The sequence below is a fragment of the Chiloscyllium punctatum genome, chromosome 39, assembly GCF_047496795.1.
Source record: "Chiloscyllium punctatum isolate Juve2018m chromosome 39, sChiPun1.3, whole genome shotgun sequence".
Classification (NCBI taxonomy): Eukaryota; Metazoa; Chordata; class Chondrichthyes; order Orectolobiformes; family Hemiscylliidae; genus Chiloscyllium; species Chiloscyllium punctatum.
In genome coordinates this window covers 57,623,559-57,695,647 of record NC_092777.1, presented here as the reverse complement: position 1 = coordinate 57,695,647, position 72,089 = coordinate 57,623,559, and the positions used below count along the sequence as shown (strand labels likewise).

Sequence of the window (72,089 nt, the reverse complement as noted above, 5' to 3'; positions counted from 1 at the left end):
ACTGAGAGGCTTGTTGGACCATTTCTGTGGACAGTTGAGAGTCAGCCATATTGATGTGGGAGCTGGAGTCACCCCCAGATGACAGCAGATTGCCTTTCCTGACAGACATTACCGATCCGGATGGGTTTTTGCGACAATCGACAACGGTTTCACGGTCATCAGCGGACTTGTAATTCCAGATTTTTTTTAAAAATTGAATTCAAATTCAATCTGATGCCATGACAGGATTCAGACTTAGGACCCCAGAACATTAGCTGAGTCACTGGATTAATCGTTTAGTGATAATGCCAATAGGTCATTATCGCCAAGATGGGCTGAATGGTCTCCATCTATTTTGTAACCATTCCATGCCCCACATATTCTTGGTAAAAACAAGGACTGCAGATGCTGGAAACCAGATTCTGGATTAGAGTGGTGCTGGAAAAGCACAGCAGTTTAGGCAGTATCTGAGGAGCAGGAAAATCGACATTTTGGGAAAAAGCCCTTCATCAGAAAAACAGGCAGAATGCCTGCAGGGTGGAGAGATAAATGAGAGGAGGGTGGGGGTGGGGAGAAAGTAGCATAGAGTACAATAGGTGAGTGGGGGTGGGGATGGAGGTGATAGGTCAGTGAGGAGGGTGGGGGAAGGTAGCAAAGAGTACAATGGGTGGATGTGGGTGGGATGAAGGTGATAGGTCAGAGAGGAGGGTGGAGTGGATAGGTGGAAAGGAAGATAGGCAGGTAGGACAAGTCATGGGGACAGTGCTGAGCTGGAAGTTTGGAACTGGGGTGAGGTGGGGGAAGGGGAAATGAGGAAACTGTTGAAGTCCGCATTGATGCCCTGGGGTTGAAGTGTTCCGAGGCGGAAGATGAGGCGTTCTTCCTCCAGGCGTTGGGTGGTGAGGGAGCGGCGGTGAAGGAGGCCCAGGTCCTCCATGTCCTCGGCAGAGTGGGAGGGGGAGTTGAAATGTTGGGCCACGGGGCGGTGTGGTTGATTAGTGCGGGTGTCCCAGAGATGTTCCCTAAAGCACTCTGCTAGGAGGCGTCCAGTCTCCCCAATGTAGAGGAGACCACATCGGGAGCAATGGATACAATAAATGATATTGGTGGATGTGCAGGTAAAACTTTGATGGATGTGGAAGGCTCCTTTGGGGCCTTGGATGGAGGTGAAGGAGGAGGTTTGGGTGCAGGTTTTGCAATTTGTGGGCAGCACAATGGCACAGTGGTTAGCACTATTGCCTCACAGCGCCAGATACCCGGGTTCAATTCCCGCCTCAGGCGACTGCCTGTGTGGAGTTTGCACATTCTCCCCGTGTCTGCGTGGGTTTCCTCCGGGTGCTCCGGTTTCCTCCCACAGTCCAAAGATGTGCAGGTCAGGTGAATTGGCCATGCTAAATTGCCCGTAGTGTTAGGTAAGGGGTAAACGTAGGGGTATGGGTGGGTTGCGCTTTGGTGAGTTGGTGTGGACTTGTTGGGCCGAAGGGTCTGTTTCCACACTGTAATGTAATCTAATCTAATCAATTCCTGCGGTGGCAGGGGAAGGTGCCAGGATGGGAGGGTGGGTCGTAGGGGGGCGTGGACCTGACCAGGTAGTCACGGAGGGAACAGTCTTTGCGGAAGGTGGAAAGGGGTGGGGACGGAAATATATCCCTAGTGGTGGGATCTGTTTGGAGGTGGCGGAAATGTCGGCGGATGATTTGGTTTATGCGAAGGTTGGTAGGGTGGAAGGTGAGCACCAGGGGCGTTTTGTCCTTGTTATGGTTGGAGGGGTGGGGTCTGAGGGTGGAGGTGTGGGATGTGGACGAGATGCGTTGGAGGACGTATGGGAATCTTCCTTTCCACCTATCTACTCCACCCTCCTCCCTGACCTATCACCTTCATCCCACCCCATCCACCCATTGTACTCTTTGCTACCTTCCCCCACCCTCCTCTCTGACCTGTCACCTCCATCCCCTCCCCCACTCACCTATTGTACTCTATGCTACTTTCTCCCCACCCCCACCCTCCTCTCATTTATCTCTCCACCCTGCAGGCACCCTGCCTCTATTCCTGATGAAGAGCTTTTGCCCGAAACATTGATTTTCCTGCTCCTTGGATGCTGCCTGACCTGCTGTGTTTTTCCAGCACCACTCTGACCCACATATTTTTCCATGCCTTTTGGATATCCTAAGGCCTTCCGTAGCCAAAACACTTGAAATGGAGTGACTGGCCTGGCCATGGTGGCGGAACAGATTGGGAGCTGGGCTGAGGTGGTGCGGGCACCGTAAACTCTCACCAGCAGGTGGGTTGGTGCGCCCATTGTCTGCTATGCCACCTTGTCAGCGATGTATCATTGCCTCCTAGTCCTGAGCCCGACAGAGCCACCTGAGTGACCACCTAAAGCCCTCTTTTCACCATCACTGGCATTCCACCAGGTGCCCCTCTGCCACACAGGGGTGGAGGGGGGCACAGGGTGGGTAATTAAAATTAGCAGCCACCCCAGCAACAGCCATTTGATTGGCTGCTGCTGGCAATGTGGCCCAGTGGGATAGGTCCTTTGTGTTTGGAATTTCAGGAATGCCACATTGCTATTTTACTAAACACTCCGAGATCAGATCTATGAACAAGATTCACCTTACCACATCCTCAAATCAGGGCAAAAGCAACAACAACTTGCCTTTGTATAGCTCCTTCAACGTTTCAAGACATGGCGCAGTAAAAGCTAAAACTCCAGTTAACACCCGAAATCTCAGTGCGGCCCGGCATCGATGGGTGCTGTTATAAAACAAGAAGGGATGCCCAGAGCAGACAGTCTGCCAACGTTACAGATACTTGAAGCTCTTACCAGAAATAAAAAGCTGCCTGCAGGATAGCTGTCCGCTGGGGCACTAATGGTGCCCTTTGGTAAAACTCCAGTTAATTGAAATGGGCACTCAATTAGCAGCTTCAGTTAGAAAGATCAGACAGCAAAATACAGACTGGAGCAGTGGGAGCACTGAGGCGAACAATAAAGAAAGAGAATCCTGCATTTGTATGGAGCCTTTCATGATCTCAGGATCGCTGTTTGTCGAACCAATCCCCACCCGCTAATTGCTTGGTTACAGACCTGACACTAATCCTCTTTTGTATTTTTTTTCAAAATAAACCCATAACATAAACAGCCAATGTAACCAGGAACGTGCAGGCCAGGTGAGATTCGAACCCAGTGCTCCATACCCAGAGGTAAAGAAGCTACCTGTACACCACAAGAGACCAAGCCCAACTTGCTGTTATCTACTGGATTTAAGTGCCTGCACATTTTAAGGTGGCAAATGATGAACCATTAGGAACGGCTCTTCCTTAACTTGCTTTTACAGTAAGGTTGAGTTTATTATGTAATAGCAATAGATACAAGTTATATTGGCTGGTTGGACATCAATGATCACGAGCTAAGTTGATACCATCTTGGACCTAATGACACCATCAGATTGAGTGAAACCCAAAGCAGTCTCTAACATTAACCCTTTCGGAATGTTACATAACATCATCCCCCCAAGTCTCCGAGCCCCATATTTAACGTTCAAAACCTGTGCGTTAATAACGACATTCACCTTTACTCGATCCCAACCCGGGGCTCTGACCTCACCAGGTGGCCTGGAGTTTTTATTTGAAGAAGGGTCAGTCTACGCGCCGTGACAGAAAAGGGAAAGCCTCACAGATGCAAACAGGGTCCAGCGGTGGCAACAGAACGGCACCACGCGGAAAGGTGTCAACATCAGACACAGCCGGAAAACTGCAGGACACTTCCCAGAAAGGGATAAATGTCAGACACAGTTTCAGAGCAGGAACAAGAAAAGTGCAAAGATGACGATTCTGGGTAATCCAAGATGGAGGACGAGAAAAATTTCTGGCTGTAACAGGCTGCTCCTTTTTTGAGGTATTTTAGGTGATGGAGATGGTTTCCACGAATTCCAGGAGCAGCAATTACTGTTTTATATGCTGTTGCATTGTCTTGGAACTTTGGAGGGAAAAAAGAGTCAAAACAACAGCACTTTTAAAAAGGAAGAGGAACAGACAAAGGCAGCACGTGGTGAGGTCAGTGCAGGAGAGAGAGAGAGAACCTGCACAGTTACTGCCTTTGCTGTTTGAATTTATGTATCGCTGGACATCGGAGTGTCTCTGGGAAAATTAACAATCAGTGAAATTCACAATTGATCTTGGAGGAACCTGTTTAGGAGAGGTCACAGCACAGAAACAGATAAGTGGATATTTTAAGCGTGGCCTTACAGTAAGTCTGCAGTAGAGTGGGTTCTTTCTTGATTACATGTTTTATTGAGATATGTCTCTTGATTAAACTTAAAATATAAGCCATAAGTATCAATTTAACCTGGAGCAGTGTTTTGTAGAGGAACAAGACAGAGCTATTTTCTGGGTCTGTAGATTGTTAAGGAGCAAAAATGCCCTTTAGTAGAGTGATATGCTCTTCTTGTCGAATGTGGGAATTTAGGGAGAGTTTATGGGTTACTGAGGATGTTATCTATAATAAATGCTGTTGGCTGTGAGTCCTATCAGATCGAATGGATCAGTTGTAGATACAGTCAGAGACAATGAGGAATTTACAATAGCAAGGGGCTGTGATGGATGGCAGTTATAGGAAGGGGGAAAAGTCGCAGATACAGTCACGTAGATGGGTTAACTCCAGGAAAGGTAAGAGAGGTAGGCAGCTAGTGCAGAAGTCTTCTGTGGCTATCCCCATTTCAAACCAGTATGCTGTTCTGGAAAATGTAGGGGGTGATGGATTCTCAGGGGAATGTAGCACAAACAGCCAAGTTTGTGGTATGGAGATTGGCTCTAATGCAACGAGGGGTACATCGGGTTTCGAGAGATCGATTGTGTTAGGGGATTCTCTAGTCTGAGGCACAGACAGACGTTTCTGTGGCCAGCAGCAAAAATCAGAATGGTGTGTTGTTTCCCTGGTGCCAGGATCAAGGATGTCTCAGAGAGGGTGCAGAATGTTCTCGTGGGGGAGAGGGACCAGCAAGAGGTCATTATATACATTGGAACCAACGATATAGGAAAGGAAAAGGATGAGATTCTGAAGGGAGATTACAGAGATATAGGACAGAAGAGGAGGCAAGAGAGGAGGGGGAGTGGCGTTTTTGATAAGGGATAGCATTACAGCTGTGCTGAGGGAGGATATTCCCGGAAATACATTTAGGGGAATTATTTGGGTGGAACTGAGAAATAAGAAAGGGATGATCACCTTATTGGGATCGTATTATAGACCCCCTAATAGTCAGAGGGAAATTGAGAAACAAATTTGTAAGGAGATCTCAGCTATCTGTTAAAATAATAGGGTAGTTATGGTAGGGGATTTTAACTTTCCAAACATTGACTGGGACTGCCATAGTGTTAAGCGTTTAGATGGAGAGGAATTTAAGTTACACATGATTCAGTATGTGGATGTACCTACTAGAGAAGGTGCAAAACTTGATCTACTCTTGGGAAATAAGGCAGGGCAGGTGACTGAGGTGTCAGTGGGGGGAGCACTTTGGGGTCAGAGATCAAAGTTCTTTTAGTTTTAAAATAATGATGGAAAAAGATAGACCAGATCTAAAAGTTGAAGTTCTAAATTGGATGAAGGCCAATTTTGACGGTATTAGGCAAGAACTATCAAAAGCTGATTGGAGGGAGATGTTCGCAGGTAAAGGGACGGCTGGAAAATGGGAAGCCTTCAGAAATGAGATAATGAGAGTCCAGAGAAAGTATATTCCTGTCAGGGTGAAAGGGAAGGCTGGTAGGTATAGGGAATGCTGGATGACTAAAGAAATTGAGGGTTTGGTTAAGAAAAGAAGGAAGCATATGTAAGGTATAGACAGGAAGACCAAGTGAATCCTCAGAAGAGTATAAAGGCAGTAGGAGTATACTTTAGAGGGAAATCAGGAGGGCAAAAAGGGGACATGAGATAGCTTTGGCAAATAGAGTTAAGGAGAATCCAAAGGGTTCTAACAAATACATTAAGGACAAAAGGGTAACTAGGGAGAGAATAGGGCCCCTCAAAGATCAGCAAGGTAGCCTTTGTGTGGACGCACAAGAAATGGGGGAGATACTAAACGAGTATTTTTCATCAGTATTTCCTGTGGAAAAGGACATGGAAGATAGATGGTGACTTCTTGAAAAATGTTCATATTACAGAGGAGGAAGTGCTGGATGTATGAAACACATAAAAGTGGATAATTCCCCAGGACCTGATCAGGTGTACCCGAGAACTCTGTGGGAAGCTAGGGAAGTGATTGCTGGGCCTCTTGCTGAGATATTTGTATCATCGATAGTCACAGGTGAGGTGCTGGAAGACTGGAGGTTGGCAAACGTGGTGTCACTGTTCAAGAAGGGTTGTAAGGACAAGCCAGGGAACTATAGATCAGTGAGCCTGACCTCGGTGGTGGGCAAGCTGGTGGAGGTAACCCTGAGGGACAGGATGTACAGGTATTTGGAAAGGGAAGGACTGATTAGGAATAGTCAACATGGCTTTGTGTGTGGAAAATCATGTCTCACAAACTTGATTGAGTTTTTTGAAGGAGTAACAAAGAGGATTGGTGAGGGCAGAGCGGTAGATGTGATCTATATGGACTTCAGTAAGGCATTCGACAAGGTTCCCCATGGGAGACTGGTGAGCACTGAATACAGGGAGAACTAGCCATTTGGATACAGAACTGGCTCAAAGGTAGAAGACAGAGGGTGGTGGTGGAGGGTTGTTTTTCAGACTGGAGGCCTGTGACCAGTGGAGTGCCACAAGGAGCAGTGCTGGGTCCTCTACTTTTCGTCATTTACATAAATGATTTGGATGCGAGCAGAAGAGGCACAGTTAGTAAGTTTGCAGATGACACCAAAATTGGAGGGGTAGTGGACAACGAAAAAAGTTACTTCAGATTACAACAGGATCTTGATCAGATGGGTCAATGGACTGAGGAGTGGCAGATGGAGTTTAATTTAGATAAATGTGATGTGGTGCATTTTGGGAAAGCAAATCTTAGCAGGACTAATACACTTAATGGTAAGGTCCTAGGGAGTGTTGCTGATCAAAGAGACCTTGGAGTGCAGGTTCATAGGTCCTTGAAAGTGGAGTCACAGGTAGATAGGATAGTGAAGAGGGCTCTGTTCGCTGAGCTGGGAATTTGTCTTGCAAACGTTTCGTCCCCTGTCTAGGTGACATCCTCAGTGCTTGGGAGCCTCCTGTGAAGCGCTTCTGTGCTGTTTCCTCCGGCATTTATAGTGGCCTGTCTCTGCCGCTTCCGGTTGTTAGTTCCAGCTGTCCACTGTAGTGGCCAGTATATTGGGTCCAGGTCGATGTGTTTGTTGATAGAGTCTGTGGATGAGTGCCATGCCTCTTGGAATTCCCTGGCTGTTCTCTGTTTGGCTTGCCCTATAATGGTAGTGTTGTCCCAGTCGAATTCATGTTGCTTGTCATGAATTCGACTGGGACAACATTACCATTATAGGACATTAAAGAGACTTAAGGGACAACTTTTTCACATAGAGGATGGTACGTGTATGGAATGAGCTGCCAGAGGATGTGGTGGAGGCTGGTATAATTGCAACATTTAAGAGGCATTTGGATGGATATATGAATAGGAAGGGTTTGGAGGGACATGGCAGGTGTGACTAGATTAGGTTGGGATATCTAGTCAGCATGATCGGGTTGGAGCGAAGGGTCTGTTTCCAAGCTGTACATCTCTATGACTCTAAGTTAATGCAATTGAACTACCTTCATCAGGAAAGTTATCCAAAGAATTTCCAACAGAAATTAACCATTCAACTAACCAGAGGTTGACAGAATTTGTTAATGTCAAAAAGGACATCTTAATATAGAGTCACACAGCACAGAAACAAACCTGTCGAACTGACCAGTCCATGATGACCATAATCCCAAACTAAACTGGTCCCACCTGCCTGCCCTTCACCCATATCCCCCCCAAACCTTTCCTATTCATGTACTTACCCAAATGTCTCTGAAACATTGTAACTGTCTCTGCATTTACCACTTCCTCTGGAGGTTCCTTGTACGCACGAACCACTCTCTGTGTAAAATAATTGCCCCTCAGGTCCCTTTTTGAAATTTCTCCTCTCCCCTTAAAAATATACCCCTGGGTTTGACCTCGCCCATTCATTTTGAGCTGGATACAAAGGGGAGTGTCATTGTCTAGTTCGATCAGATACCACAGCTGAAGAAGCAGAGATTCTAGAGACCGATGGCATTTGCATCTCCATTAAAATGTATTTGGCGTGCGTACAAACCAATACACAGCAAGATCCCACAATCAGCATGGAACTAACCAAGTGGATAACCAGTTAGATGAAGGATGAAAGTGATGGGGAGGAACAGGAAGGTGAACACCTTTCTCTTTTTGGAAACACGTATCATGGAAATGTTTCCGTGCACCTGAAGGAGGAGACACTGCCTGTGTCATCATCCTCCTCAAAGGTCCCTGGCAGATGGAGATGACTCTCTCCCATTCTCAGGGGGAGTGCGTAGGTGGCTGTATAGACTGATGGGGCTCCCGCAGGCTCTGTTACACTTGGGGTAGATGGTGGTCATGGGAAGGGGTTGGGTGGGATGTTGGTGTGTCAGTGCACTCCTAACGCTGATCCCCCCACCGGCCTCTGCTTTCTCCTGACACCAAGTCTCCAGGTGTTCCACTCCTTCCCGGATACTGCTCCCCTCTTCAGACCGTCTTGGTTCAGTGATTCCCAGGTGTTTGAGGGAATGCTGCACTTCCCCAGTGAGGCCTTGAGGGTATCCCTGAAACACTTCCTCTGTCCCACCTGGAGCTCGCCTGCCATTTCGGAGCTGGGAGTAGTGCACTGGCTTGGGGAGTCTCATCTCGGTCGTGGGGACAACGTTGCCCAGCCCATCACAGCCAATCAAGGGCAGGTCAGTGCCTCGATGCTGGGAATGCTGGCCTGGTCATGGAGGCTGGTGTTGGTGCGTCTGCCTTCCCGGTGGATTCGCAGGATCTTGCGCAGGCAGAGTTGGTGGGACTGCTCCAGGGCCTTGAAATAACATCATATTGTAAAGGCAGCACCTCTGACACTGCAGCTCTCCCTCAGCAGCCCCCTGCGGTCTGTGATAAACTCTCCGACTTTACTCTCAAACCACTAACCCCCTCACTTAGAAGTGAACGAGGTCATGGCTGATTCTCAGGTGACACTGTGGCATTGGTGCAACATCAGAGACAGGAGAACACCCATCGCGCTGATACTATAATCATCCCAATTACAACTGGAACACAATCCTTCAGGATCACGGAGCTCCCAGGAGCTGTACAGTCGGAAGTGTTTTGGATCCGGATGAAACATTTTACTGTCCAGTTTTATTGATCTTGGCAGCGAGTATGTAAATGATTTTAACCCTCTTCACATCCATCATGGCATTTATTACAAATAACAAATGCTTTAAGTCTTCATTTGGTCTGTGTTCGCAGTGACTCACTCTGATAAGCCTTCAGCCAACATGAATTCCCCATTAAAAGTTGATGAGCCATCTAATAAAATATCAGAGAGTCAACTGACTCTAATTTTACCAGAGGAGGCTTGAACTCTTGAAAATGCTCGTTTTTTTTTCCACCAAATCAAAGCAAAATGCTGCAGATGCTGGAAATCTGAGACACACACGCAGACAATGGCAGGGAGAGACTCTGTCAAGGCAGAGAAACACAGTTAATGTTTCCCGTCCCAAATAACCATTTTTCAGAATCCTCTTTCACCTTCACCAGGATCTGGGCAAATTTTCTCATGACCTTTCCCCCTCGTTAATTATGCAGGTGAAATGTTGATCTGGTGTTTTCCAGGGAATTGCTGTTGTGAGTGAGATGGTAGCACACCTTCCCACTTTGAGGTCTCTTGTTGTAAACTCAGCTGGGCACCCCTACAGACGCTGTAACTCCAAACTACCACAGCAATCTCTAAACAATGAGGGGTATGGACAGAGTTAATGGTAGTTATCTTTTCCCTCGGATAGGGGAATTTCTAGACTAGGGGCACATTTTTAAGCTGAGAGGAGAGAGATTTTAAAGAGACATAAGGGGCAGATTTTTCATACAGAGGCCGGTTTGAGTGTTGAATGAACTTCCTGAGGAAGTGATGGGTCCGGGTACACTTACAACATTTTGAAAACATTTGAATGGGTACATGAACGGGAAAGGATTGGTGGGATATGGGTCAGGAGCAGGCAGGTGGGACTAGTTTACTTTGGGATTATGGTCGGCATGGACTGGTTGGGCCAAAGGGTCTGTTTCTGTGCTGTATGACTCTATAACCACGACTCTATAAGTAGCATATCTCCTCCCATTCTTCACGTTCCGTCTGGTGTGACTGTCCCTGTAACCCTGGTGACCTTCCAGCCTCTCCCAGTTTCAGTTCAGCTGCTCTGTGCCAATATGTGTGGGCCTACTTTCTCCCAGAAGCCTCAGGCTCTGGTAACTCCATGGCCTTGTTGGTGGGACACCATACCCCCATGTACCTATTATTGACTTATCTATGCTGCTTAACTCTGTGATCTGCCTGTATTGCTCACAAGACAAAGCTTTTCACTGCACCTCGGTACACGTGACAATAAATTCAATTCAATTCCCCCCTCCTCATCCAGAGGTCAGAGTTACTGCCACTGGATTGAATCCCCCACTTTGTCCCCTCCCTGGAAGGGTAGGCCTCCTCATACCATGTGTAAGTGCCCCTAATCACCTTGACCATCCTCTCAGTGACCCAGTAAACCCACAACCCTCTCCCTGGACATGAATTGCCAGGACTGTACAGACTGCTCTCTGATAACCCACCTGCCCATTATGGTCAATGCCCGTAACTGAGCACATGACCCAGGCCCCACCAGCAGTCTGGAGGTGGTACTGTGGCTCAGTGGTCAGCACTGCTGTCTCACAGCGCCGGGGACCGGGATTCGATTCCTCCCTCAGGCAACTGTCTGTGTGACGTTGGCACATTCTCCCCACGTCTGTGTGGGTTTCCACCCACAGTCTCTGCCGTGCAGGTTTAGGGATGATTGGCCATGCTCAATTGTCCCATAGTGTCCTCAGATGCGCAGGTTGGTTGGATTAGCCACGGGGAATGCGGGGTTACAGGTGGGCCTGGGTAGGACGCTCTTCGATGGGCCGAATGGCCTGCTTCCACACTGTAGGACTTCTATGATGGCTGGTGGTTTATCAAAGTGCAGTTGTGTGGGTGAAGGGCACTGGAGGATGGCAGCCATCGAGCGTGTGGGTATGAGTAAAGGGCAGATTGATGGCTGGGGCTGAAAATGTGTTGCTGGAAAAGCGCAGCAGGTCAGGCAGCATCCAAGGAGCAGGAGAATCGACGTTTCGGGCATCAGCCCTTCTTCAGGAATGGCTCATGCCTGAAACGTCGATTCTCCTGCTCCTTGGATGCTGCCTGACCTGCTGCGCTTTTCCAGCAACACATTTTCAGCTCTGATCTCCAGCATCTGCAGTCCTCCCTTTCTCCTCGAAGATTGAAGGCTGGTACAAGCAGTCTGTAAACTCCATCAGACAGTGAGGAGACTGTCCCATCTTCCCAGATTCCGGCTTTTCCATAACCTAGTTCCTCAACAGAAGGGAGGAGAATTGGAAGTCCAATCTCAATATAGCATGCTGGGATAATATTAAAATACAGATATGTGGTCTTGGTACACGCTCTTGCTCCCTCGCTCTCTTTCTCTCTCCAAAGACGCTGCCAAAAGTACTGAGTCCCTACAGTATTTTCCATTGTTTTAGTTCAGCGATTTGCAGGATGTAAGAATCCAACAGTCCCATTTTGGCAGCTGGACGCCTTAATCACAAATAGCTGGTGAGGTTTCAGTCTGATAATTTATAGGGTCATAAAAGGATAATCTAATACATAAAACCACCTCCAGCACATAAAGTGGATGAGAAGGAAATAGAAAGTGAAGGTGATGAAGTGCATGTCATTTGTGTTCCAAAGTTTAAAGACTTTCACTCGAATGCTGACCTCAAAACAAAAACCCACTTGATTCTGGGAATTGCTGGCAATGTGACTTTGCTCAGATTCAAATTCCCTGAAAAAGGAACTGGAGGAAATCAGGCTATTGCAGTCACCTTGTGTTCCCAGGCACGCCTGTCTGCAGGACTTGCACCAACTCCTGATATAAATGAAGGTTGGAATATTTAGCGTGTGTGGCATATCATTGCCAGCAAGGTTTGTGAAGGTTTGTAGCTCAGGTTGAGGTTTAGGGTGTAGGTTTGCTCACTGAGCTGTAGGTTTGATATCCAGACGTTTCATTACCTGGCTAGGTAACATCATCAGTGGTGACCTCCAAGTGAAGGGAAGCTGTTGTCACCTGCTTTCTATTTATATCTTTCTCCTGGATGGGGTTCCTGGGGTTTGTGGTGATGTCATTTCCTGTTCATTTTCTGAGGGGTTGATAGATGACGTCTAGATCGATGTGTTTGTTTATGGCGTTGTGGTTGGAGTGCCAGGCCTCTAGGAATTCTCTGGCATGTCTTTGCTTAGCCTGTCCCAGGATAGATGTGTTGTCCCCGTCGAAATGGTGGGTTTTTTTTATCCGTGTGTAGGGCTACGAGGGAGAGAGGGTCGTGTCTTTTTGTGGCTAGCTGGTGTTCGTGTATCCTGGTGGCTAACTTTTTTCCTGTTTGTCCTACGTAGTGTTTGTGGCCCGTGTTGGATAGCCCAAGGACACTGGAGAGTTCCTGGCCCCACATCAAAGGGCTCAGCTTCCTGACTGGGCTGTGAAGTGGCCAGTGCGAGGGAATGCATCGGCCAATATCCAGGAATCTCGCAAAAGTCCACGTGGAACAAATCCTCAGCCAGCAATGTCTGCAAGCACTTTGTAACCTCCCACCTTCATCCGGGGATCTGGGACAAGTGCAGGAAATTGGCACTTTCAGTGGTAGGTTTTGTAGGTGTGGACTCGATGGGCTGAAGGGCCTTTTCTTCACTGCATGAATCCCTGAATTCAGACAGACAAGTTTCCCATTTGCAAAAAAAGCAGCCAGCACACAGTGTGATTATAGCAATCTTTGCAAAGAGAGAACAGAGAACAGTTATCCAAACTAAACCAAACTTCCACCATCATGTCAGGTCCAACCACTGACACTAGGAAGGTCACTGAGTATTCAGTGATATCTCAATGTTCTCCTCAACCAGAGACTACCGCCAACAAAGGTAGACAGGCCCTTAACCATGTCCAATACACTTTGCCCCCTCACTCCTTCCCTCCTAGAACAATGGGTAGGTTCCCTTTCCCATTGCCCTTGCTTTCCCACCTCAGCAGTCTTCATATTCCAAGCATCTGCCATTTTCCACAACCATTATCTTCCCCATCCCACCTGTGTTGAAGGACTGGACTAGAAACATTAACTCTGTTTCTCTCTCCACAGATACTGCCAGAATTGCTGAGTTTTTTCAGCTCTCCCAGCCTTTGCTCCCCTCCCCTCCCATCCACTGTGAGAATTCAACTCATTCTCCAATTCCGGGACACGGCAATCCTCTCCTCTGTCAAGCCCAGAGGCACCTTCTGCGCAATGGCAGGAAGTGTAACACTTACCCATCCCCCCATAACCCTCCTAACTGTCTAAGGCCCCAAACACCACCTTCCGAGTGAACACACCTCCACCTGGTCGGCTTTCGATCAGAGCATAGGAGCAGGAGTTGGCCATTCAGCCCCGCAAGCCTCCTCCGCCATTCAATGGGATCATGGTTGCTTTTAGGCCTAACTCCGTGTGTCTGCCTTGGGTCCATCTTCCTTGTTTACTGCACTCCCTGCTCACAGTGAGGCCTCCTTCACACTTCCAAGACCAAACTTAAACTGGATGACCATTTAGCAGAGCACCTCAGTCTCATCTGTAGGAACATAGAAGGTAGAACAGCACAGCACAGTCCAGGCCCTTCGTCTCTTGATGTTGTTGTGACCTTTTATCCTATTCCAACTTCAAACTAACCCACATACCCTTCATTTTACTATCATCCATTTGCCTATCCAAGAGTTGCTTAAATGTCCCTAATGTATCTGACTTCACTACCACTGCTGGCAGTGCGTTCCACCCACCCACCGAATAAAGAACCTACCACTGGCAGCTCCCCTAAACCTTCTTCCAATCACCTTAAAATTATGCCCCCTTGTAATAGCCTCTGGCTATCCACTCTATTGACGCCTCTCTTCATCTCACACACTTCTATCAAGTCACCTCTCACCATTCTTCTCCCCAATGAGAGAAGCCCTAGCTCCCTCAACCCCTCTTCATAAGACATGCCCTCCAATCTAGGTAAATCTCCTCTGCAGGAGGAGATTTAGGAGTATAAATACTCACCCTTCGACGCTAACGGTCATTTTGATTGCGAGCAGCAGCTAAGGTAAGACTGTTTGTTTTAAAAGTACTTACCGGTAGCGGGCAGCGGTATTTTTTTTCACTCTCTTCACAGAAAGAGCGGGAGCAGCAGGGGGAAGTGACGACGACCAGAGAGGCAGCCGAGACCCGGAAGCAGGTAGAGCGTAAGCTTACCTGGGTAGGTTTGTTTCCCCTTTAAAAGCGCGCAGCTGAAGAACCCGAGGCACTACGGAGGTAGTGCCTCCCACCCGCCCTCCTCCTCTAACCTAATAATAAGATCCGTTGTGGTAAGGAGGTAAGTGCCGAATTTTGCTTGTTGTATTCTTTAGACCCAGTTTTTTGTTTAAAATAAAGGTTAGCTTTAGAGGGATGGCAGTGAAGGCAGTGCAATGTTCCTCCTGCAACATGTATGAGGTGAGGGATGCCATGGACGTCCCTGCTGATTACACTTGCAGGAAGTGCACCCATCTCCAGCTCCTCCAAGACCGTGTTAGGGAACTGGAGCTGGAGTTGGATGAACTTCGGATCATTCGGGAGGCAGAGGGGGTCATAGATCGGAGCTATAGGGAAGTAGTAACTCCAAAGATGGCAGATAGATGGGTGACAGTGAGGGGGACTGGGAGGAAGCAGCCAGTGCAGGGACCCCCTGTGGTCGTTCCCCTCAAGAACAAGTATACCGTTTTGGATACTTGTGGGGGGGGGGAACTTACCAGGGGTAAGTGACGGGGCTCAGGCCTCTGGCACGGAGCCTGTCCCCGCTACTCAGAAGGGAAGGGTGGAGAAGAGCAGAGCAATAATAATTGGGGACTCGATAGTTCGGGGCACAGATAGGCGGTTTTGTGGGAACGAGAGAGACTCACGTTTGGTATGTTGCCTCCCAGGTGCAAGGGTACGTGATGTCTCTGATCGTGTTTTCCAGGTCCTTAAGGGGGAGGGGGAGCAGCCTGAAGTCGTGGTCCATATTGGCACCAATGACATAGGTAGGAGGAGGGCTGAGGATGTTAGACAGGCTTTTAGGGAGCTAGGTTGGAAGCTCAGAGTTAGAACGAACAGAGTTGTTGTCTCTGGTTTGTTACCCGTGCCACGTGATAGAGAGTCGAGGAATAGGGAGAGAGAACAGTTAAATACGTGGCTACAGGGATGGTGCAGGAGGGAGGGATTTCGGTACTTGGATAACTGGGGTTCTTTCTGGGGAAGGTGGGACCTCTATAAACAGGATGGTCTGCACCTGAACCTGAGGGGCACCAGTATCCTTGGGGGGAGGTTTGCTAGTGCACTTGGGGGGGGTTTAAACTAACTCTGCAGGGGCATGGGAACCCAGACTGTAGCTTTAGGGTGCAGGACCTGGAGTGTAGGGAGGTTAGGAATATAGCATCAATCTTAAAGGAGGGTGCCTGTAAACAGAAGAGTGGCTTGAAGTGTGTATACTTTAATGCCAGAAGTATACGAAATAAGGTAGGTGAACTCGCAGCGTGGGTTGGTACTTGGGACTTCGATGTTGTGGCTATTACGGAGACATGGCTAGATCAGGGACAGGATTGGCTGTTGCAGGTTCCAGGGTTTAAATGTTTTAGTAGGGTCAGAGGTGGGGGCAAAAGAGGGGGGGGTGTGGCTTTGCTTGTCAAAGATAGTATTACAGCGGTGGAAAGGAAGATGGACGAAGATTTGCCATCTGAGGTAGTTTGGGTTGAGGTTAGGAATAGGAGAGGTGAGGTCACCCTGTTAGGAGTCTTTTACAGGCCTCCTAATAGTCCTAGAATCGTTGAAGAAAGGATTGCGAAGATGATTCAGGAGAAGAGTGACAGTAATAGGGTGATTGTTATGGGAGACTTTAACTTTCCTGATATTGATTGGGAAAGCTATAGCTCAAGTTCATTAGATGGGTCAGTGTTTGTGCAATGTGTGCAGGAGAGTTTCCTGACACAATATGTAGATAAGCCAACAAGAGGTGAGGCCATACTGGATTTGGTTCTGGGTAACGAACCAGGCCAGGTATGAGAACGAGAGGTAGGTGAGCACTTTGGGGACAGTGACCACAATTCGGTGATTTTTACTCTAGTGATGGAGAGGGATAAGTGTGTACTACAGGGCAAGAGTTATAGCTGGGGGCAGGGAAAGTATGATGCGTTGAGGCATGACTTAGGATGTGTGGATTGGAAAAGTAGATTCCAAGGCAAGAGCGTAATTGATATGTGGAACTTGTTCAAGGAGCAACTATTGAGTGTCCTTGATAAGTATGTACCTATTAGGCAGGGAGGAAAGGGTCATGTGAGGGAGCCGTGGTTTAATAAGGAGTTGGAATCCCTTGTTAAATGGAAGAGGGCAGCCTTTGTAAAGATGAGGCGTGAAGGTTCAATAGGGGCAATTGAGAGTTATAAGGTAGCCCGGAAGGACCTGAAGAGAGAGCTAAGAGCAGCAAGGAGGGGACATGAAAGGTCCTTAGTTGGTAGGATTAGGGAAAACCCTAAGGCTTTCTATAGGTATGTTAGGAATAAAAGAATGACTAGGGAAGGAATAGGTCCAATCAAGGATAGTAATGGGAAGTTGCGTGTGGAGGCTGAAGAGATTGGGAAGGCGCTGAATGAATACTTTTCGTCAGTATTCACTCAGGAACAGGACATTGTTGTCGATATGAATACTGAGGCACGAATAAGTAGAATGGATGGCTTTGAGATATGTAGAGAAGAGGTGTTGGAAATTCTGGCAAGGGTGAAAATAGATAAGTCCCCTGGGCCTGATGGCATTTATCCTAGGATTCTCTGGGAAGCAAGGGAGGAGATTGCAGAGCCATTGGCCTTGATTTTTGTGTCCTCTTTGTCGACAGGAGTAGTGCCAGAGGACTGGAGGCTAGCAAACGTGGTTCCCTTGTTCAAGAAGGGGAGTAGGGATAATCCTAGTAACTATAGGCCAGTGAGTCTCACTTCTGTTGTGGGCAAAGTCTTAGAGAGAATTGTAAGGGATAGGATTTATGCACATCTGGATAAGAATAATGTGATCAAGGATAGTCAGCATGGTTTTGTGAAGGGCAGGTCGTGCCTCACAAATCTTATTGAATTCTTTGAGAAGGTGACTAAGGAGGTAGATGAGGGGAAAGCGGTAGATGTGGTATATATGGATTTTAGTAAGGCGTTTGATAAGGTCCCCCATGGTAGGCTACTGCAGAAAATACAGAGATATGGCATTGAGGGTGAGTTGGAGGATTGGATGAGGAATTGGCTGGCTGGAAGAAGACAGAGGGTAGTAGTTGATGGCAAAGGTTCATCTTGGAGTGCCGTCACTAGCGGTGTTCCGCAAGGATCTGTTTTGGGACCATTGCTGTTTGTCATTTTTATAAATGACCTGGAGGAAGGGTTAGAAGGTTGGGTGAGCAAGTTTGCGGATGATACGAAAGTCGGAGGAGTTGTAGACAGTGAGGAAGGATGTGGCAGGTTACAGCGGGATATAGAGAAGCTGCAGAGCTGGGCAGAAAGGTGGCAAATGGAGTTCAATGTAGCTAAGTGTGAAGTGATTCACTTTGGTAAGAGTAATAAAAAGATGGATTACTGGGCTAATGGTAGACTACTTGGTAGTGTGGACGAGCAGAGGGATCTTGGTGTCCATGTACACAGATCTCTGAAAGTTGCCACCCAGGTAAATAGTGCAGTGAAGAAGGCATATGGCGTACTGGCTTTTATTGGTAGAGGAATTGAGTTCCGGAGTCCTGAGGTCATGCTGCAGTTGTATAAGACTCTGGTGCGGCCGCATCTGGAATATTGTGTGCAGTTTTGGTCGCCATACTATAGGAAGGATGTGGAGGCACTGGAACGGGTGCAGAGGAAGTTTACCAGGATGTTGCCTGGTATGGTAGGAAAATCTTATGAGGAAAGGCTGAGGCACTTGGGGTTGTTTTCATTGGAGAAAAGAAGGTTTAGGGGTGATTTGATAGAGGTGTACAAGATGATTAGGGGGTTAGATAGGGTTGACAGTGAGAACCTTTTTCCACGTATGGAGTCAGCTATTACAAGGGGGCATAGCTTTAAATTAAGGGGGGGTAGATATAGGACTGATGTTAGGGGTAGGTTCTTCACTCAGCGAGTCGTAAGTTCATGGAATGCCCTGCCAGTAGCAGTAGTGGACTCTCCCTCTTTATGGGTATTTAAGCGGGCATTGGATAGGTATATGGAGGATAGTGGGTTAGTGTAGGTTAGGTGGGCTTTGATCGGCGCAACATCGAGGGCTGAAGGGCCTGTACTGCGCTGTATTCTTCTATGTTCTATGTTCTATGTTCTATGCACCCTCTCTAAAGCTTCTACATCTTTCTTATAATGAGGTGACCAGAACTGAACACAATATTCCAAGTGTGGTCTAACCAGGGCTTGACAGACCTGCAGCATAACCTCGCATCTCTTAAACTCAACCCCCCCCCCCCCCCCCCGCCAATGAACGACCCTGATCTCCCCATAACCTGTCGTTTGAATACACCATTGGGATCACTCCAGTAAAGATCACTCCAATCTTCCAGCAAAGCCCAACACAAGCCTTACCCAAATCTCTTTGTGCTTTGCTTCTGTATTCATTTTGAGGGATAGGCAGGAACGCAGGCTTGGTGTTAAAATCAGATCAGCCTTGAATGTACTGAATGGCAGATCAGGCCCGAGGGGCTGAGTGGCCTCCTCCTCTCAAGCCTCTGTCCTCCAAGGAAACTGCAGCAGCTGCTCTGATTTCTCCCCAGAACCAAAGTTCCTCAAAGATGAAACCATTCTTGGAAATCTTTCAGCAGCTGCAGACTGTGTTTGCAGTGAGGAATCGTCTGCGTAGGGGGAGGCAGGATAGGAACCTGAGACGAATATCCTGGAATGTTCAGCCAAGTCCTGTCCAGGGGGGTGAGGGTGCGACTGAGGCAGCGACCCTGAGCCACTATAACCAGGTATTCATGTGGTAAAAACAATCCAGGTATTCATGTGGTTAGTGCTGACGGTTGGGATATCAACACTGGCTTACTGTGTCCAGTAGGGGGTGGTGGTGAGACAGTTTTACTCCCTGTTCGAACCTAGAACTGGGAGCATTCATGGACAATATGTAACTGTCTGACTCCTATTGTACCAGAAACCGAGTTATGTTGCTGAAAGCAAGATTGAAGAGACTTTTTAAAATTTATTCACAGGATGTGGGCATCGCTGGCTTGGTCAGTATTTATTGCCCATCCCTAGTTGCCCAGAGGGCAGTTAAGAGTCAAGCACATTGCTGTGGGTCTGGAGTCACATGTAGGATAGGACAGCTGTTGCCTGCCCTAAAGAGAGGGAATTAGTAAACCAGCTGGGATTCTTCCCTCCCTGAGGATTAATTCATGGTTGTCATTAGGTTTTTAATTCCAGACTTTGGTTTTTGAAGTTGAATTCCACCATTGGCCCTGCCAGGATTTGAACCAGACTTCTGCATTGCTGGATTAACAGCTCAGTGATAATGCCACTCCTGTGATTCCTGATTCCCTAAATTTATTCTCTTCATTCAACCCTGGTGCACCTGCCAGGAGAGCACTGTTGGGGGCAGTGTAGTTGGAGTTCACCTGAATGGATTCTAATAATGGGGAACCATTCCACATGATAGTGTGGCCAATGTTCTGCAGACAAGGATGTCCTGTGGCGTGGTACATTGGCGAGACTGAGCAGATGCTACGACAACGGATGAATGGACACCGCACAACAATCACCAGACAGGAGTGTTCCCACCCAGTCAGGGAGCACTTCAGCAGTCCGGGACATTCGGCCTTGGATCTTTGGGTGACCACCCTCCAAGATAGACTTTGCAGGCAACACCGCAAAGTGGCCAAGCACAGGCTGATTGCCAAGTTCGGTACCCACGGGATGGCCTTAACCAGGACCTTGGGTTCATGTCACACTAAAGGTGACCCCACTACACTATCCACACTCTCACAAGCACACACACACATGTGCACACACACGTGCACACACACACACTCTTACATATTCACACACTTAGAGCAGACCCTCTCTTGCACACACACATACAACCACCCCAACCCCCACATTCACCCTCTCACAGTCTTATACTGCATCACACTCATGCACATCCTCTGCTAAGCACGCGCACACACACACACTCTCACGGATACTCACAATCAAATGCACAAGCTGTCTCTCTCTCTTTCTCTCTGTCTCACACACACACACACACACACACACACAAGACTATGCGGCGAATTTGCATTTGCAGAATTGTATCTGCAGATACATTCTATTTTGCTCAAAAAGCACACAATCTGTAGGCAGTCAGTCCATGTGACATCTTATAAATTCCTACTTTGGAAATAGAACCAGTCTGACTCAACATTGGGATACAAGCAGACTCTAACCTCACACCTTTAATGCATTGTCTGAGCTGAGATGTCACCTTTTTTAAATAAAACGTTAAGTTATCTCAGGAATGTGACTTAAAAGAAGTTCTGGGGTTTACATATTAAAGAACTGAAACCTGTAACCCATTCTACAAGATGAAAGACTGAGCACCAATCGAGGTTTATTCAATGTATTGTTTCAGTTGCATGACTCTGTATCTTTTGCTATAAATTCTGTGTCTTATGATCCTGCTCCACAGCCATATGATGAAGGAGCAGTGTTAAGAAAGCTAGTGCTTCCAAATAAACCTGGTTACAACCAGGTGTTGTGATTTTTAACTTTGTCCACCCCAGTCCCAACACCGGCTCCTCTACAGCATGAGCACCAAGTTACTCAGAGTAATAAGTGTACAGATTTCTTGAGGAAGGACAATGAGATGAGGCCACTCAAAGTGCCCTGCCATCATTGAGAGCTGGTGTAGTATAGTCACTGAGTTCTCCCACACAGTCGTCTGTTAAGATGGTTTGGAAAGCAGAACATGGTCGAAGCACATTAATCAAACATTAACAGGAATCAGTTACCATTCTCCTTCATTGTGCTGCTGCTGTTTCACATTTACTTCAAAACGATCAAACTTCACTTCATGACATTTAAGCTGACTCATCGGTCTGTTCTTCATACTGACAGCAAGTCAGATTTCAGCAATAGGTCTCTGTCTGTCCACATTGTTCCCTACATCACACAGACTCCCCCACATTCTGGGGGTTGAGCAATTCAGCAATGTACTCTGTAAAGGTTAACACATCTCCACTCCCATCCCAGTGAGGAAGCAAAAGGCAGAAGACGCAAACCTCCAACAGCCAATAAAACGTCCTACATTTACGTAGCGCCTTTTGCAAACCTCAGGACATACTGAAGAGCTGTGCAGCTAATTTTGAAGGACTGTTGTAATGCAGGAGCAGCCAATAACTGAACAGCAATGTTCCATAAATGGGTTTCCCCTCAGGATAGTTAGCCCATAGGTCCATGTATAGTGGTCATTACAGCACAGAAGGAGGCTATCTTGTTAATCAAGTTTGTTTGGATGGAAACACAATTGTTTACAAACGTCATTCACGGTCCACTGCAGTCACTGACCTCTGGCAAGAAGCACGTGGAGGCAGTCATCTTGAATAATGACACAATCAACACAAAACTGTTCTTCTCTGGATACTGTTACGACACGGGGTAAACCCCTCTGCTAATAGAAACCAGACCCACAGAAAAGCTCACCTCACCTCGCGCCGTAATCTGCTGAAGTATGTGTGACAGAGAACTACCAAATCCCACTATTTAAAGATTTATTCTTTAACTCCAAGAAGAAAAGAAAACATTAAATAATAACTGTCTACACTGTGATCCTCCTTTGTCTTAACTATTTACCTACCTCCCACTCTACAACACTCTATTGATCCGATAAAACCAGCTGATTAGGTTTTACAAAAAAATCCACATTTCAAAACAAGTCAGCTGTGTCGATTCTCCTCCAAATCTTCCTCTGTAGAGTTTCCTGGGTCTTTCCTTTGGTCTTCTGCTGCACAGATTTCATATGAACATGTACCTTTCAGAAAGTGATTCTGTGGGCAGTCTGTGTTTGTTGGTGCTCTTTGCTGCTCTGGCTAACTGTTCAAAATGCCCAATTTTTATGCCCCAAACCATTAGATCATCTCACTGATTTGATGTCGTCAAAACAGTAAAATTCAAATTCGATTGGATTTTAGTATCTTGAGGCAAAATTTAAACTGATTGGCCAAATTCGAATTTGTTGTGTACCATAACTCACTTCCAGCTATTTCTTTCACAGCCAAATGTTACATTTTTAAATTGTTCAGCACACTCTGTGCTTGTTAAGTCCTTGCCAGCTTTCACTCTCTCTTAAAGGTACAGTAAACACCTACACCTTCATAACAATACAGAACATGGAGACAGGAGCAGGAGCTGGGGTTGACTGTCAAAGAGTTGCATTGAAACAGATTCTAAACAAGAAACATTCACGATACAATTCAAGAGAGACCGTTATCCTGTCACCAAGTCACCCTTTATTTACACCGCGGACAGCGTTTGACACTGATCCAGCTCCCTCAGAGCCAGTTCACAGAGTGAACAGAATCCCTGACCCTCCTGTTTATATCTGTCAGCCAGGACTCCCTGGATTGGACCAGGTTAACAGCCCCAGTCAGGGAACTCCTATTCTATGAGGTCCGCCTGGCTGACCTCATTATAATCCCTACAACATCCATTCAGGGCAGTGAAAACTGCAAAATAAAACACTCAAAGACACAGAAAAAGAACAAAGAAACTGTTAGCCGCAGCAGTAACACTGGGTGAGTCGACACTGGCTATAACATTTCTCTCCCAACTCCACTCCATTGATAAGAAGAAGAACTGGCAGCCTATCCACTCATGAAAAAATAGGAGATTGTAAAACATTTAATTGGCAAGCAAAAGCAGCTAAAGGTAGCTACTCTTTTAATACCACCTTACATTCTGCACTAAAACTCTCTGAAGAACAGAAAAAAACTACAGGGTTCTGACAAGCATTGTTGAACGTGAACATCACTTACAAATAGCACATGTTGAACATTAGAGGTCAGGGTGAAAAACAGCCTGTTTGGCCGTCTTGTGGTGTAGCAGCAGTGTCCCTACCCCAGTCCAGGAGGCTGTAGTTCGAATCCTACCTGCTCTAATGGTGTGTAATAACATCTCTGAATGGGTTGATTAGAAAAATAGATTACTTTTTTTCAAATGTTATTAATAGAGATGTGACTGCATTAACCCAGCTTTCAGCAACCTGTGGATTCAGGCAAATGGAAGATGATTTCATCCAAGATAAATCTGGACAAAAGGCCATCCAGCTAAGACAGTGCATCAGCTAAAAAAGAATCTCATTTGTGAGGAAATTAACAACACGGGGTGTGTCGATCGACAGCGACAGCACACAAATGGGAGCAGGAATGGTCATGTCCACACCGAGGGTAGACAGCTCAGGTCGGGTGTTGAAAAGCAGAGCTTACCTTCTCAACACAACAATGGGGAGGAAAGTGACAAGGATCTCCAGGAGGGTAGGCCGAAAGATCGAGGCCAATGGACACATTGCAAATATTGTGGGCGGTCATCAAATAAAACAGGGTCCAACGCGGGGAAAATAAAGGCAAGAGGCTGAACTATTTTGTACACAAATACTCTACCTAGTGAGGAAGCAGACTGACAAGCCTTTAGAGACGACAGCTACAGAGATGGCATCAAACATTGGTGCTAAACACTAAACACTAAACGAAGATTCGGTCAATATTGCAAAGCAATATCAGACTGCTCTATAGCAGCATAGAGTCATACAGATATACAGCATGGAAACAGACCCTTCGGCCCAACTCGTCCATGTCGACCAGATTTCTCAAACACAACTATTCCCCTTTCCCTGAGTTTGGTCCATATTTCCCCAAATCTTTTCCTATCCATGTACCTGCCCGTGTACCTGGTCGATTTCCCACTAACCCTTTCTATTCCATGAACCTGGTCCATATTCCACTAACCCTTTCCTATCCATGTACCTGGTCCATATCCCTCCAGCCCTTTCCTATTCATGTAGCTGGTTCATGTCCCTCTAACCCTTTCCTAATCACGTCCCTGGTCCATATCCCCCTAACCCTTTCCTATCCATGTTCCTGTTCCATATCCCTCTAACCCGTTCTTATCCATGTACCTGGTCCATTTCCCTCTAGCCTTTCCTATCCATGGAGAAAGTGAGGACTGCAGATGCTGGAGATCAGAGCTGAAAATGTGTTGCTGGAAAAGCGCAGCGGGTCAGGCAGCATCCAAGGAACAGGAGAATCGATGTTTCGGGCATGAACCCTTCTTCAGGAATGAGGAAATTGTGTCCAGCAGGCTAAGATAAAAGGTAGGGAGGAGGGACTTGGGGGAGGGGCGTTGGGAATGCGATAGGTGGAAGGAGGTCAAGGTGAGGGTGATAGGCCGGAGAGGGGGTGGGGGCGGAGAGTTCAGGAAGAAGATTGCAGGTTAGGAAGGCAGTGCTGAGTTTGAGGGTTGGGACTGAGACAAGGTGGGGGGAGGGGAAATGAGGAAACTGGAGAAATCTGAGTTCATCCCTTGTGGTTGGAGGGTTCCTAGGCGGAAGATGAGGCGCTCTTCCTCCAACCGTCGTGTTGCTATGGTCTGGCGATGGAGGAGTCCAAGGACCTGCATGTCCTTGGTGGAGTGGGAGGGGGAGTTGAAGTGTTGAGCCACGGGGTGGTTGGGTTGATTGGTCCGGGTGTCCCAGAGGTGTTCTCTGAAGTTCCGCAAGTAGGCGGCCTGTCTCCCCAATATAGAGGAGGCCACATCGGGTGCAGCAGATGCAATAAATGTGTGTGGAGGTGCAGGTGAATTTGTGGTGGATATGGAAGGATCCCTTGGGGCCTTGGAGGGAAGTAAGGGGGGAGGTGTGTGCGCAAGTTTTGCATTTCTTGAGGTTGGGTTGGTAGGGGGTGTGGACCTGACGAGGGAGTCACAGAGTGGGTGGTCTTTTCGGAACGCTGATGGGGAGGGGAGGGAAATATATCCCTGGTGGTGGGGTCCGTTTGGAGGTGGTGGAAATGACGGATGATACGATATATATGGAGTTTGGTGGGGTGGTAGGTGAGGACCAGTGGGGTTCTGTCCTGGTGGCGGTTGGAGGGGCGGGGCTCAAGGATGGAGGAGCGGGAAGTGGAGGAGATGCGGTGGAGGGCATCGTCGATCATATCTGGGGGAAAATTGTGGTCTTTGAAGAAGGAGGCCATCTGGGTTGTACGGTATTGGAACTGGTCCTCCTGGGAGCAGATGCGGCAGAGACAAAGGAATTGGGAATATGAGATGGCATTTTTACAGGGGGCAGGGTGGGAGGAGGTGTAGTCTAGGCAGCTGTGGGAGTCGGTTGGTTTATAATAAATGCCAGCGTTGATTCGGTTGCCCGAGATAGAAATGGAAAGGTCTAGGAAGGGGAGGGAGGAGTCTGAGACGGTCCAGGTAAATTTGAGGTCGGGGTGGAAGGTGTTGGTAAAGTGGATGAACTGTTCAACCTCCTCGTGGGAGCACGAAGCAGCGCCAGTCCCTGGTCCATATCCCTCTAACCATTTCCTATCCATGTACCTGGTCCATATTCCTCTAACCCTTCCCTATTCATGTCCCTGGTTCATATCCCTCTAACCCTTCCCTATCCATGTCACTGGTCCATATTCCTCAACCCTTCCCTATCCATGTACCTGGTCCTTATCCCTCTAACTGTTTCCTATCCATGTACCTCGTCCATAAACATCTAACCCTTTCCTACTCATGTATGTGGTCCATATCCCTCTAACCTTTTCCTATCCATGTACCTGATCCAAATTCCTATCACACTTTCTGATCCATGTATCTGATCCATATCGCTCTCACCCTTTCCCATCCTTGTCCCTGGTCCATATCCCTCTAACGCTTTCCTGTCCATGTACCTGATCCATATCCCTCTAACCCTTTCCTTTCCATGTCCCTGGTCCATATCCCTCTAATCCTTTCATATCCACATCCCTGATTTATATCCCTCTCACCCTTTCCTGTCCATGTATCTGATCCATTTTTATATTACCCTTTCTTATCCACGTCCCTGGTCCATACCCCTCTAATCCTTTCATATCCATGTATCTGGTCCATATCCCTCAGACCCTTTCCTTTCCATGTCCCTGGTCCATATACCTCTAATCCTTTCATATCCATGTCCCGGATCTATATCCCTCTAACCCTTTCCTATCCATGTATCTGGTCCATATCCCTCTGACCCTTTCCTTTCCATGTCCCTGCTCCATATCCCTCTAACCCTTTCCTATCCATGTACCTGGTCTATACCCCTCTAACACATTCCTATCCATGTAACGGATCCATATTCCTATAACCCTTTCCTATCCATGTGCCTGGTCCATATCCCTCTAACCTTTTCCTTTTCATGTATCTGGTCCTTAAACATCTATCCCTTTCCTATCCATGTACCTGGTCCATATCCCTTTAACCCATTCCTATCCATGTCCCTGGTTAATGTCCCTCTAACCCTTTCCTATTCATGTCCCTGGTCCATATTCCTCAGACCCGTTCCTAATCATGTCTCTAGTCCATATCTCTCAGACCTTATCCTGTCCATATCCCTGGTCCATATCCCTCAGACCCTTTCCTTTCCATGTCCCTGGTCCATATACCTCTAACCCTTTCGTATCCACGTCCCTGGTCCATATCCCTCGAGCCCTTTCTTATCCATGTACCTGGTCCTTATCCCTCTAACCCTTTCCTATCCATGTACGTGATCTATATCCCTCTACCCTTTCTATCTATGCACCTGTTCCATATCAATGTAACCCTTACGTAACCATGTACCTGGTCCTTATCCCTCTAACACATTCCTATCCATGTATCTGATCCATATCCCTCTAACCCTTTCCCATCCTTGTCCCTGGTCCATGTCCCTCTGACCCTTTCCCATCCTTGTCCCTGGTCCATGTCCCTCTGACCCTTTCCTATCCTTGTTGCTGGTCCATATCCCTCGAACTCTTTCCTATCCATGTACCTGGTCCATATCCCTCTAACCCTTTCCTATCCATGTACCTGGTCCATATCCCTCTAACCCTTTCCTATCCATGTACCTGGTCCATATCTCTCTAACCCTTTCCTATCCATGTACCTGGTCCATATCTCTCTAACCCTTTCCTATCCATGTATCTGATCCATATCCCTCTAACCCTTTCCTCTCCATGTCCCTGGTCCATATCCCTCTAACCCTTTCCTATCCATGTACCTGGTCCATATCCCTCTAGCCCTTTCCTATTCATGTAGCGGGTCCATATCCCTCTAACCATTTCCTATCTAGGTGCCTGGTCCATATCCCTCTAATGCTTTCCTATCCACGTCCCTGGTCCACATCCCTCCAACAACCCTTTCCTATCCATGTACCCGGTCCCATATCCCTCTAAGCCTTTCCTGTCCATGTACCTGGTCCATATCTCTCAAAAGCTTTTCTATCCATGTACAAGATCCAGATCACTCTAACCCTTTCCTATGCATGTACCTGGTCCATATCCCTCTAACCCTTTCCTTTTCATGTACCTGGTCCTTAAACATCTAACCCTTTACTATCAGTGTACCTGGCCCATATCCCTCGAACCCTTTCCTATCGATATACCTTGTCCATGTCCGTCAGACCCTTTTCTATCCATGTACCAGGTCCATATCCCACTAACCCTTTCCTATCCATGTACCTGGTCTATATTTCACTAACCCTTTCCTATCCATATTCCTGGTCCATATTCCTCAGACCCGTTCCTAATCATATCCCTGGTCCATATCCCTCAGACCTTATCATGTCCATGTCACTGCTCCATATCCCTCAGACCCTTTCCTTTCCAGGTCCCTGGTCCATATCCCTCTAACCCTTTTGTATACACGTCCCTGGTCCATATCCCTCTAACCCTTTTGTATACACGTCCCTGGTCCATATCCCTCTAACCCTTTCCTATCCATGTACCTGGTCCATATCCTTCTAACCCTTTCCTATCCATGTACCTGGTCCTTATCCCGCTAACCCTTTCCTATCCATGTACCTTGTTCATATCCCTCTAACCCTTACCTATCCATGTACCTGGTCAATATCGCTCTAACGCTTTCTGCTCCATGAACATGATCCATATCCCACTAACCCTTTCCTATCCATGTACCTGGTCCATATCCCTCAGACCCTATTCTATCCATGTACAAGATCCATATCCCACTAACCCTTTCCTATACATGTAAATGATCCATATCGCTCTAACCCTTTCCTATCAATGTACCTGGTTCATGTACCTCTAACCCTTTCCTATCCACGTTCCTGGTCCATATTCCTCTAAACCTTCCCTATCCATGTACCTGGTCCATATCCCTCTAACCATTTCCTATCCATGTCCCTGGTCCATATTCCTCAGACACGTTCTTAATCAGGTCCCTGGTCCATATCCCTCAGATCCTTTCCTATCCATGTATCTGGTCCATATCCCTCTAACCCTTTCCTTTCCATGTCCCTGGTCCATATACCTCTAATCCTTTCATATCCACGTACCTGGTCTATAGCCCTCTAACCCTTTCTTATCCATGTATCTGATCCATATCACCCTAACCCTTTCCTATCCATGTATCTGGTCCATATCCCTCTAACCCTTTCCTTTCCATGTCCCTGGTCCATATACCTCTAATCCTTTCATATCCACGTACCTGGTCTATAGCCCTCTAACCCTTTCTTATCCATGTATCTGATCCATATCCCTCTAACCCTTTCCTATCCATGTCCCTGGTCCATATCCCTCAGACCTTATCACGTCCATGTCACTGCTCCATATCCCTCAGACCCTTTCCTTTCTATGTCCCTGGTCCATATCCCTCTAACCCTTTTGTATCCACGTGCCTGGTCCACATCCCTCTAACCCTTTCCTATCCATGTACCTGGTCCATATCTCTCAAAAGCTTTCCTATCCATGTACAAGATCCAGATCACTCTAACCCTTTGCTATGCAATTACCTGATCCATATCCCTCTAACCCTTTCCTTTTCATGTACCTGGTCCTTAAAGATCTAGCCCTTTGCTATCCATGACCCTGGTCCATTTCCCACTAACACGTTCCTATCCATGTACCTGGTTCATATCTCACTAAACCTTTCCTCTCCATGTCTCTGGTCCATATCCCACTAACCCTTTCCTAATCATGTACCCGGGCCATATCCCTCTAACCCTTTCCTTTTCATGTACCTGGTCCATATCCCTCTAACCCTTTCCTAATCATGTCCCTGGTCCATATCCCTCTAACCCTTTCCTAATCATGTCCCTGGTCCATATCCCTCTAACTCTTTCCTATCCATGTACCTGGTTCATGTCCTTCTAACCCTTTCCTATCCACGTTCCTGGTCCACATCCCTCCAACAACCCTTTCCTATCTATGTACCTGGTCTATATCCCTCTAACGCTTTCCGCTCCATGTACCTGATCCCTATTCCTATAACCCTTTCTTATCCATGTACCTGATTCATATCCCTCTAACCCTTTCCTATCCATGTACCTGGTCCATATCCCCCTAACCCTTTCCTATCCACGTACCCGGTCCCATATCCCTCTAACCCTTTCCTTTTCATGTACCTGGTCCATATCCCTCAGACCCTTTTCTATCCATGTACCTGGTCCATATCCCTCTAAACCTTCCCTATCCATGTCCCTGGTCCATATCCCTCTAACCCTTTCCTATCCACGTCCCTGGTCCATATCCCTCTAACCCTTTCATATCCATGTCCCTGATCTATATCCCTCTAACCCTTTCCTATCCATGTACCTGATCCATATTCCTATAACCCTTTCTTATCCATGTATCTGATCCATATCCTTATAACCCTTTCCTATCCATGTCCCTGCTCCATATCCCACTAATCCTTTCCTATGCATTTACCTTGACCTTATCCCTCTAACCCTTTCCTATCCATGTACCTGGTCCATATCCCTCTAACCCTTTCCTAATCATGTCCCTGGTCCATATCCCTCTAACCCTTTCCAGCCATTCCCCTGGCCCATATCCCTCTAACCCTTTCCAGCCATTCCCCTGGCCCATATCCCTCTAACCCTTTCCTATCCATGTACCTGGTCCATATCCCTCTAACCCTTTCCAGCCATTCCCCTGGCCCATATCCCTCTAACCCTTTCCTATCCATGTACCTGGTCCATATCCCTCTAACCCTTTCCAGCCATTCCCCTGGCCCATATCCCTCTAACCCTTTCCTATCCATGTACCTGGTCCATATCCCTCTAACCCTTTCCAGCCATTCCCCTGGCCCATATCCCTCTAACCCTTTCCTATCCATGTACCTGGTCTATATCCTTCTCACGCTTTCCGCTCCAAGTACCGGATCCATATTCCTATAACCCTTTCTTATCCATGTATCTGATCCATATCCCTCTAACCCTTTCCCATTCATGTACCTGATCCATATCCCTCTAACCCTTTCCTATCCATGTGCCTGGTCCATATTCCTCAGACCCATTCCTATCCAGTCCCTGGCCATATCCCTCGTCAGGTCCACACGCCCCACCAACCCAACCTCCACTCCCGGCACCTTCCCCTGCAACCGCAAAAAATGCAAAACTTGCGCCCACACCTCCCCCCTTACTTCCTTCCAAGGCCCAAGGGATACTTCCATATCCACCACAAATTCACCTGCACTCCACAGACATCATCTACTGCATCCGCTGCACCCGATGTGGTCTCCTCTATATTGGGGAGACAGGCCGCCTACTTACGGAACGTTTCAGAGAACACCTCTGGGACACACGGACCAACCAACCCAACCACCCCGTGGCTCAACTCTTCAGCTCCTCCTCCCACTCCACCGAGGACATGCAGGTCCTTGGACTCCTCCATCGCCAGACCATAGCAACACGACGGTTGGAGGAAGAACGCCTCATCTTCCGCTTGGGAACCCTCCAACCACAAGGGATGAAGTCAGATTTCTCCAGTTTCCTCATTTCCCCTCCCCCCACCTTGTCTCATTCAAATCCCTCGAACTCAGCAGCACCTTCCTAACCTGCAATCTTCTTCCTGACCTCTCCGCCCCCACCCCACTCCGGCCTATCACCCTCACCTTGACCTCCTTCTGCCTATCGCATTTCCAATGCCCCTCCCCCAAATGCCTCCTCCCTACCTTTTATCCTAGCCTGCTGGACACACTTTCCTCATTCCTGAAGAAGGGCTTATGCCCGAAACGTCGATTCTCCTGTTCCTTGGATGCTGCCTGACCTGCTGCGCTTTTCCAGCAACACATTTTCAGCTCTGATCTCCAGCATCTGCAGTCCTCACTTTCTCCCCTTATCCCTCTAACCCTTTTCTATCCATGTGCCTGGTCCATATCCCTCTAGCCCTTTCCTATCCATATATCTGGTCCATATCCCTCTAACCCTTTCCTATCCATGTCCCTGGTCCATATTCCTCAGATCCGTTCCTAATCATTTCCCTGGTCCATATCCCTCAGACCTTATCCTGTCCATGTCACTGGTCTATATCCCTCATCCCCTTTCCTTTCCATGTCCCTGGTCCATATCCCTCTAACCCTTTCCTATCCATGTACCTGGTCTATACCCCTCTAACACATTCCAATCCATGTACCTGATCCATATTCCTCTAACCCTTTCTATCCATGTGCCTGTTCCATATTGTTCTAGCCCTTTCCTATTGATGTACCTGATCCACATCCCTCTATCACTTTCCTATCCATGTATCTGGTCTATATCCATCTAAGTCTTTCCCATCAATCTACCCGGTCCATATCCCTCTAACCCTTATGTAACCATGTACCTGGTCCTTATCTCTCTAACTCTTTCCTATCCATGTACCTGGTCCATATTCCTCTGACCCTTTCCTATCCATGTACCTTGTCTATACCCCTCCAACCATTTCCTATCCATGTACCTGGTCCATATCACTCTACCCCTTTCTCTTCAATGTACCTGGTCCATATCCCTCTAACCTTTTCCTATCCATGTACCTGCTCCATATCCCCTTAGCCCTTTCCTGTCAATGTCCCTTGTCCATAGCCTTCGGACCGTTTCCTATCCATGTACCTGGTCCATATCCTTCTGGCCTTTTCCTATCCATGTACCTTGTCTATATTCCTCAGACCCGTTCTGAATCATGCCCCTGGTCCATATCCCTCTAACCCTTTTCTATCCATGTCCTTAGTCCATATCCCTCTGACCCTTTAGTTTCCATGTCCCTAGTCCATATTCCTCAGACCCATTCCTAACCATGTCCCTGGTCCATATTCCTCTAACCCTTTCCTATCCATGTACCTGGTCCTTATTCCTCTAACCCTTTCCTATCCATGTACCCGGTCCTTATTCCTATAACCCTTTCTTATTCATGTATCTGATCCAAATCGCTCTAACCCTTTCCTATCCATGTACCTGGTCCATATCCCTCTAACCCTTTCCTATCCATGTCCCTGGTCCATATTCCTCAGACCAGTTCCTAATTATGTCCCTGGTCAATATCCCTCAGACCTTATGCTGTCCATGTCACTGGTCCATATCAGTGCATATATGCATATATTTGGACCATATCCATCTAACCCATTCCTATCCATGTACCTGGTTAATGTCCCTCTAACCCTTTCCTTTCCATGTATCTGGTCCATATCAATCTAACCCTTATGTAACCATGTACCTGGTCCTTATCCCTCTAACACATTCCTATCCATGTACCTGATCCATATTCCTATAACCCTTTCTTATCCATGGATCTGATACATATCGCTCTAACCCTTTCCCATCCTTGTCCTTGGTCCATATCTCTCTCACCCTTTCCTATCCACGTACCTGGTCCATATACCTCTAACCTTCTCCAGCCATTCCCCTGGTCCATATCCCTCTAACCATTTCCTATTCATGTACCTGGGCTATATCCCTCTAACCCTTTCACATCCATGTACCTGGTCCATATCAATCTAACCCTTATGTAACCATGTACCTGGTCCTTATCCCTCTAACACATTCCTCTCCATGTACCTGATCCATGTTCCTATAACCCTTTCACATCCATGTATCTGATCCATATCCCTCTAACCCTTTCCTATCCATGTCCCTGGTCCTTATCCCTCTAACCCTTTTCTATCCTTGTACCTGGTCCATATCCCTCTAACCCTTTGCTATCCATGTCACTGCTCCATATCCCTCAGACCCTTTCCTGTCCATGTCCCTGGTCCATATCCCTCTAACCCTTTTGTATCCACGTCCCTGGTCCATATCAATCTAACCTTTACATAACCATGTACCTGGTCCTTATCCCTCTAACCCTTTCCTTTCCATGTCCCTGGTCCATATTCCTATAAGCTGAAAATGTGTTGTTGGAAAAGCGCAGCAGGTCAGGCAGCATCCAAGGAACAGGAGAATCGACGTTTCGGGCATCAGCCCTTCTTCAGGGCCCTTTCCTATCCATGTTGCTGGTCCATATACCTCTAACTCTTTCCTATCCATTCCCCTGGTCCATGTACCTGGTCCATATTCCTCTAACCCTTTCCTATCCATGTACCTGGTCCATATCTCTCTCACCCTTTCCTATCCATGTACCTGGTCCATATCCCTCTCACCCGTTCTTAATCATGTCCCTGCTCCATATCCCTCAGACCTTATCCTGTCCATGTCCCTGGTCCATATCCCTCAGACCCTTTCCTTTCCATGTCCCTCGTCCATATACCTCTAACTCTTTTGTATCCACATCCCTGGTCCATATCCCTCTAACCCTTTCCTATCCATGTCCCTGGTCCATATCCCTCTAACCCTTTCCTATCCATGTCCCTGGTCCATAACCCTCTAACCCTTTCCTATCCATGTACCTGATCCATATCCCTCTAACCCTTTCCTATCCATGTCCCTGGTCCATATCCCTCTAACCCTTTCCTATCCATGTCCCTGGTCCATATCCCTCTAACCCTTTCCTATCCATGTCCCTGGTCCATATCCCTCTAGCCCTTTCCTATCCATGTACCCGGTCCATATCCCTCTAGCCCTTTCCTATCCATGTCCCTGGTCCATATCCCTCTAGCCCTTTCCTATCCATGTACAAGATCCAGATCATTCTAACCCTTTCCTGTCCATGTGCCTGGTCCGTATCGCTCTAGCGCTTTCCTATTCATGTAGCTGGTCCATATCCCTCTAACCATTTCCTATCCATGTCCCTGGTCCATATTCCTCTAACCCTTCCATATCCATGTACCTGGTCCATATCCCTCTAACCTTTTCCTATCCATGTACCCGGTCCATATCCCTCTAGCCCTTTCCTATTCATGTAGCGGGTCCATATCCCTCTAATTGTTTCCTATCCCTTGTCCCTGGTCCATATTTCTCAGACCCGTTCTTAATCAGGTCCCTGGTCCATATCCCTCTAGCCCTTTCCTATCCATGTACCTGGTCCATATCCCTCTAACCCTTTCCTATCGATGTACCTGGTCCATGTCTGTCAGACCCTTTTCTATCCATGTACCAGGTCCAAATCCAATAACCCTTTCCTATCCATGTATCTGGTTCATGTCCCTCTATCCCTTTCCTATCCACGTCCCTGGCACATATCCCTCTAACCCTTTCCTTTCCATGTTCCTGGTCCATATCAACTAACCCTTACGTAACCATGTACCTGGTCCATATCCCTCAGACCCTTTCCTATCCATGTACCTGGTCCATATCCCACTCACCTGTTCCTATCCATGTACCTGGTCCATATCCCTCTAATCCTTTCCTATCCATGTACCTGGTCCATATCCCTCTAACCCTTTCCTATCCACGTCCCTGGTCCATATTCCTCAGACCTTATCCTGTCCATGTCACTGCTCCATATACCTCAGACCCTTTCCTTTCCATGTCCCTGGTCCATATTCCTCAGACCCGTTCCTAATCATGTCTCTAGTCCATATCCCTCAGACCTTATCCTGTCCATATCCCTGGTCCATATCCCTCAGACCCTTTCCTTTCCATGTGCCTGGTCCATATACCTCTAACCCTTTCGTATCCACGTCCCTGGTCCTTAAACATCTAACCCTTTCCTATCCATGTACCTGGTCCATATCCCTCTAACCCTTTCTTTTTCATGTACTTGGTCCTTAAACATCTAACCCTTTACTATCCATGTACCTGGTCCATATCCCTCGAACCCTTTCCTATCGATGTACCTGGTCCATGTCCGTCAGACCATTTTCTATCCATGTATCAGGTCCATATCCCATTAACCCTTTACTATCCATGTAAATGATCCATATCCCTCTAACCCTTTCCTATCCATGTACCTGGTCCATATCTCTATATCCCTTTCCCATGCATATATATGGACATTATCCCTCTAACCCTTTCCTATCCATGTCCCTGGTCCATATTCCTCTAACCCTTCCCTATCCATGTACCTAGTCCATATCCCTCTAATCCTTTCCTATCCCTTGTCCCTGGTCCATATCCCTCAGACCCTTTCCTATCCATGTATCTGTTCCATATCCCTCAGACCCTTTACTTTCCATGTCCCTGGTCCATATACCTCTAATCCTTTCATATCCATGTCCCTGATCTATATCCCTCTAACCCTTTCCTATCAATGTCCCTGGTCCATACCCCACTAACCCTTTCCTAACCATGTAAATGATCCATATCCCTCTAACCCTTTCCTATCCATGTACCTGGTTCATGTCCCTCTAACCCTTTCCTATCCATGTCCCTGGTCCATATTCCTCAGACCCGTTCCTAATCATGTCCCTGGTCCATATTCCTCAGACCTTATCCTGTCCATGTCCCTGGTCCATATACCTCAGACCTTATCCTGTCCATGTCCCTGGTCCATATCCCTCAGACGCTTTCCTTTCCATGTCCCTGGTCCATATACCTCAAACCCTTTTGTATCCACGTCCCTGGTCCATTTTCCTCTGACACATTCTTATCCATGTACCTGGTCCATATCCCTCTAACCCTTTCCTATCCATGTGCCTGGTCTATATCCCTCTAACCCTTTCCAGCCATTCCCCCGATCCATATCCCTCTAACCATTTCCTGTTTATGTGCCTCTAACCCTTTACATTTAATCTAAACCGACTGACTCCCACAGCTACCTTGCCTACACCTCCCCCCACCCTGCCCCCTGTAAAAACACCATGCCATATTCCCAATTCCTTCGTCTCCGCCGCATCTGCTCCCAGGAGGACCAGTTCCCAAAACGTACCACCCAGATGGCCTCCTTCTTCAAGGACCGCAATTTCTCCCCTGACATGGTCGACGATGCCCTCCACCGCATCTCTTCCACTTCCCGCTCTTGAGCCCCGCCCCTCCAACCACCACCAAGACAGAACCCCACTGGTCCTCACCTACCACCCCACCAGCCTCCATGTACAGCGTATCATCCGCCGTCATTTCCGCCACGTCCAAACGGACCCCGCTACCAGGGATATATTTCCCTTCCCTCCCCCAACAGCGTTCCAAAAAGCCCACTCCCTCCGTGACTCCCTCATCAGGTCCACACACCCCACCAACCCAACCTCCACTCCCGCACCTTCCCCTGCAACCGCAAGAAATGCAAAACGTGCACCCACACCTCCCCCCTTACTTCCCTCCAAGGCCCCAAGGGATCCTTCCATATCCGCCACAAATTCACCTGCACCTCTACACACATCATCTATTCCATCCGCTGCACCCGATGTGGCCTCCTCTATATGGGGGAGACAGGCTGCCTACCATTGGAACGTTTCAGAGAACACCTCTGGGACACCCGGACCAACCAACCCAACCACCCCGTGGCTCAACACTTCAACTCCCCCTCCCACTCCACCAAGGACACGCAGGGCCTTGGACTCCTCCATCACCAGACCATAGCAACACGACGGTTGGAGGAAGAGCGCCTCATCTTCCGCCTGGGAACCCTCCAACCACAAGGGATGAACTCAGATTTCTCCAGTTTCCTCATTTCCCCTCCCCCCACCTTGTCTCAGTCAAATCCCTCGAACTCAGCAGCACCTTCCTAACCTGCAATCTTCTTCCTGACCTCTCCGCCCCCACCCCACTCCAGCCTATCACCCTCACCTTGACCTCCCTCCATGTATCGCATTCCCAATGCCCCTCCCCCAAGTCCCTCCTCCCTACCTTTTATCTTAGCCTGCTGGACACAATTTCCTCATTCCTGAAGAAGGGCTTATGCCCAAAACGTCGATTCTCCCGTTCCTTGGATGCTGCCTGACCTGCTGCGCTTTTCTAGCAACACATTTTCAGCTCTGATCTCCAGCAACTGCAGTCCTCACTTTCTCCCCTTATCCCTCTAACCCTTTCCTGTCCATGTACCTGGTCCGTATCAATCTACCCCTTACGTAACCATGTGCTTGGTCCATATCCCTCTAACACTTTCCTATCCATGTACCTGATCCATATCCCTCTAACCCCTTCCTATCCCTTGTCCCTGGTCCATATCGCTCTAACCCTTTCCTATCCATGTACCTGGTCCTTATCCCTCTAACGCTTTCCTATCCATGTACCTGGCCCATATCGCTCGACCCCTTTCCCATCAATCTACCTGATCCATATCCCTCTAACCTTTTCCTATTAATGTACCTGGTCCATACCCCTCTTACCCTTTCCTATCCACGTCCCTGGTCCATCTACCTCAGACCCTTTCCTATCCATGTACCTGCCAAAGTGTCTTATAAGGTCTTAACCTCCCATGCTCTTGGCAAATAAGTTCCAGCCTCTCGTTATAACTCAACCCCTCCACTCCTGTTAACATCCTTTTGGAAATCTTTGCAGCCCCCTTTCCGACGTAATAATTCCTTTCCTACCGCAGGGCAATGAGATGCTGTAAACCGGAAGATATGGCATTTGAATGCATCCAATTATACCTCCTCACTATGCCTCACCTTACTTAATGATTGGTGCCCAAGTTATATATAACCAACATTCTCTGTACTGCGGAGATGTGTGTTCCTTTGTGGACACTAGTTCATGAATCAGTTCTAACATCACTGCTCACGGATTGCTGCATATACACATACATGTGCGCCTGGGATTTTTCATAGTGAGTTGATTACAGACGTGTTGTTTTTGAAATGAATGACTGGCATTTCCTTGCAATCATCCTTAGCTATTTGAATGTCTCCTACACCCAGAAACATTGTTCCAAAACTTTTATTAACATCAAGAGATTAATTCAATTATTTCTCTTCTGTTGATTTTCATTCCTAACCAATGAACTATAAATTAAATTCAAAGCATTCTCAATGGTGGAAAATTAAAAGAAAAACCAAAATTACCCAGCAAGTCTGGTGGCAAGTGCGGAGATAGAATCAAAATGAACATTCCGGGTCGATGTCCTTCACTCACATTGTTTACAGTAGACAATAGGTGCAGGAGTAGGCCATTCTGCCCTTCAAGCCAGCACCACCATTCATTATGATCATGGCTGATCATCCTCAATCAGTATCCTGTTCCTGCCTTATCCCCATAACCCTTGATTCCACTGCCCTTAAGAGCTCTATCCAATTCTTTCTTGAAAGTATCCAGAGACTTGGCCTCCACTGCCCTCTGGGACAGAGCATTCCACACACCCACCACTCTCTGGGTGAAGAAGTTTCTCCTCAACTCTCTTCTAAATGGCCTACCCCTTATTTTTAAACTGTGTCCTCTGGTTCGGGACTCACCCATCAGCGGAAACATGCTTCCTGCCTCCAGTGTCCAATCCTTTAATAATCTTATACGTCTCAATCAGATCCCCTCTCAGCCTTCTAAACTCAAAGCGTATACAAGCCCAGATGCTCCATTCTTTCAATATAAGATAGTCCTGCCATTCCAGGAATCAATCTTGTGAACCTACGCTGCACTCCCTCAATAGTCAGAATGTCTTTCCTCAAATTTGGAGACCATTGGCCTGAAATAATGGCTGGGTTGGCCTGCAGTTGGAGCTGGGGAGGCCGGAGAACTGGAGGCCTCTTTGAAGCTGGGTGGTGGTTTACCCAAACATTGTCATCTTTCTGAACTATTAAATGGTGGCTGGGAAGACCCACCCTGCTCTCCAACCTTCAACTAATTGGCCATTGGAGGACCTCAAATGACCATAAAAGGGTTTGACCCATTCACTCAGGCATGCTGGTGACTGTGTGACCTTCTCAGAAGCTGCTACACTGGGGGCAGGGTGCTCACCTCAGCAAAAGCAAAGGCCTGACCCAGGGACTTAGCTTTAGGCGGAGGGTTGGCAGGTATCAGCCAAACCTTTAACCTTGGTTACAAAATTACCTTCCCACACGCCCCCAAATCCAGGAACTCCTTCTCCCCAACATCATTGCCTTTGTCCTCAGACTTCTGTGAGCTTTCCCACCAGCAGCCACTGCCCGGTCTCCTCTATTGTAAGCGCTACCAGCCTCTGATTAGCCAGTGGTTGTCCCTGTCCGTCCCTGGGGTCTAATTCACAGGGAAGGCCTCACCACCACCTGTTGGTGTGTGGTTGCCATGATGAGGAGGTGCCAGTGTTGGACTGGGGTGAACAAAGTTAAACATCACATGGCACCACCTGAACCATCACATGGCACCATCACCTGTGGCATGTGGTCGAGCAGAGATCTCCTGAAAGCAGGGTCACGGGTCTGGCTCAAACTCTCCAGTCAACATCGAAACACATTTCTGCTCATCATCTGTATTCCTTTCGACACACACACCGAGTATTTAAGAAAAACCCTCATAAACAAAGGGCAACTTTTTTTTCCCCCTAGTCATAACTTGCTTCAGGTATTTTTAAATGTTGGCTTTTTCTCAATGAATTTAACCAATAGCAAGCTCCCATAGCCCAAGTTTCTGAATCCAATCAACATCCAAAATATTACATCACTGAGGAACATTTCACAAATGTGGCTTAATTATTTGAGACCGATACTTTGGGAGAGATATCCAGGCTCTGATTGGAGAGCGAACTGTGTGTCAGATGAGTAAAGACATCCTGTAAAACTATGAAGCCCATTAAAGTTCTAAACTTGGGTCATAAAGATTAGCAGTAGGGTGTAGGCCCCTCAGTCTCTTAACAGGATCCTAGCTGAGAGAGATAAATTAAAATCTCTGTAATTCTATTTAGATCCTTCCCTCTCATTTTTGATGGTTTGTGTCTCCATAACAGACATTGCAAGTAAATATTCAGTATTACTGGTGGTAGTGATTAGTTTAAGCAAAATAACAATATGCAATTGTGGTGCTGGGAAGGTTTCTTAGTTCTGTGTAGAAAAAGAGAAAGATGAACCATTTTTCTCTCTCTCTCTCTACAGAAGCTGCAGTTTCCCTCGAGTCCTTTGTTTTCCATTCAGATTTCCAGTCTCTGCAACACTCTCCACTCATTCCCCGTGAATCTTCAGTTTCAATTCCCCGCCACTTTCTCTTCCCCGAGATGTCTGTACAATGCTCAGACTTTCCTGTGAGACTTACCCCTCACCCCAGGAAGCAGCAGCAGCAGCAGCAGAGTGAACTTCCTCAACAGAGGCATGTCCCCCCCCCTGGAGTGGGGTGACCTACTCTGCACGATGCCCCCTCGCTGCCACTCTCACCTGCAATGTCTTAACACCCGTTAACCCTTTCAGCACCAGCCAACTGTGTGAGGGTCTTGTTGCTGCTGGGGCCAGGCTGTGGGGATGGGCCAGAGACGGTGCACGCTGTCTAGAACATGTTTACATGGCACCTCGAGGTTCAAGAATGTTACAGGCGCTTTATAAATGCATAAATTACCTGAAGACACACACACACTTGGGGTGGGAAATCTGTAAACACACACACAACTTTTCAGAAACACACAATACATGGAACATGATTTGAGCTGTGATTTTATTGTTAAACATTGGAATTTACACCGACATTGTGTCCCAGCCCAGTTCTAAATTAGGAAATGCAACACTTCCAACTCTGTGATCCAACTTTAATCCACTCAGTGACGTGCTGATACCCAGCGACGACAGGTAATGTCCTGACACTAATTTTCAAAAAGCTGCAATTAAACTCCCTCTCCTTCCCAAAGAGCCTGACTATTGGGACTTCCCTCAAATTCTATTCAAATCATTGCAATAGTCCAGCAGCCTACAGTATTTCTACATCTGTCTTAGCCTCAGGGTCTGAAGATTTTGAATTCAAGTCTGACTCCTTTAACTGGAACACAAAACCTAGTCTGACCCTTTTCAATGTCTTATCACTCAGTACACATTATTAGATTATTGGGGGGAAACGACTTCCATTCGGAGATTGGACAAGCAGTCAAAGACAGGAAAGCTATTGATTGATGGATTGCTTTTTAACTGTCACAGGGTGTGGTTATCATTAGCTGTAGGACCCATTCCCAATTGCCCTTGGTCACCGTGTCGTGCTTTTGGAATGTTGACCACAAATTGCTGAAGAAACTCAGCAAGTCTGGCAGCATTGATAGAGAGAGAGAGAGAAACAGTTAATGCTTCAAGTCCAACGTAAGAATGTGTCTGAACTGGCACGGTGTTGTACCGGACTCGAGATATTAACTCAGATGCATTCCCCGGAGCACTGTGACCCGACATCAAACTCCGACACTGAGTCTCTGACACACACATGGCTGATCGACCATGGAAGGCAGCGTGAGCAAGGGAGCACTCCCGGTGCTCTCTCATTGGCAGGGGCAATGACAGGCATTGTAGGTGCCAACTGCTATCCAGCTGAACAGGGTTAACATGGTGATGGCTGCAGATCATTCTAGAACCTCTGTCAATGTCACCCCTCACTGGCACCACCCAGTTTACCAATGTCAACAGAGCCAGTAAAAAACCACAGAGAAGGGAGCTTTTCTAATGAGGAAGGGGAGGGGGTTCACTCAGGAGAGTGGAATGGAGTCCATTTTATAATTAAGGCACTGACAGACTTTCTACAACAGGAGATCAGCGACTCGAGGTTTCCTGCCAGTTTTCGTGGAGGGAGAGGGAGGTCTGGAACCACTCCCCCATCACGGACAGAGCAGTGCAAGTCAACACATGATGGTTAGTAAAGACAATAATATACTGACCAGGCCCTGGGTCTCCGTGCAGCAGGTGTGGGGCCTGGGTTGTGGGACACTTGATGAGATTCGCAAAGGATTCCAGTGAAAGGTTGGTCATTCAAGAAAAAAGTTGGTCAATGAGGGATCGGAATGGTGATCAGCTGATCATGTCTGCACCAGAAATCCAAAGCGATTCCTCAACTGTTCCAGGAAAATGAAAGTCAGGACGGTGTGAGGGACCAACCGGATTCCAGCTGGAACTAAACCCTGGGAAAGGCAGACAGGCCCATTAGAGTAAACTGACAGACAGAGACAGACAGAGACAGACAGAGACAGACAGAGACAGACAGAGACAGACAGAGACAGACAGAGACAGACAGAGACAGACAGAGACAGACAGAGACAGACAGAGACAGACGATGCAGTCTTAAAAACATGATCAAAGCCATCAGCAACTCACCTTGTAAAACCCAAGTGGGCCCAATCGAGACGTTTCAATGATACAGTGCCAGAGACCCTGCACAAAACAAACTGTACTGTCACTGAGGGCACACCACTTCATTCGCTTGCAGGATGTGGACATTTTGAGCTAGGCCCAGCATTCATTGCCCATCCCTAGTTGCCCCCTTGAGAAGGTGGGGGTGAGCTGCCCTCTTGTATCCAGTGCAGTTCACCCGCTGTCATGACTTTCCCAGAATGGAAGGGGCAGAATTTTCCAGAAACAGGTGAAAGATGCACAACCTGCCCTTGCTCCCCACTCACCCCTCACCACTCCCTACTGGGTGTAGCCCGACACCTAGCAGCTCGGCCTCTCTCTGCTGGGGCACTGGATCCTCCTGATACTTCAATAACCTCGCCTCATTCACTATGTGAAGAACTCTACTTCCAACTGACATCACTTCCTCTCCCACACTTGGCCACTTACCAGTTTGACCCTTGGCCTTAGTGATGGCACTGGAGATTCACCAGGATGTTCCTTGGCCTGGGGTGGGTCAGCGATGAAGGGAGGTTGGATAGGCAGGTTTCCTCAGAGCAGAGAAGGCTGAGGGGTGGGGGGGGGGGGTTTGAGAAAAGGGGTACGCGGTTGAGGTGGACAAGGTTATGTGGGACATTGATAGAGTGGATAGAGGGATTAGTGATCAGGGAAGAGGAGAGGTAGAGCAGGATTTGAGGAAAACAAAATCAAGAATCAAAGAATCACCACAGTGCAGATGCACACTGCATGGACCCTCTGAAGAACATCCCACCCAGACCCCCACCCCTATCCTATCCCTGTAACCCTGCATTTCCCATGGCTAACTCACCTCGCCTATACACCTTTGACTGTGAGAGGAGACCCATGCAGACATAGGGCCAGGTGGGCATGGGCGTGGGGGTGTGCTATGTGCAAACTCCACACAGACAATCTTCTGAGGCTGGAATTGAACCTGTGTCCTTGGCGCTGTCCACTGAGGTACACTTTAATAGAAACAGAAGACCTGAAAAGGACAGAGACAAGGGAACAAAGGACCTATAAACCTAACTAATGTCAACCAGACGCTTTAACAAGACCTAACCAGGCAGCCCAATATCACCTCCTGTGTAAATGGGTCCTGAATGATTCAAACGAGAAGCCATGGTGTGAAGGAGCCAGTGCTGGGCTGGGGTGGACAATAGCCAATAGACATAAGTGCAGGAGTAGGCCATTCTGCCATTCAATAGGATCAGGACTGATCATCCTTAATCAGTATCCTGTTATCAGGACACAGTTTTAAAAAAAAAATCACACAACACCAGGTTATAGTCATAGTGTCAGAGATGTACAGCATGGAAACAGACCCTTCGCTCCAACCTGTCCACCCCGACCAGATATCCCAACCCAATCTAGTCCCACCTGCCAGCACCCGGCCCATATCCCTCCAAACCCTTCCTATTCATATACCATCCAGATGCTTTTTAAATGTTGTAATTGTACCAGCCTCCACCACTTCCTCTGGCAGCTCATTCCATACACGTACCACCCTCTGCGTGAAAATGTTGCCCCTTAGGTCTCTTTTATATCTTTCTCCTCTCACCCTAAACCTATGCCCTCTAGTTCTGGACTCCCCCAAAGCAGGAAAGAGACTTTGTCTATTTATCCTATCCATGCCCCTCACAATTTTATAAATCTCTATAAGGTCACCCCTCAGCCTCCGACGCTCCAGGGAAAAACAGCCCCAGCCAGTTCAGCCTCTCCCTATAGCTCAAATCCTCCAACCCTGGCATTATCCCTGTGAATCTTTTCTAAACCCTCAACAGGTTTATTTGGAAGTGTTAGCTTTCGGAGCTTCACTCCTTCATCGGGTAGCTGTGGAAAAGGATCAAAAGACACAAAATTTATAGCAAATTATAGCTTTAACTATAAATGATCCTCTTTCAAAGCTATCTGATGAAGGAGCAGCGCTCTGAAAGTTAGTGCTTCCAGATAAAGCTGTTGGCGTTGTGTGATTTTTAACTTTGGTCATTTCTAAGTTGCAAGCCAACGCAAATCTAAGATCACCCCGCACCCCACCTACCCGCCCCCCCCCCCCCCCCACCTCTCTTCTCCCCCCCCCCCCCACCTCTCTTTCCCCCCCCCCCCCACCCACCCCAGATTGGTTGCTGCATGTTGGCCTTTTCCACAGGGAGGTGAGGTTTAATCAGAGCAGAGACAGGATTATCCCACACAACAGCTTCACTAGAGGTCACTTACCCGATATTCCCCTTTCGAGTTCATCAGTCTGGTCTTGAGAACGTCCAGCGGTTGGCAGAGAAATGTGGCACAGCCACCCTGCACCCAAGAACAAGGGGAGGGAGGGAGATGGTTAAACGCGGTCATTTCAACCCAGCAGGTATCCACCCGTGAGAAGGCCAGGAGGAGAGTGAGACCGTGCCAAAGGAAGGGGCAGTGCTAACATACCAGAGCAGGGTAAGAAACAAGTGTGCTCACAGCAGGGACCAGGAGAGGGGGTGAGGGAGAGAACACAGCAACACAACCGAATGAAAGAGCACTCAGTAACTCAGGAGAGAGTGTCTGGGAACACAAGCCAATAGGACTTTTAACCAGATAACAACACACGCAAATATGTCTCTACTGCACATGGACCCAAAACACACAGACCCTGACCGTCCCACAGACCCCCACGCACAGACACACCCACACACAGACCCTGACCGTCCCACAGACTCCCACATACAGACACTGACTGTCCCACACACCCCCACGCACAGACTCCAACACAGAAACTGACTGTCCCACAGAGCCCCACGCACAGATACACAGACCCCCATGCACACACAGACAGACCCCCATGCAGAGACACACCCACACGCACAGACACTGACCGTCGCACAGACACACCCACACGCACAGACACACTGTCCCACAGACCCCCACGCACAGACACACACAGACCCCCATACACAGACACTGACTGTCCCAGAGATCCCCACACACAGACATACGCTCACGCAGACAGACTGTCCCACAGACCCCCCAAGCACAGACAGACCCACACACACACATCCCCACACAGACGCACCCCCACCGTCCCACAGACCCCCACACACAGACAGACCAACACACAGACACTGACCATCCCACCCTCCCTCTCTCTCTCTCTCTCTCCCTCCCCCCCCCCCCCCCCCAACCCCACACACAGACTGTCCTACAGACCCAAACTGAGGCAGACAGAACCCACGAATACAGGGTTTGATGGGAAAGAGAGTGAAACGGTTTATAACATTCTCACTTACAGCGATAAAACTGGACAGGAAGTGGGTGCAAATGTTGTCTGACAGGAAGCCAGTGTTGAGGACTAACTGTTTCGCTTGATCATAACAGGCCAGCTGTGGGAGAAAAACACAGCCACATTTAGTCAAGTGGGAGAGAGTGAGAGCGAAACCCCTTCACTCCCGAGCAACATGTACACACTGACTCCGAATCACTGCTGGGGCGCCATTACAATAACCCGCCAACACAACACAACAGTCTGTCAGATTATTCATTTGTCTGGAGCTCTAGGGGATTAGAAGCCCTTTACTCAGGCAAGGGGACCGGCAGTTACTGCCCCTGGGATGGGGTGGGGTGGGGTGGGGTGTGGAGGGGGTGGGACGTGGAGGGGATTGGGGGAGTGGTGTTTGGAGTCTTTCCCAGAGGGGTTGCAGTGCCCCTGGGGCCTGACAAAACATGTCTTTGATGGGGCTCTGTGCTGGCTGAGTGGTTCTTTTGGCCACTCTGGGTGAGAGTGAGTGAGGAATTCATCCCAATGCTGTGAACCAGGAGTCACATGGAGCCCGAGCGGGCAACAATGGCACCAGGAATCAGAGACTAACATGAACCGGGGACACACTTATCCAAAAACAAAACCACCAATAGCAGCATTGAATTCAAGTCCTCCAATCTTCTGCCGTGGGATTTGAACAGTCGAACTCTGGCTGAATGGTCACTGTGATATTACCCTGCAAGAGGAAGGAGTCACTAAACCATCATCGTCACCAATGGGATGCAGAGGGATATCGCAAATGACCCAGCAGCAAGGACAGGAGGACAGGCCTGAGAACACAAGGAGTACCCACTCACTCTCCACCAGCATTACTATCTGCAAATTTACATTTTTAGATGGATTTCTTAATTCGGTTGTGGGGCATGGGCGTTCATTTCCCGTCCCTAGTTGCTCCTTGTGAAGGTGGGGAGGGTGAGCTGCCTTCTTGAACTGCTGCAGCCCACCTGTTGTGGGTTGATCTACAAATGCCCTGAGGGAGGGAGTTCCAGGATTGTGACCCAGTGACTGTGAAGGGACAGCGATATATTTCCAAGTCAGGATGAGGAGTGGCTTGGAGGGGAACTTGCAGGGAATGGTGTTCCCATGTGTCTGCTGCCCTTGTCCTTCTAGATGGAAGTGGTCGTGGGTTTGGAAGGTAATGTCTGAGGATCTTTGGTGAATTTCTTCAGTGCATCTTGTAGATAGTGCAGACTGCTGCTACTGAGGGTCAGTGGTGGAGGGAGTGGACATTTGGGGATATGGTGCCAATCAAGCAGCTGCTTTGTCCTGGACGGTGTCGAGCTTCTTGAGTGTTGTTGGGACTGCACTCATCCAGGGCAAGTGGAGAGTATTCCATCACACTCCTGACTTGTGCCTTGTAGCTGGTGGACAGGCTTTGGGGTGTCAGGAGGGGAGGTACTCACAGCGGTATTCCTAACCTCAGATTTAGGAAGAATTAATTTGTTAGCTTGTTTTAAGGAGGTTTCTGTTTTTGCCATCACCGCAGTATCACAGCATCTCCTGGTGACAGAGATTGAATGAAACACAGTGAGGCCTACCTGTCCGACCGTAACCAGGGCCCCACGGGTTGATGCCATAGTTGCTCCAGAGAATAGCTTTTTAATGCCTTCTGTTGGGGGGGGGGGGGGGGGAGAAATGGGGGAGAGGCAGCTGATTAGAAACCTCTTCACAAAACCCCTCCCTTGACCTTTTCACTTCCTAACCACTTGAAGGCTTCACCATCCTGAGCAGGCCCGAACTGCACAGCAACACCTCCAAGAGTTGGACCAGATTGACCTGACCCCAGGAGGGCACCACAACGGGAAGTTGGTCAGGACTCTTAACCACCACACCCCCCTCCCCACCTCCTCAGGCCACTCGGCCCTTCAAGCGTGCTCCAGCATTTGATAAAGTCGTGACTAATCTCACTGTGGAGAAAGTGAGCACTGGAGACGTTGGAGACCAGATTCGAGAGTGTGGCGCTGGGAAAGCACAGCAGGTCAGGCAGCATCCGAGGAGCAGGGGAATCAACACTGAGCACATGCTCTTCATCATTCCCAATGAACAATTATGCTTGAAACATCGATTCTCTTGCTCCTCACTGCGGCCTTAACTCCACCGCCCCCTCCCCAATCTCACCAGCCCCCAGTTTAACCTTCGAATGCCCAAGTCAGTCAAGAGTCAACTCAACCTTAAAAAAAATGAATGGACACCACGCCACCCCCCCCCAATAAAGAGAGTCCCACAGATTGATGACCCTCTGAATAAATTCACCCTCTGCCCTCACCCCTATGTTTTACTCCAGGAATACTGAAGACCCATCTGGGCAATCTACCCCTCAATTTTAGCCCACTGAACCCTGCCAATCGCTCTGAACCTGCTCTGGGCCCAGAGCCCACCCTGGGAGCTGGGAGGCAGGAGGGGTGGTGGTCTCAAGTTTCTTCCCCCGCCAAGAGGCGGGCTAGGCCTTGTCAAAGCTGGCGAGAAGGAGGAGGAGGAGAAGAGAGTTACAGAGGGATCTGGGTCAGGGCTCCTTCAGCTGAAGGCACCACTGGCTGCAGGTGCAGGGATTGAAGGTGAAGATGTGTGAGCTATAAGGAGCGGCAGGAAAACTTCCTGCTGTTTTCTCCAGAGCGGCGGAGGCTGAGGGGAGATTTGCTAGAAGTCTATAAAATTATGGGACCCATGGCTGGGGTTGAGTCAGAATGTTTTGCCCCTCCCCACCCCTCCCCTCACGAGTTGAAATGTCTGACGCTAGCGGCACGCTTAAAGGTGAGGGGGGGAAAAGTTTAAAGGAGATATGAGGGGGAAGTTTTTTTTTTGAAAACAGAGAAGGGTTGGAGTGTGGAATGTGCTGCCGGGGAGTGGGGGGGTGAAGGCAGATCTGATAGGGGCATTTAAGGGGCTTTTAACTAAACACATGAATAAGGAGGGAATGCAGGGATATGGACCAAGGGCAGGCAGAAGGGATGAGTTTAATTTGGCGTCATGTTCAGCACAACACAGTGGGCCGATGGGCCTGTTCCTGTGCTGGACTGTTCGATGTTCTATTGTACAAGAAGGTGTGGAATTAAATGGGTATGGGCGTCATAGAGGGTGAGAGACAGAGACTTGAAAACAAGGATGAGACTATTGAACACTTGCCACCCGAATGCGGCCAAGATGGTGCTGAGGTGCAGGTGGTTAACAGCTTCATGTTCCTGGGAGTAAATCTCACCAACAATCGGTCCTGGTCCATCTACATCAACCAAACAGTCAAGAAAGTACACCACCACCTCTCCTTCCTCAGGAGGCTAAGAAAATTCAGCATGTCCACAAAGACTCTTAGCAAGTTCTATCGATGCACCATAGAAAGCATCCTATCTGGATGCATCACAGCTTGGTGTGGCAAGTGCTCTGCTCAAGGCCACAAGAAGTTGCGGAGTTGTGAACACAGCCCAGTCCATCCTTCCATCCCCTGACTCCGTCTACACATCCCACTGCCTCAGGAAGGCAGCCAACATCACCACAGACTCCTCCCACCCCAGTTAGACTCTCTCCCACCCTCTTCAGGAGATATAAAAGTTTGAAAACATGTACCAACAGGTTCAAAATCAGCTTCTTCCACGCTGTTATCAGACTTATGCACAGATCTCGCATACATTAGAGTTGATCTCTTTCTGCACTCTCTCTGTAGCTGGAACACCATTATTCTGTATTCTGTTATGTTGCCCTGAGGTATGTGTAAGGTTTGATTTGTCCAGTTAGCATACAAAGCAAGACTTTTCACTGTATCTCAGTACATGAGACAATAATAAACCAAACTGAGTTGTTTGAAAAGTCATATCCAAGGACAAAGCCCATAGCTCTACTCTCGAGTCAATCCTCCCTCCGTGGATGGCTAATGGGCACCCCCCAGTGGACTGGTGATTAAATTACATCCTTCAGTCACTCAGAGAGGAGCTCAGAGCCTTAAGCTCAAGATTTCAGCTTCTACAACCTCCCAGTCACATGTCTCTCTCCGATTAGACTCAGACCAGAGAGAGAAACGAAAGGAAACTGATTCAGAAAGGAATCTGACGGCTGGCGAGCTCACAGGGAACTCTCTGTGGGCTGCAGGTGTTCCTGCAGCACGTCTGCAGGGTTATGGATGTCTAGCTAAGCTTACCTTCCTGAAGGACTCGGTAAAGGCCATCCACAGCGTGTTTGTAGCTGGAGAGAGACAGAGAGAGAAAGGGGGCATTGAACAACGTGAGGCCAACCCAGATCCCAACTCCCCCCAGCCCCATTCACTGCAAATATCAATGTCTGTAACAACCCTGGGCTCCAGTCTGCTCCGAAACCCAATGTGTGTCTACAAGCAGTAGAGAGCAAAACCCTCTGGAAAGACAGCAGAGGGGTTACAGAGCATACTGGACTTTCTGGGATGTGGGTGTCACAGGCTGGGCCCAGTATTTATTGCCCCGTCCCTAGTTGCCCCCTTGTGAAGGTGTGGGGAGGGAGCTGCCTGCCTGAACCGCTGCAGCCCACCTGCTGTGGGTTGACCCACAACGCCCTGAGGGAGGGAGTTCCAGGATTGTGACCCAGTGACAGTGAAGGAACAGCCATACATTTCCAAGTCAGGATGGGGAGTGACTTGGAGGGAAATTTGCCGGGGACGGTGTTCCCATGTAACTGCTGCCCTGTCCTTCTAGATGGAAGTGGTCATGGGTTTGGAAGGTGCTGTCTGAGGATCTTGGGTGAATTTCTGCAGCGCATCCTGTAGATAGTACACACTGCTGCTACTGAGGGTCAGCGGTGGAGGGAGTGGATGTTTGTGGATGTGGTGCCGATCAAGTGGGGGCTGTTTTGTCCTGGATGGTGTCAAGCTTCTTGAGTGTTGTTGGAGCTACACCCACCCAGGGCAAGTGGGGAGTATTCCATCGCACTCCTGACTTGTGCCTTGTAGATGGTGGACAGGTTTTGGGGAGTCAGGAGGTGAGTTACTCGCTGCAGGATTTCTAGCCTCTGACCTGTTTCTCTAGCCACTGTATTTATTTGGTGAGTGCAGTTAGTTTCTGATCAATGCTAACCCCCTGGATGTTGATAGTGGGCGTTTCAGTGATGGTAATACCATAGAATGGCAAGGGCTGGGGGTTCGAGTGTCTTTTATTGGTGATGGTCATTGCCTGGCATTTGTGGAGCGTGAATGTTACTTGCCACTTGTCAGCCCAAGCCTGGATATTGTCCAGATCTGATTACATTTGAACATGGGCTGCTTCAGTACCGGAGGAGTTGTGAATGTTGCTGAACATTGCACAGTGAACATCCCCACTCTGGCCTTATGATGGAGGGAAGGTCGTTGGTGAAGCAGCTGAAGATGATTGGACCCTGAGGGACTCCTGTAGAGACTGAACACAGACCTCCAACAACCTGATGTGGGAGCAGTGAGTAGGGAGCAACGAACAGGCGGTGCTCCTTCAGATGGGGCACATACACAGTCATTTAGAAGCTTGTTGGGGGTGTTTAGGGCTCTCTGCGGGGAATGGGGGGGATGGGAAGTGGTTGGGGGGAGCGAGTGCTGTGGGGAAGGGGGCTTGTGCGGAAGGGGCAGCACAGTCCATGTGCATGGTGCGGGGTGTGTGCACGCATGTGTGGGGTGTGTGGGTGCAGGGTGCGTGTGCGCAAGATCGTGGCATGTGCGCACAGGGCCTGTGCGGGGTGCGCGCGCACGGCACGGTGAGGGGCGCCTGTGCGGGGTGTATGCACGCACGGTGAGGGGCGCCTGTGCCCAGGGTGCACAGTGCGTGTGAGAGGGCATGCGGGCAGGGCGCACAGTGCGTGCGCGGGGTGTGTGGCGTGTGCGCAGCGTGTGCGCAGGGCGTGTACGGGGTGTGTGGTGTTTATGTAGGGTACATGTGAGGGTGCACAGTGCGTGTGTGGGGTGTGTACAGGGTGCACAGTGCGCATGTGAGGGTGCACAGTGCGTGTACAGGGTATGTGGCATTTGTGCAGGGCGCATGTGTGGTGTGTGTGCAAGATGCACAGTGAGTGTGCAGGGTGCACATTGCATGTGTGCAGGGTGCATATGAGGGTGCGTGTGTGGCATGCATGCAGGGTGCACAGTGCGTGTGCGGGTGTGAGAGAGTGTGTGCAGGGTGCGTGTGCATGGCAGAGGGGTCTACTGGAGTATCAGCACTGGGTGTAAAGCTGTCCTGAAGCTCAATGCCACAAACAGCCACAGCTGCCAGAGCCCGTGTGTGTGTGTGTGTGCGTGTGTGCGTGCGCGCACGTGCTGTTGGTGTCTAAGCCCCAGGGGGAGCCAGTGAGCAGGGAGTGTGACCTCCAGCCCCTCATCCCCCTCCCCCTCCCATGTCCAGACCCACCTCCCACCCCCAAAGGCCACTGGCCCAGAGACCAGGCCGGTCACCATCTCAGGGAGAGCGTGACATGACCAAATCAGAGAAGCAGGAATCCGGGAAAAACACTCACTTCCTCCGAACTGGTGCCGGGAGTTTCATATCATTCTGCATCCTGCCAAAAAAAAGGAAGGAACAAGGAGGTCACAGACTTTATGAACCAGCCCCCTCCCGCTTCCCACACATCACTGCCAGGTCCTCATCGCTGGGGGAGGAGGTGGGTGAGACTCAGGATCCCCTTACCCAATCCTAGCGGTTTGGGATGAGGCAGAGGGCAGGGGTCAGGGGTCAGTGTAAGGTGGGCAATTGGTCACTGTGCTCAAGGTCAGCTCCGTTACCGACCAGATAGCAGGTCAATGGAGTTTCAATATGAATTCTGTTCTGGGCTGTTTGGGACAGCGAGAATCTCCAGGGGAAAGAGAAAGAGATTCCTGGCAACTGGGTGAAATATTGAAGTAAAAGGAACATGAACAAAAGAATCCTGAAGGAATACCCGGTAACACCTGTAACCTGGGGCCAACAGCCTGAGAACACAACTCCAGCGTATCCATCCGCCATGGTTACTCTCTCTTCAAACCACAGGAAGGGAACAGTGACAGACAGACAGACAGACAGACGATCGGCCAACGGGATCATGGATCTTGAAGGGGGTTGGGACAGGATTGTGGGGGTGCAATGGAACAGGAGGGTTACAGTTCAGTGATGACATTAACAAGCAGAGTAACACTTCTGTACAAAACTCCAGTCAGAGAGGGGTCCACACACTGCACACTCCTGCACAGAGGGATGAAGAGGGAAACCAGTTCGACTGGGACAATACATCCATCCTGGGACAGGGTGGATAGAGACCAGCTTTTCCCCAGGGTGACGGATTCAATAACGAGACGTCACGCTTTCAAGGTGAAAGGTGGAAAGTTTAAGGGGGATACATGCAGCAAATACTTCACACAGATCGTGGTGGGCATTTGGAACGCCTTGCCAGCAAAGGTAGTAGAGACAGCACGGTAGATTCATTGAAGATGTGTCTGGACAGATACATGAGTCGGTGGGGAGCAGAGGGATACAAACACTTAGGAATTGACCGACAGGTTTAGACAGTACATTTGGATCAGCTCAGGCTTGGAGGGCCGAAGGGCCTGTTCTTGGGCTGTAAGTTTTCTTTGTTCTCTTTGGTTAAACAGAGACATGCACTGGAATTCCTAGGGGCCTGGCATTCAATATGAAACTCCATCAATAAACAGGTCGATTTGGACCCCACTTACCAACCTCTGAGAAACAGAGCCAGACGTGATATCATCCACAACAGACCAAGACACATGAAGGAGAGAACACCAGCGCTTCACTGATGTTACCTCAGGTGGTGACAAAACGTCTGAGACCAAATCTACCAGCTCAGAGAGCAACCTTACAACCTGAGCTACAAATCTTCTCCAAAAATCACAAAAACATTCTTCCCGTTCACTCCACAAGCCCACTCGCTCAACAGTGAGCATCCTGACACCCCCCAGCTTCTCTGCCCCCTGCACCCATTACCACACCATAACTCCCTCCCCCCTCACCGCCCCCATTATATCCCAGCAGCCATAGACAGAGACAGGAGATGCTGGTGCACGGGTAATGTCAATGGGCTGGTGACCCAAGGAGATTCTGCAGGGACGCAAGTTCAAATCCCAGCATGGCCGCTGAGTGGGCGCAGATTTCAAATTCACTTTAACAAATCAGGCCTCAGCTGGTGACCACTAGCATCAAAAGTGATAAAATAAACACCCAGTTTTTGTTTTGTTTCATTCATCACAAGATGAGGGCATCACTGGCTCGGCCAACATTTGCTGCCCATCCCTAATTGCCCAGAGGGCAGTTAAGAGTCAACCCCATTGCTGTGGGTCTGGAACCCCACGTAGGCCAGACCAGGTAAAGATGGCAGTTTCCTTCGCTAAAGGACATTAGTGACCCAGATGGGATTTTCCGACGATCGACAATGGATTCACGGTCATCATCAGACCCTTAATCCCAGATTTTTAAAATTGAATTCAAATTCCACCTTCTGGTATAGTGGGATTTGATGTTGGGTCTCTGGAATAGTACCTGGGCATCTCTGGATTAATAGTCCAGTAATAATACCACTAGGCCATTGTCTCCCCAGTTGCCAGACATCAGGGAAGGATATTTACCATCCTTCACATGTCTACATGTGACACCAGACTCAAAGCCCCATGGCTACCTTCTGAATGGTGATAATGCCCCATGAAACCCAGGAGAACAGTAGGCCATTCTGCCCTTTGGTCCTGCCATCCTCCTGATCTCTTCAGCCTATGAACAATAATAAATTCCTTCTGCAAAACCATTCATTGCTTTCTCCTTGACCACTTCCTGGTGGGAGAGAGTCCCACAGGCTCCCCACTCTGCGGGCGAAAATATTCCTTCTCATCTCAGTCCAAAATGCCCTGTGCCATATCCTTACACCCTGACCCCTAGGTGGGGACTCCCCCAGTCAGTGGGAATGTCCCTCCCATGGTGACCGTGCCTGGAGTTGGACAGGGTACTGCTGGAACAATAAGGAGAGACAGGAATACCAGCCAATCAGAGGCTCAGGTCAGAAAGGGATTGGCCGAGCTCCCCAAAGTGGGCACCAATGGGGCAACGGATCACACTGTGCCCGGCTCCGGCTAACCCCCCCAACTCAGGCGCAGGAAGGGGTCCATGAGGGGCAGCGCAATGGCTGGTACTGACCAAGGTGCTGAATCCCAGGGCTTTCCAACCAGTTTGAAGCTGCACCAGTAGGGGGCAGTGAAGGGGCCAAGCCACAGATCCGCAGCCCCCGCCTCTCACCAACTCCCCCTCCAACACAGACAGCACCCCCCCGCCCCCCGAGGGCTGAGGGTGTGGGAGGGATATGGGGGGTGGGATGATGGGACTGTGACGAGAGTGCCAGGGTGGGTGCGTGGGGGAAAGGAGGAGGAGGAGGAGGAGGAGTGAGGGAGGAGGAGGAGACTGACCTGACGTTGACCATATCAGCTGGTGTGCCGACAAAGCCCCCAGTGAACCCTGTGGAAAGAGAAGGAGTCAGTTAAAGAAACAGCGCATGCCCCGGGGCGAAGGGACACTGTCCGGCCAACAATATCCTTTATCAGATACTCTCCAGTATCACTCCCCCCACCAACACCTTCCCCCTCCCAGTATCTCCCCACCCCCCCACCCCGACACCTTCCCCCTCCCAGTATCTCCCCACCCCCCCACCCCGACACCTTCCCCCTCCCAGTATCTCCCCACCCCCCCACCCCGACACCTTCCCCCTCCCAGTATCTCCCCACCCCCCCACCCCGACACCTTCCCCCTCCCAGTATCTCCCCACCCCCCCACCCCGACACCTTCCCCCTCCCAGTATCTCCCCACCCCCCCACCCCGACACCTTCCCCCTCCCAGTATCTCCCCACCCCCCCACCCCGACACCTTCCCCCTCCCAGTATCTCCCCACCCCCCCACCCCGACACCTTCCCCCTCCCAGTATCTCCTCACCCCCCCCACCCCGACACCTTCCCCCTCCCAGTATCTCCTCACCCCCCCCACCCCGACACCTTCCCCCTCCCAGTATCTCCCCCCCAACCGACACCTTCCCCCTCCCAGTATCTCCCACCCCACCGACACCTTCCCCCTCCCAGTATCTCCTCACCCCCCCCACCCCGACACCTTCCCCCTCCCAGTATCTCCCCACCCCCCCAGTATCTCCCCCCCCGACACCTTCCCCCTCCCAATATCTCCCCCCCCCACCAACACCTACCCCCTCCCAGTATCTTCCCCCCCACCGACACCTTCCCCCTCCCAGTATCTCCTCACCCCCCCCACCCCGACACCTTCCCCCTCCCAGTATCTCCCCACCCCCCCAGTATCTCCCCCCCGACACCTTCCCCCTCCCAGTATCTCCCCCCCCAACCGACACCTTCCCCCTCCCAGTATCTCCCCCCCCAACCGACACCTTCCCCCTCCCAGTATCTCCCCCCCCAACCGACACCTTCCCCCTCCCAGTATCTCCCCCCCCACCGACACCTTCCCCCTCCCAGTATCTCCCCACCCCCCCCACCCCGACACCTTCCCCCTCCCAGTATCTCCTCACCCCCCCCACCCCGACACCTTCCCCCTCCCAGTATCTCCCCACCCCCCCAGTATCTCCCCCCCCGACACCTTCCCCCTCCCAATATCTCCCCCCCCACCGACACCTTCCCCCTCCCAGTATCTCCTCACCCCCCCCACCCCGACACCTTCCCCCTCCCAGTATCTCCCCACCCCCCCCACCCCGACACCTTCCCCCTCCCAGTATCTCCCCACCCCCCCCACCCCGACACCTTCCCCCTCCCAGTATCTCCTCACCCCCCCCACCCCGACACCTTCCCCCTCCCAGTATCTCCTCACCCCCCCCACCCCGACACCTTCCCCCTCCCAGTATCTCCTCACCCCCCCCACCCCGACACCTTCCCCCTCCCAGTATCTCCTCACCCCCCCCACCCCGACACCTTCCCCCTCCCAGTATCTCCTCACCTCCCCCACCCCGACACCTTCCCCCTCCCAGTATCTCCTCACCCCCCCCACCCCGACACCTTCCCCCTCCCAGTATCTCCTCACCCCCCCCACCCCGACACCTTCCCCCTCCCAGTATCTCCTCACCCCCCCCACCCCGACACCTTCCCCCTCCCAGTATCTCCTCACCCCCCCCACCCAGACACCTTCCCCCTCCCAGTATCTCCTCACCCCCCCCCACCCCGACACCTTCCCCCTCCCAGTATCTCCCCCCCCCACCGACACCTTCCCCCTCCCAGTATCTCCTCACCCCCCCCACCCCGACACCTTCCCCCTCCCAGTATCTCCTCACCCCCCCCACCCCGACACCTTCCCCCTCCCAGTATCTCCTCACCCCCCCCACCCCGACACCTTCCCCCTCCCAGTATCTCCTCACCCCCCCCCACCCCGACACCTTCCCCCTCCCAGTATCTCCCCCCCCCCACCGACACCTTCCCCCTCCCAGTATCTCCCCACCCCCCCCAGTATCTCCCCCCCCCGACACCGTCCCCCTCCCAGTATCGCCCCCCCCGACACCGTCCCCCTCCCAGTATCTCCCCCCACCCACCGACACCTTCCCCCTCCCAGTATCTCCCCCCACCCACCGACACCTTCCCCCTCCCAGTATCTCCCCCCACCCACCGACACCTTCCCCCTCCCAGTATCTCCCCCCACCCACCGACACCTTCCCCCTCCCAGTATCTCCCCCCACCCACCGACACCTTCCCCCTCCCAGTATCTCCCCCCACCCACCGACACCTTCCCCCTCCCAGTATCTCCCCCCACCCACCGACACCTTCCCCCTCCCAGTATCTCCCCCCACCCACCGACACCTTCCCCCTCCCAGTATCTCCCCCCACCCACCGACACCTTCCCCCTCCCAGTATCTCCCCCCACCCACCGACACCTTCCCCCTCCCAGTATCTCCCCCCACCCACCGACACCTTCCCCCTCCCAGTATCTCCCCCCACCCACCGACACCTTCCCCCTCCCAGTATCTCCCCCCACCCACCGACACCTTCCCCCTCCCAGTATCTCCCCCCACCCACCGACACCTTCCCCCTCCCAGTATCTCCCCCCACCCACCGACACCTTCCCCCTCCCAGTATCTCCCCCCACCCACCGACACCTTCCCCCTCCCAGTATCTCCCCCCACCCACCGACACCTTCCCCCTCCCAGTATCTCCCCCCACCCACCGACACCTTCCCCCTCCCAGTATCTCCCCCCACCCACCGACACCTTCCCCCTCCCAGTATCTCCCCCCACCCACCGACACCTTCCCCCTCCCAGTATCTCCCCCCACCCACCGACACCTTCCCCCTCCCAGTATCTCCCCCCACCCACCGACACCTTCCCCCTCCCAGTATCTCCCCCTCCCCACCGACACCGTTCCCCTCCCAGTATCTCCCCCCCCACCACCGACACCGTCCCCCTCCCAGTATCTCCCCCCCACCACCGACACCGTCCCCCTCCCAGTATCTCCCCCCCCACCACCGACACCTTCCCCCTCCCAGTATCTCCCCCCCCACCACCGACACCTTCCCCCTCCCAGTATCTCCCCCCCCACCACCGACACCTTCCCCCTCCCAGTATCTCCCCCCCCACCACCGACACCTTCCCCCTCCCAGTATCTCCCCCCCACCACCGACACCTTCCCCCTCCCAGTATCCCCCCCCCCCACCACCGACACCTTCCCCCTCCCAGTATCTCCCCCCCCACCACCGACACCTTCCCCCTCCCAGTATCTCCCCCCCCACCACCGACACCTTCCCCCTCCCAGTATCTCCCCCCCACCACTGACACCTTCCCCCTCCCATATCTCCCCCCCCACCACCGACACCTTCCCCCCTCCCAGTATCTCCCCCCCACCACCGACACCTTCCCCCTCCCAGTATCTCCACCCACCTCCCCCAAGTATTGCCATTGACACCTCCCCCTCCCCCAAGTATCCCCCCGCACGCCCCCAACACCTTCCCCCTCCCCCATGTACCCCCCACACCAACATCCCCCCCAAACATCTTCCCCCTCCCAGTATCACCCCACCCCCTGACACCTCCTCCTCCCAGTATCCCCCCTTGCCCCTCTCCTCGTCCCCCGATACTGCTAGCCTGAGGATGACCTCCGAATGCTCCGAGTAGAACTTTCTTGTAAAATGGAATGGCCTGTGTGTTCCCTCCAGTCAGCCGGTCCCTCACGGTCTCATAGATGGCAAACCGGGTCAGGGAATAGGTGAGCTGTAGGCGACACAAATGCGGCAAACATTAACCCAGCTCCCAGGCCACTACCACCACCACCCACCGCCCCCCCCTTCACCGGCCAGTAGCTGACAGGAATCCACCACCTTCCCCCTCCGCCCCCCCCCACAAAACTCCCTCCAGGGGAAAAGGGGCAGAAACTCAGAAACACGCTCCATATCCAAGGCTGAGGAAGATTACCCACTGCTGGAGGAGTCCAGTACTGCACCTTCAGCCTGTCAGAGAGGGAGGGGACAGGGGTGGGGGAGCGGGACAGACGGACACACACACACAGACGGGGCGGTGGGAGTGAGACTGGGAGCAAGACGGGGAGGGGCAGAGACAGGCAGACAGATTGAAGTGTGGACTGTTCCTAAGATACTCCCCATCTGGTCACAACCATTTCCGATTGACACTCCATAGCTGGTTTCTTGCACCTTTATTAGGTTGAAGGTATCCCGTTAGGACTTCCTTTTACAGGTCTCCCTGATAATGCAGGGATGGAGATATTTTTCTGATCAACTAGATTCAGAGAGATTTCTCATTTCCTCAGCCAGTAGTCCAATCACAGATCCTCTATCCGTGTAGTTAACTCGTTTCCCTCCCGAGCACCCTTTAATAAGGAACAAGACATACAGAGAGGATCTGACAGGATCCTACAGAGAGCGCCGTTCCCTGGTCGAGGGGATCTCGAACAAGAGAGCCCAGTTTCAAAATAAGATGGAGTTGTGGAGAAATTCCCCCTCTGAGGTGGTCAGGGGTTTTGGAATCTTGTCAGACAGAGAGAGTGATGGAGGCTGGGTCATTGGCTGTATCGGAGACAGAGCCAGAGTTCCGATCAACAAAGCTCATTGGATGGGGGAGTGCAGTTAAAGTCAAAACTAAAATCAGCGACCACCTTATCGCACAAAGCTCATTGGATGGGGGAGTGCAGTTAAAGTCAAAACTAAAATCATCGCACAGACTCTGAAATGGACCGAATTGCCTACTCCTGCTCTTATTTCTACCCCACAATGGGCCAAATGGTCTCATTTTGATTTATAAAGAGATTACTGTTCTTTCTAAAAAGTGACTGGTCCCAAGTCTGGGCTGGTCCCCTGGCCTCCCGGGTCTGGGTCTGAGCCCGGACCTGGGCCCCTGGTCTGGGTCTGTGCTCTCGGCCCCGGTAGTGGTTGGTGTACTGAAGCCCTCCTGCTGGATGGAGCGCTCTTCACCCACAGTAAAAAAGCCATTCCATCAGAAGCAACTTCGGCCTCTCTTGACGTTCCTGTTGCCAGGGTTAAACCATTCCAGCTGCTATTAGAATCTACCCCTCCTCCCACACTCATCGCCAACCCAATACCCAGCCTGCCCAGAGACACTGGCACAGACTCTCTCAGCCCCTGGGACCCACCCACCTCGGCCTGTGGGCGTACAGGTGTGCAGTTTTACCTGGCGGAACAGTGAGGCGCTCAGTCCGTTGTAGAGAGCCAGGAAGCCATCGTTCCGAACGACATGGATTGCCATCCCAGTCATCCTCATCTTCACTTCCTGCTGGGTCTGCAGGTGGACCTGCCCAGGGAGAGAAGGAGACACGATAGTCAGACTGTCAGTCAGTCAGTATGTAGCCAGGGGAACAGGTTAAACACAGGCTGACTGCCCAGGGAGAGAGGGAGACAAAAGAGTCAGACAGTACCCAGGGGAACAGGGTCAGCGCTGATGCTGGTGAAAACTGGGGGAAGACACCTTCATCAGGAACGTCTGGAAAACGAGAAAAGGTGTCACACCCTGGGGCACGAGCAGGAAAGGGAGACTAACAGGAGATCTCAGTCACAGGGCCAGCATGGGGATAGTGGGCTGAATGGCCTACAAGCTGGGCCCCCCCCAACCTGGAGTTAGCTGGTCCCTGCCCACTGCAGTGTCCAGGAGATAAGTGTGGAGGAAGTATTCAATTTGGTATAACAGGAAGGCAGAGGATTTCAGAAACGATGAGAGGTTGGGAACTGACGATGCTCGAAGGGATCTGGATCATCTCATCCATGAGTCACTAACAGCCAGCATGGAGGTGCAGCAGTTAGGAACAACAGGAGTGCTGCCTTTTTCCATCACAACAGATTCGGACGACACGGTGGCTCAGTGGTTAGCACTGCAGCCTCACAGCTCTAGGGACCCCGGGTTCAATTCCAGCCTCAGGTAACTGTCTGTGTGGAGTTTGCACATTCTCCCAGTGTCTGCGTGGGTTCCCTCCGGGTGCTCCAGTTTCTCCCACAGGTTAGGTGAATTGACCATGTTAAATTGCTCATGATATGCAGGTTAGGTGCATTAGTCAGGGGTAAATGTAGAGTAATGCGAAATGGGTTTGGGTGGGATACTCTTTGGAGGGTTGGTGTGGACTTATTGGGCCGAAGGGCACTGTAGGGATTCTATGATTGGCTGCAGAGCTGAACATTCACCGAAGCCCCCAGCCCCTCTTCAATCCTCCACACACATTCCCTCAAAACAGGCTCCGAAAGAGCCTGGGGAATAGGGTGGAGGGGAACAGTATCAATATAAGGGGGTGGGTGTGGTGATGGAGATAGAAAACAAGATGGCGCTCCAGGCGTCAACAGTGGGAAGATGGAGGAGTATTTTTGAGCACTTTGAACAAAATCAACTCAAAACTCTTCCTCCAGTGGGAGAGTAGTCTGGGCTAAGCTATTGAACATGGAAGTTGGAGAGAGTTCTTTGTACAGAGTTCAGGTGGAACCATTATCTCTTCCCTAAGGGGAAGCAATCAAGGCCAGATCGATCAATTTTCCATCAGAGATGAGCCAAGGCCTCCTAGTCAAGGAGAGGGCGCCAAGATCTGTCAAGGGAATGAGGACGCAAGTCTCCTGGAATGATAGAACTGCCTGAAGGGGTGAAATGGTCTCCGAGGTCAGCCCTGGTAGAGAGGAGGCTGCGTTGCCAGGAGCTGGCTGCAGGGCGATGTGGCCATTCCTGGAGGTTGCTTCTGGCCTAGTCACTGTTGCACCCTCGCAGTGAGGAACAGGCCAAAGCTCGTAATAACATAATCGCAGCTCAAAGCTGCTACAGCTGTCTGCAAATCTAGACCTGTATTTACAGTCACTTTCTCATCCAGACAGAACACAAGCTGGAGGGCCAACGGGAGCAGGCTGTTACAACACAGCCTCTGGGGAACCGGGACCGGACTGGTTCAGGATGGTTCACTCCAGACTTTTGAGTGAAAACACTTAAATGGCATACTCTTTAAACATTTCACAACCGATATGTGTGTGTCTCTGCGCCTGTCTGTCTGCGTGTGTCTGTGCAATGACGCAGAGGTTTTATTTTCAGTTGTGGTCCAGTCACTCAGACAAACAAACAATGATTAAACTGTTTGCTCCAGTTTTCAGTGAGAGAGAGAGAGAGAGAGAGAGAATCCCTAAACACTGGCCTCAGTATCCCTTGATCAGCAAAGGTATGAAGGGATAAGGGCTAAAGGCAGGATTTTGGAGTTAGGCCACAGACCAGGCATGACCTCACTGACTGGCTTACTCCTGTTCCTGATCCCTCCAGCACTCCCCGCCACCCTCCCAACCCCCACCCCCAGCCCTGACCTTCCGACAGCGCAGCGCTCCCTCAGCCCTAACCCTCCGACAGGGGGGGGGAAAACGTTTCGGGCAAAAGCCCTTCATCAGGAATGAGGATGGGCTTTTGCTTGAAACGTCGATTTTCCCACTCCTCAGATGCTACCTGACCTGCTGTGCTTTTCCAGCACCACACTAATCTCTCGCATTTGCAGTATCCACTTTTGCCTTGGCTAAGACAGACAGAATACCCATAACCTGTTCAGTCACAAAATCTGTGACTTGCATAGTGAACATACAAAATTTCACAATCCATCCTGCAACAAAAGCTCAAAAACAAAGCACAGATATAAACGCCCAACTCACAACTGGGAAAAAAAATCACTTAAAATACAAACTGTCTGCATAGTGTTAGGTGCATTAGTCAGGGATAAATGTAGGGGAATGGGTCTGGGTGGGTTACTCTTCAGAGGGTCAGTGTGGAGTTGTTGGGCCAAATGGCCTGTTTCCACACTGTAGGGAATCTAATCTAATCTTATAGAAGATCAGCCCTCTTTATTTTTCTTGTATTTCTAACTACATCAAAATGAGTATTGTCTGAAAAACCCTGGGATTGCTGTGTGTTTTGAAAGACAGTAAGTTGACCCTCACTGCATCATTTACACAGGCCCTTCCTTGGACAAGTGTAGCCTGCAGACAAACTGTCACTGCTGACAAAGCTGGATACAAACGCAGCTTTGATTTTGGCAAGATGGCATGGATTGGGCTGTGGGCTAATGACCAGTCACAACAACACAGCTTCTGCCTGCCAACAATCACATTAATGAGCAGCTTAAGACTGCGAACAAGATAGAGAGAAACCTTCTGGTTTAGGAGTTCTTTGCCATATGCAGTAGACCACTTCAAGTCTGAAGAAAACCAAATTTATCTTTCCTCCAGCAGTTGCTAGAAGCTGTGACTTCTAATTAATCAGGCAGGGAATTATTGCAAGTGAACCAGCTTACCCCCTCCACTTTTTACAAACCAGTAGAAGCATCCAGAGAAGCACCACAAATATTATCTCAACAGATCCTCGAAACAATGACCACAGTGTTCTCTCCAAACATGACGCTGTTTCCAGTGAGTCATAGAGATGACCAGCATGGAAACAGACCCTTCTGTCCAACTCATCCATGCTGACCAGATATATAGTCACAGAGCAATACAGCATGGTAACAGACCCTTCGGCCCAAACTGCTCCATGCTGACTACAGTATCTACTCAGCTAGTTCCATTGGCCGGCACTTGGCCCATATCCCTCTCAAATCCTTCCCATCCAAGTACCCACCCAGATGCCTTTTAAGTGCTGTAATTGTACCAGCCTCCACTCCTTCCACTGGCAGCTCATACCACCCTCTGCATGGAAAAGTTACCCCTTAGGTCCCTTTTAAATCTTTCCCCTCTCACCCTGAACCTACGCTCTCTAGTTCTGGACTCCCTACCCCAGGGTAAAAGCCTTAGCTATTTACCCTATCCTCATGATTTTGTAAACCTCTATAAGGTCACCCCTCAGCCTCCGATGCTCCAGGGAAAACAGCCCCAGCCTGTTCAGCCTCTCCCTGTAGCTCAAATCCTCCAACCTTGGCAACATCCTTTTAAATTTTTTCTGAACCCTTTCAAGTTTCACAACATCCTTCTGATAGGAGGGAGGCCAAAAACAAATGCAGTATTCCAAAGGTGGCCTAACCAATTCTTGTTCAGCCCGCAACATGACATCCTAACCGCAATATTCAATGCGTTGACCAATAATAGCAAGCTTACCTAATGGTACACTGCTCAGGAACCAGAGTCATGTTTAAATATGCAAGCAAAGTCAAAACTATTTCTATGGTGCCTTTAACCCGGGGAAACATCCTAACATCGTTGAGGGGTGATAGATATTGAACAAACATCAGAGGAAGTTTCTTTACTCAGAGTTGGAGGAGCGTGGAATCCCTGCCTGCAACAGTAGACGACTTGCCAACTTTAAAGGACATTTAAATGGTCACTGGATAGGTATGTGGATGAAAATGGAATAGTGTAGGATAGATGGGCTTCAGATTGGTTTCACAGGGCGGCGCCACATCGAGGGCCGAAGGGCCTGTACTGCGCCGGAATGTTCTATGTTGCACAGCAATGTTATAAAGCTAAATGAGACACTGAACCACTAACACACACATTCCAACAAGGTGATCAAAGGGGAAGTGATTTTAAAGAACAATTTCCAAAAAGGTGGAGAGAGTGAGTGCTGGAGATTAAACAGGAAATGTCAGACGGAAATCTGGAAGTGGGGCAGTTGACCACAAATAAGGATCGATGTTACATTTGGGGGAAAAAAAAAGCTTCTGGATAATTAATAGGTTCGGGAGAAACCAGGAGAGATGAGACTAAGATGTAAGTTCCATACAGAGTGAAATCACAGGGCACAGCATGTCCAAGCTACAATTTCCAGCTTTTTATCTCTAAATGAGACAGAGCAATGGGAGTGAGGAACAGTTGCGTGGTTATAATTAGTAAGGGCAGCCTTGAACAAACCAGAAAACATTTGCAGTTTGGAATCACAATCAGCTGCCTGACGAACAGTCCAGCACAAGTGCCTGATAAGCAGAGAGAACCTGGAGGGAACAGGAACACTCCGGTGTGTGTCAAAAGATAAGCAGAAAAGCACCCAAACATTCAGCTCCCAATCATACAGCTCCCTCCGACAAACAACTGGAGCTTTCTGAAGAGTTGTGTCCAGATTGAGGGTAGGGTTGTTGAAATGATCTCCTGCTCTGTATCTCAGATATTCTCCTGTTTTATTTCACCCTACCCCCACCCCAAGGCTGCAGCGCCTGCGTACACACACGGGCATACAGACAGACACAGGGAAATGGGGAGCAGGCAGGGAAATGGAATTGAAGGCCCTGGTAACCACAGTCGTACTGCCCATGGGAGTAAGTTTGACAGGCCGCACTGTCCAATTGTGCTCCTAACAGCCCGTGTGCACACAGCACAAAGATCAATGACCCGCTAATCTACTCTGAATTTCTTGACCAACGGTTAAAAAGGATCTTGGGAAGAAAAATTAAACAGGATCTTTTACAGCCAGCTAAAAAGGCAGAGAATGAAACACTGCCTGACTGGCACTGCCCCTCTCCCTGGGCACTGACTGTCCGACAGGGCAGCTCTCCCTCGGCACTGACCCTGCCCCTCTGGCACCAAACCATCCCCAGGATGGCTCTCCCTCAGCACTGACCCTCCCACACTGCAGTAAAGGGTCAGACATCTCTCGGCGTGGGGGTGATTGGATTGATGAACCCATGACCTTCAAATTCAAAGCAACTGGGCAACTGGAGGGAACCTCATTCATTTGAATGCCTCAACGGCCCAGTCACTCAGTGGGACCTGCACACAACAAACTGGGTTTGTCAAGGAGAAATGAGATGATAGATGTCATTACAGTCTGTCTCAGCAGATAAGTAGGGCACTCAAAAAGATCAAAGGGTTTATAAGGACAATAAACACATGAATTTTAATAAAACAATCGAGAAAGATCACAAAGGCCTACCTTGACCTTTGCAAGGGGCAGTTAGGGATGCACAATCAATGCTGGCTCAGCCAGCGTCACCCTCATCCCCTGAATTCGTCAGGGAGAGGTTTGTGAATTTTTGCAGAGTCATTGTTTGCTATTCCATTGTCTAGCTCAGGCTCATTGGTTTTATTGAAAGTGATTTTCCATTCCAATCCCCATGGAAACCATTAACAATGGGGAGTGAAGTTCAGTTTAATTACACCAGACCACAGTCCAGCGGCTCAGTGATTAACACTGCTGCCAAACAGCACTAGGTCCCTGGGTTGGACTCCAGCCTCGGGCAAGTGTCTGTGTGGAGTTTGCACATTCTCCCCGTGTCTGTGTGGGTTTCCTCCGGGTGCTCCGGTTTCCTCCCACAGTCCAAAGATGCGCAGGTCAGGTGAACTGGCCATGCTAAATTGCCCCTCGTTTTCAGGGACATGTAGGTTAGGTGGATTAGTCAGGTAGAGTGGGAGGGTAGGGGAATGGGTCTGGGTGAGTTACACTTCGGAGGGTCTGTGCAGACTTGTTGGGCTGAATGGCCAGTTTCCGCGCTGTAGGGAATCTATAACCAGAATCTGGTATCTCAGTAAATACCGGATTAGACATAGGGTCGACTGTATGTGAGAGAAAGATTGCTCAGAGTTTATAATAACAAGACCCGTTTGGACGGGGAAGTACTTCCAACATCTTGGTGACTTGCCCAACACGATATTTCTAAATTTCATTCATTTGGATACTGTTTGAGGAAGCATCTGCCCAAAGCTCAGCCCAAGGAACGAGGAGTCTCTCATGGTATTGAGGGAGATCTAGGGTCGAGAGAAATCCTACCATGTCCAAAACTGGCACCTCAAGAGCCGAGAGCTGAGGACGAGGCCAGAAATAAAGACAATTCGGAAATTACACAGCAGCAAGAGGCAGCAGGGAAACAGGAAGTCCATGGTGGTCTCAAAGCCCTCAGCACAGCTGACATCATTCCAACCCACAATCCAACACTAGCCAATCCATGGTACAGTTGAGGCAATCCAGAAAATGGAACAGCTGAGCTGCTGCAAAGTTAGCAAGGATTTGATTTGATTTATTATTGCCCCGTGTTCCGAGGTACAGTGAGAAGTGTTATCTTAATAAGCTTCACAGTCAGATTGTTCTATACAAGTGCATCAGGGTAACAGAACAGAGTGCAGGATACAATATTACAGCTGTTGAGAAGGTGCAGAGAAACATTAACATTCACATTAAACAGGTCTGTCCAAAGCTCTGATAACAGTTATCAGAGGGGAAGCAGCTGTTCTTGAACCTGCACGTGCAGCTACATAAACCTTTATAACTTCGGCCCTACAGAATGGGTTGGAAGAGAGTATAACCGGGGTGGGAGGGGTCTGTGATGATGTTGGCTACCTTCCCAAGGCAGTGGGAAGTATAGATGGAGTCAATGGATGGAGGACTGGCTTGTGTTCATGACTCTCTGTAGTTCCTGTAGTGTTGGGGAGACTGGGTAATGGGAATGTGAAGGCTGCAGTAGACACTGGTTGGTATGTGCGATGGAAATGGGGGCCCACAGCACTCACTGAGCCATGAGAGTTGGGAAAAAGAGGGGGGAGCCTTTGGGGTCAAAATCTGGGACTACCACTACTTCCACATGCCCCATTAACCCCACCCTCTTCACACCCTTAATTCAACCAGTACAAGCAATGACACTCAATACAGGAGGAGGAGTTAAACACCTAAACAACACTGTCTGACCCAAGGTGTTGCCTTTATTCTGATAAAACCTGGAGGTTATCTTGGGGCTGTGACTTGAAAGAAATCCTGGGATTTAGATATTAATCAATTGAAACCTACACTTTCATTCTAACTGATTAAAGACTTGATAGCTATCTAGCTTTGTTCAACACATTTGCATCAGTTGTATGAGCCTTTGATTTTTTACTTATAAATTCTGTGTCTGATTCTCTCTCAGTCGCTGCCCGATGAAGGAGCACATGCTCTGAAAGCTTGTGGTTTCAAATCAACCTGTTGGACTATAACCTGGAGTCATGTGATTTTGATTTTATGAGTAATAAAGACATCTATATTACACTGGAGGAAGAAGAGAGTGGCACTTTTATAACTCTGCATGGTATCAGCTGATAACATGCAAAGTGATAAATTCAGGAGAAAAACAAACAGTCCAACAAACACACCCATTGAGGCAGAGCTTGCCTTGGGACAATTCTGCTGACAGCGTTGCTTTCTTGCAAACTCTTTAAAAAAAAACACGAGTATTGGGCTCTATGGGTCCCAATGGGGGGTGGGGTCTCATGAAGCACCAATCCCAGAAACTGTGGAACAGGAAACATTAGAGGTAGAGGACAGCACTTGCAAACAAGGACAGTGTCACACCTTCACCATTTCCGTGGTGGTGTGCAGTCACATCTCATGACCCACAGGATTCAATGTTCTTACGCAACAGGAGGCCATTCAGCCTATCACAGCCATTTAAACAAACCATCTGCTCTTCCCCTAAGCGTGAAAATAGAGTAATAATGCAACTCTCTGCTGGAAGTTCCGTTCACTCTGTTTCCACCTTCCCTATAGGCAGTGCATTCCAGATCATAACTCATCTCACCTCGGAGTTTTTTCTATGTTCCCGATGATTCCAAACCTCTGGGAAACACAGTCTCCTTATTTACTCTGTCAAAACCCATCACAATTCTGACCACGGAAATTGAATTCCACTTTTGCCACCCCACCTCCAGATGTGTGTACAGAATTGAAGTTTCCAACCCTGTCCCATTCCAGTAAGCCTCCTCCACCCCTTTCCGAAGCCTCCATATGCTGCTTAAAGTACGAGGTCCTGAATTGGACACAATACTTTAACCACCCATGAAAGATTACAGTGATAGGAGGCTGATACAATGACTGATGACCAATAAACTCAACCATCATCTTTTCTGCCAGGTTAGAGTCGCACTGAGCACATAGAAAGATAGTTGTGGTTTTTGGAGGTCAGTCAGCTCAGCTCCAGGACATCTCTGTAGGAGTTCTTCAGGGTAGTGTCCTAGGTCCAACCAGCTTCAGCTGCTTCATCAATAATCTTCCCTCCATCATAAAGTCAGAAAGAGGGATGTTCGCTGGTGATTGCACAATGTTCAGCACCAGCCACGACTCCTCAGATACTGAAGTAATCCGCATTCAAATGCAGCAAGACCTGAACGCTATCCAGGCTTGGGCTGACATTCACACCACACAAATGCCAGACGATGACCATCTCCAACAAGAGAGAATCGAACCATCATTGCATCACATTCAATGGTGTTACCATCACTGAGTCCCTCACTGTCAATAACCTGGGGATTACCAATGACCAGAAGTTGAACTGGACCAATCACACAGTGGTTACAAAGACAGGTCAAAGGCTGGGAATCCTGCAGAGAATCACTCACATCCCAACTCTCCAAAGCCTATCCACCATTTACATTCCAGGACAAAGCAGCCCACTTGATTGACACCACATCCACAAACATCCACTCCCTCTGCCTGACACTCAGTAGCAGCAGTGTGTACTATCTACAAGATGCACTGCAGAAATTCACCACAGATCCTCAGACAGCACCTTCCAAACACACAGCCACTTCCATCCAGAAGGACAAGGGCAGCAGATACATGGTAACACCACCCCCTGCAAGTTCCCCTCCAAACCACTGACCATCCTGGCATGGAACTATAACGCCATTCCTTCACTGCTGCTGGGTCAAACTCCTGGAACTCTCCCCCCAATGCACTGTGGCCCTCCCTCCAGCACATGGACACCAATGGTTCAAGGCAGCAGCTCACCTCCACCCTCTCAAAAGCAACCAGGGACAGGCAATAAATGCTGGTCCAGTCAACTCACATCCTCAAAATTAATTCATAGAATCCCTACAGTGTGGACTCAGGCCCTTTGGTTCCACAACTCCACACTGACCCTCTGAAGAGTAACCCACCCAGACCCATTCCCCCTAACCTATTATCCTGTACTTAACCCCGACGAATGCACCTATCCTACACATCCCTGAGTACTATGGGCAATCTAGATTGGCCAATTCACCTAACCTGCATATCCTTGGATTGTGGGAGGAAACTGGAGCACCTAGAGGAAAGCCACAATTATTGCAAAAAAGACACAATGGAGATCGAATACATTTTTTTGTTGTCTTCAAACATCCCGATTCCAACTACAAACCTTTCAGTTGTTATCGGACCTTTAGAACGGAATTGGGGAATGTAGCCCAACAAGATTAGATCATTCAGACCCTTAAGAGTGCTGTGTCACTCAATAACATCATGGCTAACTGTCAACAGCAGATTCAAATCTCCACACAGCTCAACCCCCTAATCAGAACTTATCACTCAGTCTTGAGCAATACTGATCAATGACTGCTTGAGACACACAAGTGTCTCAAATCCCTCTCAAATTCACAGACTCTCAGTGCGACAAGCACAGAAAATGCAGCTCCTTGCGTCAGAACACGAGTTGAATCATTAGCAAGAGAGAAAAAAAAGCCAGGGAACTCAAGTCACAATTCAAGCAAGCTGGAGGAGAGGGGTGTACATCACTGGGTAGAAAGCAATACAGTAAATCAGCACATATACAGCCACGCATATGTATGCGTGTGACCACGTGTGACCAGTGCCACATACATTAAAACTTAAACAAAAGCAATTTGAAACACAGATTGCTGCACACTCTGAGGGGGGGGGGAACCCGCGATAATTAAATTGCAGAGCCTTGTGACAGCGGCCTTAGATTCAGACCGCACAGGGGAAAAAAAAGCAAACTCTGCAAGTGGCTTGTCCGAAGAGAGTTGCCTCACTGATCAGCCACAGTGGCTTCCCCAGTAAAACCGAGCCACTGGTTTACTTTGTGAAACAAGAAGAGCCGGAGCCAGTTATTTCCCCAGTGAGACTGGAACTCTCAATGCCTTTGCACCATTGCAGAGAGGAGCAGGAAGTGGGGCTGCTGTGTGAAGTGTCACTCTCTGACCTCCCTAGCCCCCCTAGCCCCCAGCCGCTCTCACCTGGAGGTGCTCACCTTGAGGAGATCCAAAGGGTGCGTGCAACACGCTGCCCCGCAGGAAGCCAAGCCCCCGAAATACCACCGGGACCTTCTGTTCTTAGACATGACCAGCCTTGAACCTGTGCTGTGGCCTTGCTCCGATCACCTCCCGCACTGCACCGGCCTCTGTTCCAATCTGCCGTGGGTTTGTCAGACGCGGAGATGGGCAGAGACACTCCCCTCCCCTAATTTATTATTTTTTTGTGTGTCTTTGGCTGTTAACTCATCAGAAGGCGTGCAACTCCCCCCCACCCCCTCCTCCAGGAGAGTGAATGCATGAAGAACCGCACACCCGAGCCTTTGGATTGTGAGGAGGTGTGTGTATTCAGGAGGGAGGGGGTGGGGGGGTGTCTATATTTGTTTAAAGATGCCAAGAGGCCGTTTTGCAACACTGTCAAAGTGAAGGGGGACTTCCTGAGTAGGCGTCTCAGTCTCTGCCTCCCCCACTGTGTTTCAGCTGAAACTGCAACAAAAAGGATACATTTCCCCTGAGGGGGCGGGGAATTTCCTGAAGGACAGCTGCCTCCTCCTATCACAGCGAGGTCCCGGCCCCTCCCGGCCAATAGGTTTGCGAGGAGGGGTTTGATTGACAGAGCATTGTATCACTCGGAGCAAGCTCCTGCAAAGGGAGACCATTACCAGAACTCCGCCTACTTCAAGCACAGTCATTTCCCCTCACCCCGCCTCCCTGATTAATGATCCCCTCCATCCCCCCATACATCTATCCTCAATTCCCCCCCTTCTCTA

General features: G+C 49.5%; 1 protein-coding gene across 2 annotated transcripts; it reads right to left on the bottom strand.

The window, feature by feature from the left end:
- Positions 1–41,037: 41,037 nt before the first annotated feature.
- On the bottom strand, positions 41,038–71,773 carry slc25a10a (solute carrier family 25 member 10a). 2 transcript variants are annotated; one of them, XM_072558804.1, is made up of 11 exons: positions 71,319–71,773; positions 60,578–60,697; positions 59,032–59,146; positions 55,357–55,405; positions 52,434–52,475; positions 50,131–50,174; positions 47,543–47,613; positions 45,976–46,068; positions 44,933–45,010; positions 42,683–42,739; positions 41,038–42,489 (listed from the first exon to the last, which is right to left on the bottom strand). In XM_072558804.1, exons 1-11 carry the CDS (start codon positions 71,406–71,408, stop codon positions 42,388–42,390), a joined length of 861 nt encoding a protein of 286 aa, XP_072414905.1. In that variant the 5' UTR covers positions 71,409–71,773; the 3' UTR covers positions 41,038–42,387. The 2 variants fall into 2 exon arrangements, with proteins under 2 accessions (XP_072414905.1, XP_072414906.1); XM_072558805.1 differs by having other exon boundaries at positions 71,305–71,772.
- Positions 71,774–72,089: the final 316 nt, after the last annotated feature.

Excerpts from the sequence above, each read along its gene's own strand:
- slc25a10a (XM_072558804.1), bottom strand. The coding sequence starts at position 71,408 with ATGTCTAAGAACAGAAGGTCCCGGTGGTATTTCGGGGGCTTGGCTTCC. Across the intron at positions 47,614-50,130 it reads TTACCGAGTCCTTCAGGAAG|AAGGCATTAAAAAGCTATTC; the intron begins GTAAGCTTAGCT and ends CCCCCCCAACAG. Across the intron at positions 42,740-44,932 it reads ACTCGAAAGGGGAATATCGG|GGTCTCTGGCACTGTATCAT; the intron begins GTAAGTGACCTC and ends TGTTTTGTGCAG.